Raw genomic sequence first — 72,089 nt, forward strand, 5'->3', positions numbered from 1 at the left:
CCCGTGTGCTGTCTGAAGTCCTCCTGGCTCTGCATCAGCCTGAACGAAGCCTGGCCGCAGCCGCCTCTTCCCTCAGGTACCTGGTGGATGGGCGGGCAGCTGAGCTGCTTCTCAAACAAGAGTAAAATGGCAGCTCTTCTGTAACCCTCCAGGACTTCACCTAACAAAAGAAAAAAAAAAAAGCCGTACGCAAGCCCAGGACTGAAAGAAACCCCAAACAAAACGGCCCCCCAACAGGAATCGGTTTTGTTGTGGACAAAAAATTAAACGGCAGACTCTCTGAGGGGGGTACACACGCCCCCTCCCCCCGCCACCACAGCGGCCCGCCGAGCATCTGCGCTCGCCCCGTACTCCTGCCCCGGGAGGTACCGGCCGGCGGCCCCGAGAAGCGCTCCTCGGTCACAGGAGGGCTCGCCGAGGGGAGCCGCCGTGGGCCCAGCGCTGAGCAGCGGAAGACCCCACTGTTGTCCGGGCTCGGCCGGCGAAGCGGGGCTTTCCCGCTCTCCCCGCCGCGGCCGCCATGCGGGGCCGAGCCCGCACCGCGCAGGGCCGGGGAGACGCCGCCGCGCATGCGCTAAGAAGGCTCCACGGAGGGGCGGGGAGGGAGCCCGACGCCCGCCGGCGGACCGTACCACTGCGCGGCGTGGGGGTGGTCGAGGGAAGGGCTTCCTCCAAGAATTCGCTTACGAGGACTCCCCACCGGCTCCCTCCCTGACTGTGTCCGCGACCTAGCGCCAAGGGCCGGCACGGGCGGGCGAGAGCCGGCGCTCGCTCTCAGGCGCCCTGTCCGCCTCCTTCTCTCCCTCGCCTCCCCCGTCGGCGGCGCATTGGTCGCGCCCTGCTTGCCCCCTCCCTCCCGCTTTGCCGATGGTCGGGGCCCGCTGGTGCTGCCCGCGTCCCGGCGTCGCGAGTTCCCGCTCTCCCGCGTCCGCCTTCTCCCGCCCCCTCCCTCCCTCCTCCCTCCCTCCCTCCCTCCGTGCCGGCTCGGCGCTCGCCTCGGCCTCCCGCTCCCTCCCCTCGGCCCCGGCCCCGGCGCGGCGGCCCCTATGGCGTACAGTCAGGGCGGCGGCAAGAAGAAAGTCTGCTACTACTATGACGGTGAGTGGGGGCCGGCGCGGCGGCGTGAGAGTGGTGGTGGGGGGGTGTGTGTGTGTGGGGAAGCTCCTCGGGGGGCCTGCCCCCGGCCCCCGCCATTATGGGCGCCCCTTCCCCCGGCTCTGTGGCGGCCTCGGCCGGGGGTCCCCGCTCCCGCCATCGGCCCTGTGCGCTCTCGCCCCGCCGCGGGGCTGAGCCCCGGGGGGCCGCCGGGTGAGGGGGGAAGGGGGGGTGCTGTGGTGGTGGGCTCGGAGCCGGGGAGCTGCCTGGCCTGCCGCGGAGCGGCTGCTGGGCCCGGCGGGGAGTGCTGTGTCTATTGTTACCCACCCCCCCAAAAAAAAAAAAAAAATTAAAAAAAAAAAAAAAGAAGAAAAGTTGAGACACTCCCCTTCATCCGCTAAGCACGGAGGCGTTGGAGTCGCTGCCGTGTCTAGCTCCTCCCCTGCAAAAAAAAAAAAAGGAAAAAAGGAAAAAAAAAAGAAAGTCCAGGCCATGTGTAGCTCCGGCACCTGGTGGTTCTTGCGCTGAGGCCTCCCCCTCGCCGGGCTTCCTCGGCGTGGATGTGGAGGGGACACGGGAACACCCCCCCCCAAAAAAACCCCAAACCAACACCACCCCCCCCCCCCCCCCCCCCCCGGGACGTGGATCGGAGTGGGGGCTGGGCTTCCACGAGCCTCTGTCTTCTAGCAAAACACGAAAGCTGCGCGCGTAGGTGTTTAATAATAGTGAAATTCGAGTTGCTTGCAGGCCTTCTGGGGTTTGCACGCTCGCCCGGTGAGGACACGGCGACTTGTGATCTGCGTTGTCGGTCACGTCGAAAAAGCGCACGAAGCTTGTCCTCAGTCGCAGATGTTTCCAGCAACTTGTTTGCGGTTCTGTCTGGCCGCAGCAGCGAGAACTTTTCGTTTTCTTCTTGAGTTTGCACTTGGTTTTCCTTTTTTTGTACTGGGAGGGTAAACTCGTTGGTCAGACGAGTTAAGAGATTTGATTTTTTTTTTTTTTTTTTTTTTAAATTGCCTCCTATTGTAACAATCCTTTAAGTTGGCGTCTGAGACTGGCATTGGTAGTAGCCAGGAAACAGAGGTTGAGGCTGTTTGGCCGTAGCGCTTTGGTGTTTTCACCATTTTGGAAATGAAGATGAATGGCTAAACCCCCTAAGATATCAAAGGTGTCTGTTGCTGTAGCAAATCTGCCATTCTTTAGAAATGGCAGATCTTGTGGGGCCTGTCTTGGTTTTTTTACCACACTAAAGGAGGCAGAGTGGTGGTTGCCGCCCCCTTCTCTTTGTTGCTAGCTCTGGTTCTTTGTTCAGCCTAAAGGGGAAAGGAGGCCCCTGTTAGGGATAATTTTGGTGAGGCTGGGATCTTACTTTTCCTAGGGAAGAGGAATCACTTTTCGCCTTGTTGAAAGGAAGATTGCTGTGAGAGTTTAGTAGCTTTCTCTCTGCAAATGTTTGCATGGTTTTGGTTTCTTTAATCAGTATGCTCCCCCCCCCCCCTTTTTTTTTTTTAATAAAGTCAGGTGGCTATAGTTTACTAGATATTGATACCTTCAGTTTTTCTGTGATCCCTGGATTTTGGTACTTGGTGCTAGTATCAGGCTTCCTTAACAGCCAAAAAGCTATACTAGTGACGAGGGGGGGAGAAACTGGAGAAGCAAGAAGTTTGGAGGTGCCAGGGTAATGGCGACTTAAAAGCAGTTGCAGCTCATATCTTGCTTGAATATGTAGACTAGGATAAATGCAGTTGACAATAATGTAGAGAAAAGAGTATCTGTTGTAAAAGTGATTAAAAAAATGCTTTTTATGTGTCAGAAATTAACAGCTTTGGAATGTTTTTGATGTCCTATTTATTTTTGATTGCCAAGGCCAACAGTTACTTTACACTTTTTTTGGAAACCGAGTTATTAGAAGAAATTTTAGAGTTAATGCCTACAGTAAGTATTTCTAATGCTAATTTGTGGTTCATCTGGCAATTCAGAGTATTTTGTAACTGTGTCATACCAGCAAAGTCTTGAATCAAAGTGAGGGGAGTGTTTGAAGCCTTAAATAACCCAAAACCAAAAAATACAAAGATACTTCAAGTACACAACCGACTATATACCTCCAAGGTATATAGAGGTGCTATACCTCCAAGGATGTCACAACTGAAGTAGATGACCATTTTTTGTCAGAATTGCCCCTCCACACATACTTTCACTCTGTTTCTCTAAAAGTACACACTAAAAAGTGTTCATAAGTACTAGAAGCATGTATGCGTATCTTCTGAGATGCAATACATTCCTACATGCTTTTTGTGAAACTCGGTGTGATTGTCATCTAAAGTTGCTTTTTTAAATTGGCTTGTAGCTTACCAAGTTTTCTCAGAGTGTGTTGCTGTTAATGTTTTCTGATAATTAACTGTTTTAATAGCCTTCACACTGTACCCAGAACCAATAAACTTTGGGTAGACGAAGCTTGATATCATTTTCTGCAGTTAGTTTGTAATAGACTGTCAGCCACATCCAGTTTGCAGAATTTGCATTGCTTGTGATCACACTCAGGTCAGAAATATTGTTTAAGCTTGAGCCAGTATACTATGGGAAGAACTAAAAATGTACAAATTAAAATACTTTAGTTGTCTTGTCTGAAATATTTTTAGTAAATACTTCTAGTCTTAATATATATATGGCTATAGCTTAGCAAAGTCTGCTCCTCACACAGTTTAGAACCATGCTAGATGTGGAAGGATATTGTAGCTTTTATTTTAGCCGCTTACCATGTGTCTTCAGGTCATTGCCACAGTCTTGCAGCATGTGGCTCAGGTAGTTCAGTGGCCTCTTCCAAAATAGGTATGTGTCGTACAGTTGCCCATAGCAGTGAGGATGGGACCCAGATGGTCTTTCCAACTCTGTGCTCCTGTACAGCAAAGCACAGTTCTAGAGAATCACGCAGCAACTAGCATGGTTACAGTTAATAAGTGTATTTATTCCATGCCAATGCACTAGCAGTATTGTTTAGATTGCTTCTTGTGCATAACTTAATGTGGGTGTTCAAAAGGCTCTACCTTCATGAAAAATTTGAGAGATCTGCATCAGAATGTGGTTGGTTCCACCCATAAAGACGAGACCAAACCTGTTTTCAATAGGGCAGTATGCTACTATATTCAGACATTTTTTAAGTACGTTAGGACTTCTAGTTGAAGTTCATTTTATCTGCAGATGTAAACTTTTAACTGAAGTGCTTCAGGGAAATTCATCAATGCTTTGTGCAGTGGCTTCCAAATATGGTGGTGGTGTCAAACCTCTACTCAGGGCTCAAAAGTCAGGACTTTGCTAGTCTCCTGCCGTCTGCTTTATTTTACAAAAGAGAACAAAACCCGCAACCCTTCAGATGCTAGTGCAATAATTTTAGGCCTGTTTGAATAGCTGTTTATTTGATTGATCAGGCATTGATGATCTTTTTTACATTCATCTTTATGTGAGTTCACCTGTTAGTATTGCAGAAGTCAATCCAAATGTAACTACAGCTGTTAAGGTTTTTTTCATGTGGTTTCCATTGTAGCGTTTAGGTTTCTGCAATTAGTGCAGTTCTGAAGTACCTCATGGTTTCATGGTAACTGTACTTAAAATAAGCAGAAATATGGTCAGCATACATAACAATTTATCCATATCAAAGTTACAAAACAATGTAACTTACAAGTTACAAAGTATCAGAAAGATAAGTAAATGTCATATCTTTCCTCTCTGTTCAGGCTGTTAAGACTGTTTTGAAATGGGCTAATTTAAAGTTGTTATTATTCTATATATCTTAGTAGTTAGAGAGACTGACATATTTTTTGGGGGACATAGCAGCTTTTGTTGGTCGGTTGTGTGTTTGTCAGACATAATTGAAGTTCCTTTAGGGCATGTAGCCTCTTGTGGTTTTCTATGTATTAGAATACTTAACATCTGTAGAACTTGCTGAAGTCTCAGATAGAGAAGTAAGCGTCTAAAATTTTTGTTCATCAGAGGAATCATGTGGGTTTATTTTTATTTGATAGCTCTTTTCAGAATTTAGGCAAGTAACTTGTATGAATTGAAATGTAGGGGGTTGTTGTTGTTGTTTGATATATTTGAACCCAGAACATGGCAGTGTATGTAACAACTTAATTTTCTGTACATTTGTTGGTATCACATTTTGCATCATGTGGTGAACAGTGCAGGACAGTAAACTTGTGCTAGCATTAAATGGGCACTTGGTTCGTCTTTTTTTTAGTTAAGGACTCAACTTTTCAGAGATTATGTTCTTAGCGCTCAATGAGAACCATTTAGCTGATATATTTACTGGTATAAAACTGTAAATTTCAGTCTTTGAAGCCTTGCTGTGAAAGATTAATAGTTTTGCCAACTTTCTGCCTATACTACTTTGCATTTTTTTCCCTCCGCTTCCTCTTTCAGTTACGTTCTTTTGCACTTTCCACATGCACCCGCAGTGGTGAGCGATATAAAATACGCTCGTAGCACTTCTTTAGACTTTTATCTTTGTATTGACAAGTTTAGAATCACGTACTAATACTATCTGTAACATTAGTCTTGTGCACTTGGCCTCGCTGTACCCATTTCTCATATATACGCATACTCTAGCCAGAGTTAGTCTGGTGCTATGTGCAGAGCTTTTTAGTTCCATCAGTGAGGGAGGTGTCCCATCCCCACACACACTAGCTCTTGGTACGCCTTACTTTTCTCCCCAAAGTACTCTGGTAAGGCTGTGATATATGAAGAAGAGAGAAATAGGTTTCAGGATCAGTGGATGAAGTGTTTGTACCAGGAAGGGCACCTTCTCCTTCAGTGGGTAAAGGAGGAGGGACTTTTGACGCCTTTGCCTTCACCACGGGATGATGTCTCCAAGATGCGTCCCCTTTGGGTTGTGATGTTGGCTGGAAATCAAGGTGCTAATGAAGAAAGAGGAACCTCTTGCATACCTTTTCATTCCCCGCTCCTGCTAACACACATGTCACAACAGTCCCTTGAAACTTAATGGGCTTTTTGTCTTATGTTTGAGTTTGGGTTTTTTAATGAGTCGAATGCCAAAACCCTTTTTTGTTGGTGATGCTGAGACCTGAAAGATGTAAATATTATTGCCTGTTGCTAAAGTGTATTATATCAATATCTATTGTTAGTCATTACTGCTGACCTCTAATGTGGAAGGATCAATATGCTTCTGCCAGATATTCACCCGCAGATTTTGTATTTGATTAAATAAGCTCCCATTAAATTTACCAACTTGCCAATTCTTTTAAAAGTTCTCCTTTCTGGTAAAAAATAAAGCAAAAGATATTTTTATTAATATATTATTATTATATTAATATTGTTAATTGATTTTTTCTTTAAGTGTACACTGCAGTGTATGGTATGTAGAATATGCTTAACTTTGAATCTGTTTAATTGATCAATTGCAGTATATCGAAGGATATGTTCCAAGTATATTTGGAAAGCTTGTTAATGTGGTGTTTGTTTTTTTTATATAAGGGAAAACAAGCCTTACATTTTATATAAGGTAGAAAAATCATTCTTAATTGTCTGCTTCCTTATCCATCAGCATTCTGAGTAAAATATCAGTGATGACTATACAAGTTGAAGTAGTTAAAACTGAAATGACCTGTTTAAAAAAGAAAAGGTATGAAATACATACACATTCTTTAAGCCACAAATGCATTTGGAATGAAGTTTCCTCAGAAGCATCGAGTTATTGAAAGTCACTATTGTTTTAAAAATTTCAAAATTTTAAGCTCTTACTAGCTTGAAGCTTTGTAAATCTGGGACTTATCAGTAACCACAAAACAAAGTAAGGCTAGTAAATGGTTGGTTTCCATCTTCTAGTCATTAGTTTGAAAGAGCTGTGATAGATCTTTCCTAAACACCAAACTTGGAACATACTGTTTTGTAAAATGTGAGGGAATGTTTTTGCTGGTGGGAAGGAGTGTGGTTATACTCTCTTAATACCTTTTGCTCTTGACCTGCATGTGACCAAAACTGGAGGCTTGCAATAAGTATCTCCAAGACTCTGGGTCTTAGTAACTGACAAGTGCTAATCTTCCACTTAAATACCCAAGTTAGGAGTGGGTCCAAGTTCTTCAGAGTTCTTAATGCTAAAATTTGGTATTTCCATTGTTATGGGATGGCTAAGAGCTAGGTGTTGAGTGATTATTTTTCAAGGTAACTTTATCTTATATTACATTAGGTTATATCTGTTTTCCTAAGTGTCCTTACTCTCCTTGTCACTTTGAAAGCTGGAAGCTGGATTTGAGAATGCTTTGAGACTTAAAATCTTACTGTAATGCTTGCTTTTCTTGGTAGTTGGTGATGCTACTGCAAGCTGACCTTTTCCGTTCCTCCTAAGCTGAGGCTCACGTTGAAGAGGTGAAACTAAAGCTGTTTCGTAGCGGTGGTGCTTCTTACCTCTGACTAACAAAATTTGTAAAATAGTATGACATTGTGAAAACAGTGTTTCTTTCATTCCCGGTGGACAAGGCAGAGCATGTCAGAGGGTGTGAAAGAAAAGCAAAAAATTTCAAGAAGGTAAAGTTCACTAATCTACCAGGAAATTTGGTTGAAAAGAGGCACTATCGCAAAGAGTTGGTATGGAATTCTCCAATTGAAAGCTATTGACAACTGGACATAACCTTTTAGGCCTGTCAACGTTTTCAGAAACACATGGACTGCTAGTTCTGTTTAAAATGATCTGTGTCTTGAGAATGTCAGTGTTCAAAGTGGAGGCGTGTATGTTCTAACCCAAGCTGGGGAGAAAACTTACTAGCCCATGCTAGCAGCCATTCTTTTCTTAGAAATGAGTGTGAAGTTTTGTTATCTTAATCATGTGTCTAGTTGCTCCCCAATTTGACAGAGCCAGGCTAATCTGGAGTATAAGGTTCTGTTAAACTACTGTGGATCTGTAGCAGCAGGTGTCTGGGGGATATTTGTGCATGTGGTTGCAGCAATGGATCTGAAGCTAACTTCTGGAATGTAACTGCTGGAGTTAGTAGTTAAGGGCAGGCTGAGGACAGTATCTTAAAATCAGCTCCTAGAAAATGGCAGGTTTTACTACAGCCTCTGTTGTGGTATAATGTGGCTATGTCATCAGTAATTTTTTACCCCTCTCTTAATTCCAGTTCAGTTTCCCATTACTTTATACTTCTGGCCCAGGAGTTCTGGCCCGCTATTTTCTTCACTCTTGATTTGAAACCATGTCTTGTAGGCATCTTTGCTCCCCCACTACTGTCTGCTTGTAGTAAAAGGTGTTAGATTTGGCTACCTTTTTTGCCCTCTGCTTCTGACATACAACTTTTTATGGGCAGTTTTCCTCATGGCCTTTTTGAAACAGACAGTAGTCCCTTTATCAGGTTTTCTTGTTTGTGTTTTTTTTCTGGAATCATATCTGCTTGCTTATCTTCTAAGAATGACTCTTAAGTAGCAATGAAAAGTTGTTTTGTAATATGAATAGCTATTCATTTGTGTAATATTGACAGGTGATATCGGAAACTATTACTATGGACAAGGGCATCCAATGAAACCTCATAGGATCCGAATGACCCACAACTTGCTGCTAAACTATGGCTTATACAGAAAAATGGAAATTTATGTGAGTATAAGCAATAGAATGTCCACTGAAGCATTTTAAGTTATTTTTAAAGGGCTTCAAGTATTGTCACACAAATAAATGGAGGGAATTGGAAATGGAAATAGAAAATACTTAAATGCTGTATTTGGAACTCTCTTACTTGGAAGTGAAGCAGTATTTTGTGACTGGTGAGGACTGCAGATTGTTGCCCATGTCTGGAAGAAGTGCAGTAGAGCCCCAGTAGAGAATTTTCACCAGTATTTTTATGACTGGGGGGAGTGGGGTGTTGGGCAGACATTGCGGTAACTGCACAAAGAATTAATCAAGTTGTATACTAACAACAGAGTAGCCCTTGCTTTATGTAAAACAGCACTACTGCCAGTTTAACTGTTCTCCCTTCAAAGTAGATTATATTTTTTTGAGTTGTCTGTTTTAGCAAATCATTAGCTGATTTTGCAGAGTGCTCTTGATTATTTCTATAACTTGTTCTTGTTATCAGCGACCCCACAAAGCTACTGCTGAGGAAATGACCAAGTACCATAGTGATGAATACATCAAATTTCTCCGATCAATAAGGCCTGACAATATGTCCGAGTACAGCAAGCAAATGCAGAGATGTAAGTGTCAAAATTAGGCTAAATCTTTGTGTACGTGCTTTGATGGTTAGCATTGTTTAAAGCTGAATATTCACCAATACAGAGGTATGAACGTGTCTTAATGGTGCGGCTGGGTTAGAGAAACACTATAACAAGAGTAAGGCCTGCCTGCCTTTAGCTACACTGATTTGGGGACTTTTCTATTAAAAGCAGCCATCTTGGCAAAAGTGTTCTTTAAGCTTATGGAAGGAGTTTTGCCTCCCCTTTCACAGGGTATATTCAGGATGTGAAATAATACTTTCTGTAGGCTTAATGCACAGATTGAACTTTAGTTGTCAGCTGTTTGCAAGAGTCTTAAAATCTGTTCTAATGCAAAATCTTTCTGAAAAAGAATGGCCTTTAGAAGAGTAGAGAAGTAAAAATCAATGTGTGAAAATGTGTTTAAGTCAGTAAAAGGAGTTATTCCTCTTGGAGGGAGATAGTAAAAATTGTATATTATTCACTGTTCAACCTTTCTGTTAGTTTATTTCTTTAATTATAGGAATAGGTTCAAAGTACTGTTAGGAATGCAGTTTGACAGCTCTTATATCAATTTAAAAGGCAATATTGTAACCTTTTTATGATACCTTATTCTCAGCGAATTATTTTTCCAAGTAATTGTGCATTTCTTAACATGACCTATGTTAATCAGCACTACTTAAAAAATCAAAAAATTCTCTAACTTGTTAACGAGGAGACAAAGCTTCCTGTGGAAACTAAAAAGAAAAGAAAAAGAAAAAAAAGAAGAAAAAAAAAAGGTAGTTTGGAGTCATCTTAGATTATAAAGACTTTACATTGTTTTCAGTGTTTAAAATTTAGCCTGACAAGAATGAGGTGGGACAGGGAGCGGAGTAGTCAAAGTGCTGAATGAGCTATGCATTACATCTGTGTTATCCATGTGTATAGCAATGCTGTTGGAATGGTGTTTTTGACAAGTAATACGTTTCTTACACAGTTAATGTTGGAGAAGATTGTCCTGTATTTGATGGCCTGTTTGAGTTTTGTCAGCTGTCAACTGGAGGCTCTGTTGGTAAGTATAGGTTGTTTGCCAAGTATTTTGTAGCTTTATTACGTTTATGTTAGCAACTTAAAACTTTGCTTCAGTTTTAAATATACTATCAAATATAAGGTGGTGTTTTTTTAATAAATAATCATATAGAAGTTACCGACTGTCAAATATGAGATATATCAAGTATCTCAGTATTGGTAAGAGATCAGATCTAGGACCAACTTATTTAGAAAATAAGATACTATTTCATGTAACAGATTTAAAGACCTTCAGAAGTTTCCGACTGCATTTCCTTTCATTTTTGTGTATGTCTTTTTACAGCTGGGGCAGTAAAATTGAACCGACAACAGACAGACATGGCTGTTAATTGGGCTGGAGGACTTCACCATGCCAAGAAATCGGAAGCATCTGGTTTCTGTTATGTCAACGATATCGTGCTTGCCATCCTTGAGTTGCTGAAGTAAGTTTATGATGGGAACAAGATAAAATATAAAGTGTCAAATTCAAGTATTTAAATCTTTGAAGATATGGATTGTAATTACTATTTCAGTGAGTTTTCATAGCCCATGTTGAACTCGTACAGTTTCAATTAAGAAAACTCCAAGTTCTGCCCAGTTTGGCTTCAGTAAGAAGTTTAAAATACAGGCAAGCTGAAAAGATAACTAATAGGAGATGGATTTAAAACAGATATTTAGAAGTACTTTTCTACACAGAGTATAGTGAACTTCTGGAACTTGCTGCTGCAGGAGGCTGAACGAAGCAGACAGCAACCACAGATTCAAGAAAGAGATTAGACATAATCACGGACAAGAGGTCTGTAAATGGATGTTAAAGATCCAAGCAGTGATGTACCCTGTAAAACGCCATATGCTGTAATTCTAGATGGTGGGGAAGTACTAGGGTAGCAAACTTCAGAAAATGGACAGGCTTATGTGCTTTCTGTAAATGTTAATCTGTTGCTACTCATGGGGACAGAATAGTGTGCTAGATGGATCACTGCCCTGACCCCTTAGGGCAGTCATTATGCTCACAATCATACAGCCATTTGGTTTCTCAATATGCTTGCATGTTTCCTATCATTTGAGTCATTACTAAACCAAACAGGAGTATTCAGGGAAGATCATGCACTGAGCTTCCTTGGATTGTTACATGAATTAATGTGGCTGTTATGAATAAATCATGAAATAACATCTGTGCTGCTGTGACTGCAAAATAAAAAATGAGAGGAGTAATGAAAAAGTGATCATATAATTAACTTCCAGAAGTAATGCTTCACTAAAATTTCAAATCCTGAGTGTTACTTGTACTGCTTCAGGGGACTGTATCCCTTCTAATAACACATAAATTTTATTTTATTTACAAAAAATATTCTAGGTATTTGACTCTTGTGAATGGAGCTGCTGAATCTGCTGGTGAGGGATGGGCAAAGCACTGTAGTCTGGAAGTGTTTTTTAAAGATGGAAAAAGTTTCTAAGGACACTAACAAATAGTTAATATTAACATATTAATTAAAACATTCCTTTTAATGTACAGCATGTATTTAGGATCTGTTTCTGCAGTCGGAGAAAAGTGATAATGATTTTCTGTGGTCCAGTCTTGAATTTTCTAGTTTAATATACATGTGAAGGAAGGAAACTTTCAAATAGTTATGGGTTACGTAACCATAGGAAACAGTCCCATTCAGTGTCTTGTTAGGCGAAAAATCTTAGCCCACCTGAGATTATGGCTGCTCAGACTCACATTCTATAGCACTATGCAAAGCGTGATGAAAATACATCTTCTGATGTTGGTAGACTTTCTTCTTTGCTGAACAACGTAGAATTTAAGGGATACTTAGTGTTGTTGCCAGTGCTCTGAGGCTTCAAACAACTGGTTCCTTTATCCATCTCAAATGAACTGATCTGAAACTTGCAGTATTTAAGGAAATACTAAGCAGCAGTGTAATAATTTCATGCTAACAGTAAGCGCGATACACTTGGAAGTAAGAATGTGCCTGTCTTTACAAGTTGCAGAGATGAAGAAGAAAAGTTGGTAGAAAATAAGTTTTTAAATTTATTTTTTGCGGGCTTATGGAACATGGGTTATTTCTGCTCCTGGCACTATGCTGTTTGAAGCGTGCACTAAGAGATGTTTTAGTGCAGACTGTGTTGGTAATTACTGAGAAGGCAGAAAAATGCCCTGTGAAAGGGGCAAATTCAGCAGATGTGAACAACAGAAAGTGGTGTGAACAGAAACACAAGGTATAGCTTCTATGGAGTGAGACAACTTGGGGTAAACTAAATGTACTACATACTTAAATTACTTATTTTGTTGAAGAAACTTATTTTCATTATTATCCAAACTGTACTGAGAATTCTAAGAGCATATATGATCACTTCAACAAAAATCGTCCAAATGATCATAATGTTAGATTTCAGTGTTTGGTTGGGTTTTTTTCATTAGACTTTTCCTTGTTAGGTATCAGTATGTTATGAATGTAACATCTAATGATGATTTCTCACGTTATTTTCTTTCTAGGTATCACCAAAGAGTGTTGTATATTGATATTGATATCCATCATGGTGATGGTGTTGAAGAAGCATTTTATACCACAGATCGTGTCATGACTGTGTCATTCCATAAGTATGGTGAATATTTTCCGGGCACAGGGGACCTTAGGGTAAGGTTGAACATGAAATTTAATTAGGTGATAAATAACCTCTTATTCTCTTCCCTGTAACCTAGTACTGAAAGAGTAGCTACAATAACTGTGTCCAGTAATAATATACAGCAGTAAGTTTTCAGAAAATACGTTAGTCTAGAGTGATAGATTTGTTGAAGAACCTTAGGGGAAAAAAATACAAGATAGTGGGGAAGTAAATTGTTCACTTCCACATGAAATCAACACCTTAACTTCCAGATAAATTGTCTGAAATTTTAGTTCAAATGTAGAACTAGTTTAGTTCACTCAGATTTTGTCTCTAGGAAGACAGTGTGGTATATTTATAATTATCTGTTGTATTGGTTTTGTGTGGCAAGGTTTTGGTAGCGGGGGGGGGTTACAGGGGTGGCTTCTGTAAGAAGCTGCTGAAAGCTTCCCCTGTGTTCGAGAGAGAGCGAGCCCATACCAGCCGGCTCTAAGACGGACCTGCCGCCGGCCAAGGCCGAGCCCATCAGTGATAGTGGTAACGCCTCTGTGATAACATTTTTAAGAAGGAGAAAAAAAAGTTGGGACAGGGAGAAACAGCGGCCAGAGAGAGGAGTGAGAACATGTAAGAGAAACAAGCCTGCGGACACCAAGGTCAGTGAAGAAGGAGGGGAGGAGATGCTCCAGGCACCGGAGCAACGCTTCCCCTGCAGCCTGTGGTGAAGACCATGGTGAGGCAGGCTGTCCCCCTGCAGCCCAGGGAGGTCCACAGTGGAGCAGATCTCCACCTGCAGCCCGGGGAGGACCCCACACCAGAGCAGGTGGGTGCCCGAAGGAGGCTGTGACCCCGTGGGAACCCTGTGCTGGAGCAGGCTTCTGGCAGGACCTGCGGATCTGTGGAGAGAGGAGCCCACGGACCAGGTTTTCTGGCAGGACTTGTGACCCCATGGGGGACTCACGCTGGAGCAGTGTGCTCCTGAAGGACTGCACACTGTGGAAAGGACCCATGCTGGAGCAGTTCGTGAAGAACTGCAGCCCGTGGGAATGGCCCACGTTGGAGAGGTTCGTGGAGGACTGTCTCCTGTGGGAGGGACCCCCACGCTGGAGCAGGGGAAGAGTGCGATGAGCACTCACCCTGAGGAGGTGAAGCGGCAGAAAGTAACATGTGATGACCATAAACCCCATCCCTGTCCCCCTGTGCCACTGGGGGGGCTTGATGGAGAAATCCGGGAGTGAAGTTGTGCCCGGGAAGAAGGGAGGGATGGAGGGAAGGTGTTCTGAGATTTTGTTTTATTTCTCATTACCTTGCTCTGGTTGATTTGTAATAAGTTGAGTTAATTTTCCCAAATTAAGTCTGTTTTGCCCGTGACGGTAATTAGTGAATGATCTCTCCTGTCCTTATCTTGACCCGCAAGCTTTTTGTTATATTTTCTCTCCCCTGTCCAGCTGAGGATGGGGGAGTGATAGAACAGCTTTGGTGGGCACCTGGCATTCAGCCAGGGTCAACCCATCACATCTGTACATTTCAATTCTGCATGTACAGGGAAAAGTAGCTGTTTAGAGATCATGTGGCTTCAAAACTTATTTCAGATCTTAGAATAACTTCATGCCAGAGCTTTAATAGTTGCAAAGCTTCAGTTGCAGCTTGAATTTACTGTGTTCTGTTTGCCTAGTAATGGAATTGGCTTGTTTTTGGAATATTTATTATGTTATAAAGTGTGTTTTGAGTTCTCATGATGCTCACTGCTGAAGAACTTTAACATGCCCCACAGGCAATTGGGTGCTAAGCCTTATAGCTAGCTTGAGGGAAGGAGCATTGGCCTGTGAAAAGTTATCATTTAAGCTGTAGTAGAATCTCTGGCAAGGCTGAGAATGAAAACCAATTTTCCTGGCCCTTCATATTAATTTGAAGTTAGTCATTCGTCATGTCAGACTCTTGTCCGTTAGAACAGGAAATTGTTCCACTTCACAACCCGAAAGAGTATTTCAAGTATTAGGATTAATATATTCCTAGCTTCAAACTCTTACATTAAACCTCTTTTTATCAGAGGCGCTCCCAGGATAAGTCACTCCTCCAGTATTAGCAACTTTGTGCCTTAAGTTTGTACATACAGTTAGTAATTTTTTAAAAAAATTGTAAGCACTTCTAAAAAGTTGACCTACAAACACTGCATTGGGAAAGAATTCACTGTTTTCTTACTATCTTGAAACTGATTCAAGAGATGCAGCTCTTTGTGTTCCTGCTAATATTCCCGAAATGCATGTTCCACAGTGTGCTGATGATACCCAGAGGACAGAGGAGTAAATGAAAGTTGAGCTTTAAATCAGTGGGGTGCTAAGCATTGATTTCAGCGTGGTTGTTGGAGCTGAATGTTATTACGGTTGTTACATTCTGTTAAACTGTGTTCTAAATTGGTTTAGGTAGAAATCAGATTAGGCATTGTTTTTATCCATGTGGTTTAACTTGACTGGCCACAAGGTGGTAGTGGTGCTTCAAACAAAAAGCAGCTCAGACGAGGATGTTTATCATGACAAGCTGTTGTTGCTGAATTTGGCTAGAATTTTTTTTTAAGGGTTAGATATCTTGGCTTTTTAGAAACAGTGCTTCCCGTTGACAGAGAAGTTTGTGGACTCTTCACCTTAACACACCCAGGACAAAGAATTTAAAGATGATGCAGTTGAAATAAATAGAATAATATTGTATGTTATTGGCTTTTTTTTTAGCACAGTGTCAATGAAAAACTACCTCAGGCATGGTAACTTTTATTCTGTGCTGCTAGCTAGTATTTTGAAATGAGCATTGTCTGCATACAGACTTCAGCAGGCTTTGTTGGAATTATTACATCCCCATAGGAAAAAAAACATTAGCTTTTTCCTATCTCCAGAGCTTGCAAAGCTAATTGAACTAAAGGGAGAACTAATTTTCTGAAAAGTCAGTGTTTCTTCTGGAGGCCAGTATTGTACTGCTTGCTTCTGCTCAACTTGATCTGCTGTTGTTGGTTATTTACATCAACTTTAACAGCCAGATCTTATCTTTGTTTCTGTCCGTGGGCTCCATTCAAGCTTGTTTCTGTAATTCTTTAGTTATTTGGTCTGGTCTGCTGATCAGGTTACGCTTCTTTGATGCAGGAACAAATCATGAATCAGCTGATGATTTTGTGACTGCAGCTCAATCAGTGGAGCTGAATCTTGACAGAGGTTGTCTAGCTTAGCTACATTTATCCACTTTCTACTGAAAGTATTGTGCAGTCTGAATTCCAGTGTTCTAAGTGAGTTATTTGACTTTCTATACATCTTGGATGATAGCATTAATCTTGTCTTAAATCATAGAATCATAGAACGGTTTAGGTTGGAAAGGACCTTAGTTCTAACCCCTCTGCCATGGGCAGGGACACCTTCCACAAGAACAGATTGCTCAAAGCCCTGTCCAACCTGGCTGTGTATATATATATACATAGATGGGTCAGTTGAGACTGTAGTGCTATGTACAGGCCTAGGTTCTGTGAGGAAATTTGATGTATTGATGAATGGGCAGCTACCAGAATGCTATATTGTTTCTTTAGTGTTTATAACCAGTGTAAGTATCAGTTACAAAGTATGTCTGTTGAATAGCTCAGGCTGGAAAGCAATTACCCTGTTTAGTGAACATTTGGCTTTGGTATGTTTTAGAATGAGATTGATTTAACGATTTTATTTATTTATTTAAATCTGGAAAACAAGGCGCTGTCACCTCACAAAAACCAGCATCTGTAAGCCCAGGTGATTCACTTTGGGAGATTTTGGGTAACTGTAATGCTCCAAATCAGAGTTGAGTTCAGCAGGGTTCTTCAGTGTTGCTAATCTTACAATACTGAAATGTTAATAATGTGCTGGAAGAAAAAATGTCAGCTGTTAACATTGTGTCTATGCTGCATTGGGCCATTCATCCTTGCCCCCATGTCCCTCCATCCCCCCCTCCCCCAATAAAAGGTAGTTACTGGAAGCGACACATTAGTGTTGCATTCAGTGCTGAGGAGGCTTTGTTCAGGAAGAGGAAAAAAGGTCTGTGACTCTTTCAATAACTAGTGTTGAGAAATTTAGTATTTATATTGCTGGGTTATCTGACTGGTAACTTGTAGGTTTTTAAGGATGTTGGACCTGAAGTGTGCTGTTTCGGCCGAGCTGCTGTTTGGTAATAGCTTACAGCCAGACTGAACAGGTTAAATCTTACTGTCTTCCCCACTGCACCTTTATTAATGGCAGAGAACTGCCCTGTAAACTGGATCAGTTTCTGATTGTCTTGGTGATGAGCTACAGGGAAGAAATGGAAATGTGTGGGAAGCAGGGATCTTTAGGTTTTAAGCTGATCATCAAAACAGAAGTGGTTTCAGGGTTTACTCACTCAGTTTTTTTGCAAAGAGTTTTTTTCTTTTAATACATATGTTGCCTAGGAAAGCTGGTAAGATAGATTACTACAGTTCCTACCTTGTCACCTGATGGAACTGACAATCTGCAAGTTCTTTTGTTTGTTTGTTTGTTTAAAAAGTCTCAATTTCTTCAAGGGCACCTGTAAGTGGCCTCTGTTTGATTTTCTTCTCTCCCTTTTGCTGCAGCTAGTTCTTCATCCTATGTTTGGAGCAAAGAATATTTTTTTAAAAACCTTCTTAAGTCCAAATCTTCTATACAGCACTGAAAACATGCATATAACCTTGCACTTCTTGGTTTTCTTGCTTGTTTTTGCTTAACTATTTTTACTGGGCTAAACTGATCAGTTATATTTTGTCTTTTGGTCCTCATTCTTTGAATTAAAAAATCAAGTGTACTTACTGCAAATTTAGTCTTGGTGTACAACTCCTACACTCCAAAATGATTTTATGGGAGAATGGGAATCCAGTAAGATACTTTGCTGCTTTTCCTCTTGCAGATGTGAATAATGGTACAAAATAGCTCAGCAGACTTGTGTAGACTTTTTTCTATGATACCATCATATGCTTCTGTGTTTGTAATAAAGCATTTGTCATCTTGTAGGACATTGGTGCTGGAAAAGGCAAATACTATGCTGTCAACTTTCCAATGAGGGATGGTATAGATGATGAATCGTATGGACAGATATTTAAACCAGTGAGTACTTTTTTTTCTTTTTATGCTCTCTGGAAAGATACTAGTTTTATTATGTGGATTTATTTTCATAATGTGAACTAATGACTTGCTGTTTTATATTGATTATAGATTATATCCAAAGTAATGGAGATGTACCAGCCCAGTGCTGTGGTATTACAGTGTGGAGCAGATTCACTATCTGGTGACAGGCTGGGGTGCTTTAATCTTACTGTTAAAGGTAAGCAGGAAAGTGTTTGTTGTCTGTAACTTTTTATTTAATAGAAACCTCTACCCTTCATACTATTTTTCAAGACACTTGCATGATGAGGACTGGAGTCACAAAGATTTTTTTCGTTACTATGATTAATCACCTCTTTCTTTGCTATACAGGAATGGCCAAAAGAAACCCAGAAGTTGCCTCTTTCTTTCTGTCCATCTAAAAAAAGTTAAGAAGCTTGGTTTTCCATGTTCTTCCTAGCCACTCAAGCGATCCCCTTTCTTCTCTGCACAGGCTTTCTGTAGTTTTAAAGCAACATGCTGGAATTACAGGATGACGACAGTCATCCTGCTGCAGCTTACTGTGATGGGCAAATAACAAAACTAGTGGTTCACTTAGTAGGATTACAGATACTAAAGGCCAAACACCTTGTTGGGTGTAAAATAGGTATTACTGAAATGGGAATGCTTACTGCATTGTTAAATTTATAGTGATGTTTGTTGTGCTGAGGTTTATGTTAACATTCATTTTTCTTAACTTTCATAGAACTAGTTTATTTTAGTATTACTTACATTTCTACCCTTTTGGGTGATTCTCAAAATTGGGGTGAGATGTTAATTTAGCAAACATTATTATTATTATTATTATTATTATTATTATTATTAATGTGATAAACTGAATGTATGTTGAACTTTTGCTAAGCCTTGAATACAGCTTGTTTGAATCTTCATTTTCTGGGTTTTCTTGGTTTTGTGTTAATGAGGCAATTAGAGTCTTGTAGGCAACGAAATGCAGTATAGTATCTGTTGGGTCTGCAGTGTTTCAGGGTTCTTTTCTTGATTTGCACCAGGTGGCAAAGCTACTTCAGTTGCCCATACACCTCAGATTTTTTTCCATCTTACATATCTTGGAAACCAAGAGAGCTGCTGCTTCCTACAGATGCCTTTCAGTATGCTGTATCTCCCTGGAGTGTGTACTGTCTTGGCACCAGTTCACTCTGTAAGCAAGACTTAGCAACCTCTAATACAGGTTCAAATTTAGAAGTAGAAAGGACCAAGTACTGATTTACTGTTTTCCCTTCTTCCCCCATTGCATTTGACTGAGAAATTGTCACTAGATCTGTCACTGTGTGCTGACATCAGTTATGAAAAGACAAAACACTAAAACATTCTAAGAGCATTTCAGAGCAGCAGCAATAGACCATCATGCAAAGTCTCTGAAGACTGGGGTGGATAATGTTTGATGTGTTTTGTACATTTCTTATCTGTAGGTCTTGACTTCTTGTGAGGTTGTACTTAGCTCTAGGGGGAGACAGTTCTGTTTTAGTTGAATCAATTCAGTTCTTACTTGATAAGTGCGACTGCAAATGTCTGATTAAATAGTTCACTATATATTTTTCTGTTTAATAGATATTTTGCATATATTGTCAACTCTTTTTGTGTTTGACAGGTCATGCTAAATGTGTGGAAGTTGTAAAGACTTTTAACTTGCCATTGCTGATGTTAGGAGGAGGAGGATATACGATTCGTAATGTTGCTCGATGCTGGACGTATGAAACTGCTGTTGCCTTAGATTGTGAAATTCCTAATGGTAAATATTAATACCCAAATTAGTATTTTATTAAGGAAATAATCATGGGAGCGTTTAAGTGAACAAATAGCAAATATTTCTATGGCTAACTAATGCATCAGTTTAGAATAAACTATGTGGAAAGTTATTGTTAGGTTTTAGCCAATAAATTTTCAGTAGCTTATGCACTAAAATGTAAGCATTTGGGGCTTTTTTTATGGCTTAGCAAAAGCTTTAAATGATTGAATTGTTTTTAGAAAATTCAAAACATGTAAAACTTGGGTAATCTTACTTGTCGCTATTTTTAATATGAATGTTATCAGTATGATAGAATATATACTGCATTTTGATCATAACAGTGCACACCTGTGTAAGTTGGGCACCACGGACATGCTATTCATAAGAAATTAACGAGTATGCAAGTGTCCATTTTACATAGTAAAACATTACTGTTTCTTCACTGTATCTATGACTTAAAAGTAGCTGTGAAAGTATATTGACTTCTACTCTTCCATTTGACTCAATTTTGGCTATACGAGCTATCTTAAAAAAATTTAAATTCAAAAAAGCAATAGTAGACTTCCTTCAAATAGTTGAATAACGAAGTAATTTCTCTGAGGAAGGTCCCCAAAGATCCTGCACTCCCTTTACTTTTGGCCAAATACGCTTCTGGACATGTTTTTGGAAATATTTTTTTATAAAATTGGTATTTGGACTGCTTTGTTGCATATTAATCACTGGCAGTTTTCATGTTGGACTGCAACTTTTGCTGATAACCTTTTGCTATTCATGTATCTCTTGCTGGATTCGTGGTGTTTCCATCTGACTTCAGTGGAATGCTGCTGTCAGTGAGGAAAGAATATTTGGACAGTACCTTTCAAGATGTGTATTCTCCATCTTGCACATCAGTATATATTCTTTGTCAGTCAAAGCTTTTGAAAAGACAGTAGTATTTCCTTACCTTGAAACTTTTTTTTCCATTAGCATGGCCTATGTGATGGATATATATTAAGGGGGTTTAATTTTTTTTTTAACATTCCTCTCAACTTTGTGGGTCTCTGTCATCTTTAATCTGTCCTGAGAAATAACAGTGCATTTCTAAATGTTGCAATAGCAACTTGATCTTCCTGTCTCCTTTCTATCCACCTAACAAGATCACTTATCCCATAATAATCATAAATGAAGAAACCAGACAAAGGGTTCAGTCAGAAGTGGATTTTTGAGTTGTATTTTGTAAGGGTTCTACATTTTTTAGATTTCTGTTACTTCATCTGGGAAGATACAGTTATATTCAATATAAAATATTACTGTTTTCTGTGATATTATGTGTTCATTGACTTCATTTTGATAATTAGGTGTTCCAGTCAGGGGACCATTATCTGTGAAAAATACAGAAGCAGGGAAGGGGGGAACAGACAGATGTGGGCAGCACTGAACCACTGTACAGTGCTTACTATGGATATTGAACTAGCTGTGATCTTCAGCCTAGTAGTACATATTGTATGTTTTACTGAAGGAATATTTTGAATGGCTCACTTAAACCTTTCAAACTGGACTAACTTTGGAAAGAGCTATAAGAAATCATCAGTTGATCTTCTATTTTCTGCATAAATAGCATTTTTAATTATTTTATCAAATTTGTTACTTATGTTGTTCCAGTATATGTTCTAACATGATTACAGTAGAACTTCCTCTTGCTTTTCGTTATATTTGTTGTATTTTAATAACGAATTAAGTTCTTCTATTGAATAATTTAGAAGAAAAACACTGAACGGTTCAAGCAGTACTTAAGTATTGCTTACCTGAATGCTTCAGGTTCGATAGTTTTCTAAGTAAAATCCTGTCAAAACTACTGTTGTATATAAAATGTTTTAAATCTTTTTCGGTTCACAAAGTTGTCTTTTGTGTTTTGGTTTATAGAGTTGCCATACAATGACTACTTTGAGTATTTCGGACCAGACTTCAAGCTTCATATTAGTCCTTCAAATATGACTAATCAGAATACACCAGAATATATGGAGAAGATCAAGTAAGTAGTGATTACCTTGTATATCAAGTAGGTCATGTGGATCACATTTCTCCAGAGGTTGTTAGGCAGTTTTAAAAACTGTATGCCTTTCTCTGTTACACGCTAAAAATGAGTACTGAATAGATTGGACATATTTTTCATTTCTGTCAGAAGGACTTTTTTAGAAGCCTGTTCCTACAACAGTATGTGTGCTTATGAAGTCCTATGACTAAAGATATGAAAATTTTAAGACCCAGCTTGGATTTTTACTTTTTCCCGCAACTAAAGAGATGACAGTTGTACTTGGATTCCCATTCTAATTTTGTAGAAAGTTTATCGTGCCAGGAAAGAAGCTGGTATGCTGTGATGATTAGGATTTCTAATTCTCAGCTTCATGTCTAAACATGAACTGAGATTGTCATTCTTTGTAGCTATTGGCTGTAAAAATGAAAACTCACATGAGCTTGGACTTACAAAACCGTGCAAAGATAGTGATATGTGTGCAGGTAATTGAGTGACTGTGGTTTGAGAATTCGACAAGTTTTGAGAAGTACTCATTGCCAAGCTATAGCAGGTACATGTTTTTAGCCTGTGCCACTTTTGGTACTTGGTTTATTCCTCCTCACATCCTGAAGTTTTGATTGTAAACAAATATTTTACTTCAGGGATGGAGTAATGCATACATACAATCAATTCTGTACTCATATGGTAAGAGATAATTGGTTAGCCTAAAGTACTCTTTGCTTACTGTGGCTTGTCCCTGCTCTAGGTTGGCTATTAATGGTGCACACAGGAATTCTTTTGGTTACCAGGTGTGGGGGGTTGATGCTGGCTGGATGTCAGGTGCCCACCAAAGCCATTTTATCACTTCCTTCCCCAGCTGGACAGGGGAGAGAAAATATAACAAAGGGCTCATGGGTTGAGATAAGGATGGGGAGAGATCACTTGCCAATTACCGTCACGGGCAAAACAGACTTGACTTAAGGAAAATTAACTTAATTTATTGCCAATCAACCAGAGTAGGGTAATGAGAAGTAAACCCAAATCTTAAACCACCTTCCCCCCACCCCTCCCTTCTTCCCAGGCACAACTCCCCTCCCAGATTCTCCACCTCCTCCCCTCCAGCGGTGCAGTGGGACGGGGAATGGAGGTTGGGGTCAGTTCATCACATGTTGTCTCTGCCACTTCATCCTCCTCACTCTTCCCCTGCCCCATCATGGGGTCCCTTCCACGGGCTGCAGTTCTTCACAAACTGCTCCAGCGTGGGTCCCCCACGGGGCCACAGGTCCTGCCAGGAGCCTGCTTCCCATGGGGTCACAGCCTCATTTGGGCACCCACCTGCTCCGGCATGGAGTTCTCCCCGGGCTGCAGGTGGAGATCTGCTCCCCCAGGGACCTCCCTGGGCTGCAGGGGGACAGCCTGCCTCACCATGGTCTTCATCACCATGGGCTGCAGGGGAATCTCTGCTCTGGCACCTGGAGCATCTCCTGCCCTCCTTCTGCACTGACCTGGGGGTCTGCAGGGCTGGTGCTCTGACATGTTCTCACTCCTCTCTCCGGCTGCAATTCTGCAGTTTTTTCCCCCCTTTTTAAATCTGTTATCCCTGAGGCACTACCACCATCACTGTTGGGCTTGGCCTTGGCCATCAGCAGGTCCATCTTGGAGCTGGCTGGCACTGGCTCTGTCGGACATGGGGGAAGCTTCCAGCAGCTTCTCACAGAAGAAACTCCTGCAGCCCCCCCCCACTATCAAAACCTTGCCACACAAACCCAATACACTAGGAACAGCTGAATAAAGATATGAAACTATCTATGTAAGTTTGCCAGTACTGCTATAACCTGCAAAGCTGTCAAATTGCAAAATTCACCAAAGCAGTTAAAATACTAATTTTTTAAGTGGTTGGTATATAGACTGTGATTGGTGTTCATAACAGAAACACATAAATCACAATCAAATGAAAAGGTTTAAATTTTTAATAATGTGCAAGGGGGAAAGAAAACCCTGTTTTTCATTGATGTAACTCTACAAAATTTCTCTGTAGTAATATAGTGCTCCAGCTGGTGATCTGCCAGGCCGCTTGCTCTGCTTGCTGTATATTGTGTATTGTTGAGGCTTCGTGATGCAAGTAGGCTGCAAAACTTGCTTGCTTTTTAACACATCCCTGGGCACAGATTGTGTGTTTTCTGTTGACAGAGATACAATCTCACATCCCCATATTAGCACCCACAAGAAGAGCAATGACCCATCATTTCAGAGAATCTTCCTTCAGTTAGTTCTATGCTTTCCCAGAGACCTAACTTTAGGGGACTCCCTGGACTGGCAAAACTGCTTTGCCAGGTCATGTGATTTGAACAGAGGCAAAGACTGTAAGGATTCCAAAAAAATACCAATTGCCCTTAAGCTCTTCAAATTGTGCAGAAGTATACTAAAATAGTTGTTACAAATGCTGATATTTGACACTTGCCAAACTGTTCTCTCTACTTGGACTTCTTTGGAATGATAGTTTTGAGTGTCTTTCCTGTTCCTGCACGTGGTGCTTTGGAGTTTGAGGTCCATTGCATCCGGTTGCTTAGACAGGAGAGAAATTCTCTCTGTTCTCCCTGAAACAGCCAATTAGGAATCTTATCCAGATGGATTGCTTTTGACCCTGACATTGTTGCTGCATGCAGTTGGGAAGTCTTCATGCTTTAAGTGTCTGACTTTCTAAGATACTAGAGGACAGTTTATTATCCAACTTGATACTGTAGCTTGTTATAAACAGACTAATGCTGCCACTCGCTTCAGCCCAGGTGGGCAGTACTTGTGCTGATCCTGTGGGGAACTGATGATTGAAATTGATTGAAATAAGTGTTTAAAAAGTTCAAAGAAAATGATGTTCACGTACACTGTGGATACTAGCGATCTGTTAGAGATAGAAAACTTTCTGAACATGGCATGCCTTTTTTTTTTTTAAAGAAACAATGATTTTAAAGCAAAGCAGGTTAATTTTGAATGCAGAGTTTTCAGAATTTAATACAAAATTCAAGGAAATTCCACTTCCGTGTAGTAATAACTTTCCTTGTTTGTTACTTGCAGGCAACGCTTATTTGAAAACTTGCGCATGTTACCTCATGCACCTGGTGTACAGATGCAGGCCATTCCTGAAGATGCTGTTCATGAAGACAGTGGAGATGAGGATGGAGAAGATCCAGACAAACGCATTTCTAGTAAGAAATAACCTTTTCATGATAGAGCATGTCCAGGTAGAGTCATTTTAGATTTAATTGTTCAGAACTTTAGTCCTAGTAGTGCAGTATTGGAAGACTGGCAGTTCTGTTTCCTGAGGAAAAATTGTGCTACTCATCTGCCAGTTTGGTCATCTTAAGGTGGCATCTGTGCACAAATCTGAACCTGTTAAAGGGATCCAAAGAAGTGCTGAAAGAACGTGGGGTTTTTGCATCTTATGAAACAGTCTGGCTATTTCAAATCTAAAATAGATACTCCAGAAGTCTCAGATGAATTTCTACTAAAGGAATACGGGACTTGGCTTCTGTCTTTTGCTAGTCACAAAAAAGTAACGTTCTCCCTTGATGTAAAGTGAGATACTGTCTTTTCAAAAAAATTCTTTTATTTCCTTTTTTATTGAGAGAGGGAGGTTTTCCATACTTGCAACACTACCCGTTACTTCACTTTAGTACCGTTAGCCTTTGTATGGACAATGAGTTGTTCTTCAGCTATAGCTATGAGTTTCCTGCTACGTTTAACCTTTTTTGATATGATTGGAATAATTCTGTAAGCTCTTACTGGTGCACTGTCCATTTTCTGAACTGTTGAAACCATAATGTTTTCTCCTGTGATTTAGTTTTCAGTATTTGAAATTCATCTGACACATGTTAAAATACTCCCACCCTCCCCTGCGTTTCTGTAAGGCTATTTTTGGAAGTCATTGTGAGAGTCCCAGAGTATCTTGAAAGATAGTATTTTTATCCATAATTTAGTTCTTCAGCATTAAATGATTATAGTATGTTATTACTCATTCTTAACTCGATAGTTCTTCTTTATTAGGCTTATTGTAGTTGGACTTTATGCTCAAATAATTTCATAACTCTGAATCCTAGTTCGAGCATCTGATAAGCGCATAGCCTGTGATGAAGAATTTTCTGATTCTGAAGATGAGGGGGAAGGTGGACGACGAAATGTTGCAGATCATAAGAAAGGAGCAAAGAAAGCCAGGATAGAGGAAGACAAAAAAGAGACAGAGGACAAAAAAGCAGGTAGGACTCTGGTGTGATTTCATCCTATATTTTAGAACTGCAAATGTCAGTTCTCCCAGGAGAAAGATGCATTTTCTGTTAACAGTTAATTAGCTGTTGAGATTATGATTTATTTTTTCCATCATATTTAAAGCATATATTTTAAATTAATCAGTTTCAAGATACAGCTGTTCACACTAGAATAGTATTTTCAGCCTAGGGTTATTGTTGCTTCTCCACAAGCTTGAAGTCTTAGAGCCAGGGATTTGTATAGCTTAATGAAAATAGGGATAAAAAAGGTTCTTGCTTTAAATATGTTAGACGAAGAGTTTGTTCTCTGAAACAGAAGCTGGAGAGAGTTCTGGGCATAGTGTAATTCCAAGGACTCTTGACTTTTCCAAGAACAGGCTACATCTTAGGGCTACAAAGACTACGGCAAGCAGCTCAGGGGAAATCCAGGTCTCATTACTGCATACCATCATTATGGCCAGTGAAGAGAGACTTGCCTTGAGGTATTTTGAATCACTTGGCATTGTGCCCGGATCACTCCCTTGGATGGATGCATTTAACACTGTATGTTAATATGTAACCAGTGAGGATTTCTGTTAAAAGCTAGTTCCCTCTGGCTCGGAGTGTATACAAAAAAAATATACCTAGGTCATGCTTTTTTCCTTCTGAAGTATTTTAAGGTTTTCTTGCATCTTTTGGTATATTTAAGATCTTGGGTTTTTTCAGATGTTAAGGAGGAGGACAAATCCAAGGACAGCAGTGGTGAAAAGACAGACGCCAAAGGGTAAACACTAATAAATAATGAATGTCACCTTTTTGAAGTGTGTATTAAATCAATACTTTATAATATTTTAAATTCTGTAGAAATCACCTTCAATTCCTCATAATACTAAATATTTTAAACTCATAACAGTAGTAATTCAAAATTGCATTTCTAAAACAGTTAATACAAAAAAATGAAACAACTTAACAGTTTATTTTTGCCTTTGTACAGAGCAAAATCAGAACAGCTCAGCAATCCTTGAACAAAAGATAGCCTCTCATCAGTTGCAGAACATAATACTAGAGTTGGAGAATACCTAAAAGAAGAAAAGTTTTCGTATTCAGAGAGACTGCTGATTTCATTTTGTACTATTTGGCATGGACCGTATTTATTTTCAAACGGCTTTGTTCTGGTTTTTGGCAAGTTGTATTGTGAGTTTTCTAATTATGAGGCAGAAATTCCTTTCTTCACCATGCTTTATGTAATAGTATTTAAAAATGGATGTGAGTTATTATGTTAAATGTCTAAACTGATCTATTAAAGTAATTTGCCTTTCCTGAGCTGATTTTACCTTTTTTGTAATTTTATCTTTATTAAAAAAAAAAAAAAAAATTGTACTTGGTTGTCTTTTTGTCCATCATTGAACTACAAAGAGGAAAAACTCCATATAAATTCAGCATACTTATCTGTGCATAACTAGTGGATTTAAACAGACAGCTGGTGAACACACAAGTCAAACTGTATTGCTTTCATTGGCTCCACAGGTTTCAGTGGCTTCTGCATGGGGTGCAAACAAATGTACAGGCATATGAGTACGTGCGATTAGAACAGGCTGAATAAATGGGTGAAGAGATGTTGGAATAAAATGGTTGTATGAACTCGCGTTTTAATGTAAAGGTTTAAAACTCTGCAGTCACATGCCTTGTACTGTCCAAGAACCTTTCCCACCATCAGAATCTACCCAAAAGACTTGATTCATTTGCTGTTCATGGAATTTCTACATGGTTGTCTTTCAAAGCTTGCAAGATAAGGAGTGAGATTTTGGATTTAACTTGTACCCCATTCTGATTTTTTACAACTATGAGCAAAGTAAAACTTTGTCACCCTTAAAAAAGAAGTTAGTTCTGGTGCCTGAATTGAAACAGAGACCTGAGTGCACACATTCCTTTTTTTCCTTTCTCAATCTACAACAATTGTCTTATATGTTGAAGTTTAATGAAATGCACAAGCTTTCATATCAAGATTTCAGGGCAGTGAGCACAGAAGTTTGCAGAACTGCATTGCTACCTAATCTTTTTGGGGGTTTCTGGAGGGTTGGTTTGTTTGTTTTAATAAAAATTAATCTTACTACTTTTTTTAAAAACCTATTTTCTATCCGTCCCATAAAATTCTGGGATTGTGGTCTGTGGCCTAATTGATTCATTCATGTTAAAATTCCAATGCACTACTTTGAATTGTTTGTGCATTTGTTCTGTCCAAATGATGTATTCATCGAAAGCTCTTCTGAAGGCATGCCCTGTGTTGACTAATTTGACTTTATCCAATGAGAATAACTTTCACTAGAACTAGGACTACTTGAATATGTAGGAGGGGAAAAGTTTTGTTTTCTTAATGCCTTTTTAGTATTGGGTGGGGGGGGGAGTTAGATCCTAATTTAATCTTCCTGAACATTTCATCTTGGGTTCTTCTCTTCCATTTAGACTCTTAAGTAAAGGTTAAGTTCTTAAATGTGCAGGTAGAGATGTGGCATTTTTCAACACCCATGTAGTAATGCTGTGTTCCTTCTAGGAAAGTACCTGTAAAACTCCCATTAGGGTTTGACTATTGAAAAATCAGATTTAATTTTTTTTTTTTTGCTGCAGTTCAGTCAAGCTGACCAATGCATCCCTGATATTGGCATAATAAACGTTTTTAATAGTAAATTTGCCCAGTGATTTAAATACTATGCTAACTTGTTCCTATATATGACTACAAAAAAGCTTTACAATTCAGTTTTACAAAGAATAGTATGAAGTCTTAATTGCCTGCTTCAAGTTTTTGTTATCTTTTAGACTCTGCAGTTTAGCAAGAAGATGGTCATTCTGTGTAGTTTAAGATGCTATTAATTTTAAATAGTTTGTGGATGAATTGCTGGTTCTGTTGGGAATGAAGGCCAAGTATGTGAGTAGGATTAGTGGACTGAAATACAGTATTGAAGGGGATAAAACTGGGGGCAGAGGGAGTGCTGGTGGTATAAGAATTAAGACTTGCCATCAGTAGGCTCTGACATGGTGTGTTTTTGCTAGACAGAACCTCTTCACTCCAGTAGGTACCCATGTGGTGAAGTGGTGGTTTTTTGTTTTATTTGAGCTGAGATAGTTAAAAAGTACAAATGCTCTAGAACCATGCTCTGGCCAAATGGTCTGTTGGTCTGTTTGCCTTTAGTCTCAGGTTGCCTCTCTCTGAAGTAGATCAGCTCACTTTTTTCTAATAAAAAAAAAAAAAAAATCAACACAAAAAAACCCAACCAAATAAAACCCCAAACAAACCAAGAAGGAAGCTGTTTCACTTAATATTTCTACAGCAGGCAGCCCCTCTGCATCTGTCATGTGCTGTAGAAGGGTCTTGGTCTGCAGCTGATTTCTGTGAGGATAGGGGAAGACTGTTTGAGCAGTGGAGGTGGGTGGTTGCTGTGAAAATTAACTTATTTAATCTTTCAGCGGATCATACATGCTCTCTGGACACCTCTTAGAACTTCAGAGATGCTTTTTATGACCTGAACAGGCTTGGGGAGCGCTTGCTGCATTTTCCTGTTCTTGACTGAACCACAGATTTGGAGACAACATCTGGGAGCAGGTGTGTCTTCTCCCATGTGAGCTCCCTGGCAGCTCTCTAGGGCAAAGGGATAAAAGTTGGATTTTGGGAAGTGGTAGAAAAGCTGTAGGATTGTACCAAGAGGGTGGGGAGAGGTCAGTGACACCATAAGTGCACTGGTATTTGTAAAGAGTTTGGCACTAAATTTTGTTACTGATGTTTTCGCTTTATAGAACTGAAGGTAATGTGTACGTCTATATTTGTAATGTGTATACAACTTAGTATTTTTTTAAAGTTGTTATACACCTTGTTCTTGTGTGTTACAAGGTTCTTGTTCAAGTAACCTGTAATCTCTGCCACCATTACAAGCAGATCAAGGTCTATTCTTCATTAGCTGGATTTCCCAGATAAAGGTGTTGAAAAGATCCAAGCTTGTGACTTTGGCTCACTTCAACACAAAGCAGCAGAATGTAGAGACCTTAATGTATGAATGAAATCCAGGAATATGCATAAGTGATACTAACCCTCCGCTCACTCAAGATAAGCAAAAAGGTTAAGCTTTTTGCCTCATCCTCAATCATTTCTTGAAAATGATGATGCAACTCATATCCTGCTGAGGATTGATGATTATCTCTTCCATTATTAAAGGGAGGTGTAATATTAAAATACACGACTTCGTGTCTGTATGTAGCCTAACTACTCGGGCAACTCTCCTTGAATTAACTATGCAAGTTCTCTGGACACAAGCATTTGATTCCCCCAGCCCCCCACCCCCAAAAAGCTGTTGCTCACACTTGTACAGCTTGTGCAGACTTATGCCTCGAGATCTGAGGATCTCTAGTGCCCTGGGTAAAGTTACTTTATGCTTAGTGTTCATGCCTGGAGGAGGGAAGTTTCTTTCCCTTGCCCTTAAAGAACTGATCCATATTTAAAGCATAATTTCCTTTTAGCTTTACCTATCCAAGAAAAGATTTTTGCTTATTCCAAACATTTGACAGTCACCGTCCAATTTTTAAAAGCCTGAAGTCTAAGAATAACAACAGATTATTTTTTTAAAATGTTTGTGCTGGCTATCAATGCTGAAGGGTTTTTTATTTTTATTTTTCTCATATTTCATTTATTACTACCATCTCCAGTCTTTAATGAAGGATCTTGTAAAACATTTGATATTGTCACTTCATAGGAGTTTGTGAATGATTTGTCTCAGGAAGAGCTCAGGATACTGGAGTATTTCTGAAATGCAGTGTTCAGATATTTTGCAGGCTGGTTTTTGGTGTAAACAACTACTTTCTGCTCAGGTAGAAATGTGAGATGCTCCTATTTCATGACGTTGTCTGAAATACTTGCTGTAGGTCTGTGTACAGATGGAAACGGATTTTTTTATTATTAATTTTTCTTTGTTCAACAGGAATATAAATATGGATGAATATTAACAGCTGTTTCTTGGGGAGGGGAAAGAGAAGGGTCAGGATTTTTTTCTTTTAATTTGGGTTCCTCCTTCATTTCTGTTCCCCAAGTGACTGTGCAGTGTGTGGCTGGTCTTTCAGGGAGGCCAGAAGTGACCAGAGGAGTAGCCCTTTGCTTTTAGCGGAAAAGCTACTTCAAAATGGACTTGAAATTGGGGCTGTATGTATTTGCAACCCCCACTGAAAATACATTTCATGTACCCGCAGCTTCCCATTCTTTCAGTAAGTAGCATTTTGGGAACATGAATTTGGAGGGGGGGGGGGGGGGGGGAGGGATGAAAAAAAAATCAGAAAGGGAATTCAGAGTCCAGAATTTCTCTTTCCCAGAGCCTAGAATTGACTACTTCTGTTCACATACATGCTAGTGGTTTGAGATGGATGATGTGGCGCTTTTGAGCCAAATTTTCAGTGCGATTTAGAAATCTGTAAAATGAACCATATTAGAAAGGTTTATATATGGTTATGTATTATGTGCGGTTAATAGATGTTGCAAGCATACAGTCTGTAAGATACTATTCAGAACATGGCGGCAGAAATAGTACATATTATCAATACAGTTACTAACCATGGGGTGGTTTTTTTTTTTTAAAAAAAAAGTAATAGTTTGTAATAATTACCTATTTGTGAGATGAAGATGTCAAAAATGGAGACTAACGTGTGACCATATTTGGTCATATTACAATTCACTCCAAATGATTGAAAATTGACTTCAATAAATATAACTGTAAATGCAAATGTAAACATCTGGGTTTGGGCAGGGTTGAAGCACAGGCCAGAATGATGGATTTGCAGAGGGAGGGGATTAGGTAAACTACAGCCATCACCCTTGTTCCCTCTGCTGCTTTTCCTCAGCACCACCAAATACGTTATTTGTTCCCCATCCCCCAATAAGAGAGTAGCTGCAATCTCTTGCCCCTCTATGGCTATATCTTGATTTAACTACCTCTCTTTTAGTTGTGGTTTTTTTTGTTTTTTGGTTTTTTTAAGTGAGATAGTTTTGCACCTGAAAATGGTTCTTTAGCTTGCTAAAACTATGAATGGATGCAGCCATTTAAAAACGTTGCCTTCTAAGTGACAGTTTTGGTACTTTTTTTGCTAGTAAAAGAATCCTTCAAAATCTTTACCCTTTTTTTTTCTGGCTCACTTGTGTCATTCTGTTTAGTCATATCACCTCTAAGAGTACATGCAAATAGAACAGGGAATTATATGAGCTTATTTAAAAAGAGGTTATATACCACAGCCAGCAGTAAATTTAGTGAAGTGTTTAGTGCTTTTCAGTTTACCTTGGAGAATACCGTATCTTTTTTGAAATGGCATTTGCTGTAAACAGATGACCTGGCAAAACTAGCTATTGAAGAAGGGATAGCATCAGGCAGAAATAAAGAATAACTTCCTAGGTCAGAAACTTGTATACTTGTATTAATAATAGTCTAGGCCTAATGTTTTCCATGATCATGCTGCCAGAAGTAGAAGGGGGGGGGGGGGGGAAGCAAGCTGTGGGCAAGCTTTAAGTAATTCCATGTTGCAGTTGCCAAACCAGCTCCGCATGGATAATGCATATGCTGAATTGCTCTTTGTTTTTTAAATCTATTTTAAAAACTTTCTTTATGTGATGCTGCTTTTAACAATATTTGATTCCATAAAATGCCCTAGAGGCTTAGCTGGCGGAGGAAAAAAATCTGTATCATTGCAGATTGTATCGTGCTGCTGTATTAAGCCTAGAACAAAATTGACTCAATATTTTAAAAGCACTTATTCTTCTCTTTTCTTTTTCAGGCTAGTGACCAATTGTAGATAGATAAATCGGCATTCCGGCTTGAAGCGAAGGGAAGATCAGAGTGAGCGAGAAGGGTTATGAGGCAGAAAACCATGCTGTTGTGTGGCTGACTGAGACCTCATTTGGTCAGGAAGGTTTTTAAACACAATAGCAACATTCTTTTAAAGTTTCTACTTAGTACCTTTCTGTGGAGACCGAAATTACGAGGGAGATTTCTGACAGCTCAGATTGGAAGAAGACAACTCAAACACCACAGATTTTTATATGGAATCTTCTTCTGTGCTACTAGTCTTCACGTTACCCTTTTCATTACGCAAGCGAAAGGGGCATGCTTCCCTGCTTGCATCACTGTGCAGGGTTTCTTGGTTGTTTCCCTTCCGCCCCTTTTTTTTCTCCTATATTTTGGCAGCGTTTTTTCATTCCATGGTCAGTGAGTGGTAACACGCTAAAGGCATCTGTGAATAGACAGTGCTGCTGTAACTGCAGATACATGTTACCGGTCTAAAAAATTGTGCTATGCACCTCAACATCAAAACCCTAGATGCTCCCTCTCTTTTTTAAGGAAAAAAAAAAAGCTGGATATTGCTAGAATTGCCCTGCAGAATCGTACATGCTTCTTCCATCTAAAGGAAAACATTAAAACCAGTAAAGGTGGCACATTCTCATCGGGCCAGGTGTTGGTCTAAGCCATTGGCCCCAGAGGACTGGTACGTAAAGGCCTGGCCCCTCTGCCCACAACGGGCAGGAGCCTGTGCCTCCATGTGCGCGCAGAGCAGGAGAACCCCAGCGCCTTGGTCGCTGGTGCTGAGATCACAGCTTGGTGTTTTGCAGAATTAAGGACTTGTGCTGTGCGCGTTCGACTTGGGGGATGAGGAAGAAGCGTCGCTACCGGGCTGTGCTGCTCTGCAAACCCTAGTGAAGGTCTCCTGCGTGCGGTACCTTCAAAAGAGGTTGTTCAGGTTTCGGCTGAACTGTTCAGCAGTCCAAGGGGGCCAAGGTGGGTCTGTGTTTAGCCTAATTTAAACTTCCTCTTGTTTATCCCTCACAGGCTGGTGATTCTTAGCCTGCACTGTCTGCAGGGGACAGATCTAAGAATCCCATAAGCTCCTAAACTGATTTTGTTTGGAAACCTACTTTATTCTTCATGCCTCTGCCTAAAGCTCTGTTTGCTGTATCGGAGGCAAGCAGGCTTAGAGGAAGAAAAAAAATCTGTAAAGTTTGACAAAAGCTTTTTCTGTTCTGTTCACCTTACTAGATGTTTCCTACTCCCAGATGGATGGTGCTTTAAGTCTTAAAACGACGGGTGAAATTTAAGATATGAGCTATTTTGGGTGCCCAATCTGAAAGAGCCATTTGGGATTTGATGTTGAGAGGCAGATAAACAGCAGTTCTGCAAATCAGCACCTCCAAACAGAAGTTGCTATGGAGAACCTGAACATCTCGTCCTTTCAAAAACGTTGAACTGAAATTTTGGAACATGAGTTAAGCCTTTATGTGACAGCAACAATGATTACTTACTGCATACACGCCTCTTCTGGTTTCTCTCTCACGATGACGTGAAAAGTTTCTTTACAAATTTCTATTTTTAATATTAAAAATATTTCCAGTACTGTTACAAATCCACTTTGCTACGGGTTCATTGTTTGTTTTCTTTTCTCAGATTGCTAAGATGTCTTCTGAAAGCAGGCTAGGAGAATTGTAACACAGGTCTCGGCACGTCCCTACCGCGTTGGCTGTTAGAGTTTGGTAAGCGTGTCTAGGCACGCCACAAATGAGCAACGGTGCACGATACCGTGACTGGTTTGGCTCTTTGAAGCCCAGAGTGATACCAACCTCGACAAACAGTTGGGATAGCTCCTGCAGGGCCAAGAGTTGAGACAGACCGCAACTGAAGGTGCATCTCTTCTAACAGGCTGCCTTGGAACGGCCTGGCTCAGCTTCCAGTAGCAGACTTGCCAGGACAGAGTTCAGCTCAGGTTGATTTAAAATTAGGTCTCGGATAGGCTGAGCTTGTGTATAAATGAAACAATGCTTTTGAGGTGCTGGCTAAATGCATCCCAGCAGCGGGGATTTTAATGCTAGGACTGAAACTAAGATATGTGGTAGAAAGGGAATAGAGGGAAGGGAAATTTGATGTAGTGGCTGGTCACATCAGAGGGCGCAACGATAGGACTCGCACTGTTAGTCCTGCAGAGATTGCTTCAGCAGAGCCTCCTTCTCCCCCTCGGCAGTCTCATCTGCGCTTGTTTAAAAACGAGCAGGTCCTGCCTGTGCAGCCCCAACCACGGCGTTTCCTACTTGAGCTCTCCAACAAGAGGGTATGGGAGTTACCAGGAGTACCGAACCCTGCGAGAAGGGCCTTTGGGTAAGGTGTTTAGGGAGTTTCAGATGTTGCAACGTTAGCCTGGGTGCACTCCTCTGTGCCCTTTCTTTTGGGGGATCGCTTCTCCTTCTGCCTGCGCTCCGTGTGCTGTACGAGCGGGTGGGCATCACCGGTTTTCTGTGCCCGACCAGAACCTGGAGTCACCTCTGGTAGGCACGAAGCTGTGGCTCTGGGCGGGTGGGAGCCAGCAGAAGAGGAATCAAGGGCTCCACCTCTTCCCTCCTCCCCACGCAGGAAGTTCTGTGGGAGTTTGTTGGGCTGTCATCCTCGCCGGGACACTGTCTCCAGGACAAACAGAGGAGGTATGACCTCACTCAGCTCTGCTCCTTCCCAACAAAATGCCATAAACAAGGGTCGCCCGCACGTGATGGTTCTCGTTAATCTAAACACAGTTAATACAAAAGACGTGCCGAAACCGTGCGGCAAAACATCAGAGCCGCGAGCCTCATTAGCAAGCACTTAACTAGCGTGCTTCTGCTTTCTTTGAAAAGAAGCTCAGAAAATACGCGGTGAACTCCTGCTGCCTTTTTCCTGAACTCCTGAATGGTCATTAAAACCACTGTTGCCCTGTTGAAGGAATCTGAAGTGTGTCTCTTAAGGCTCAAACATGTTCGGAGCATCCCCATCTCACCCCGGTGGAGTACGACCGGTCCCAGAGACTGAGAGCAGCGGCTGAGATTTGCTCTCCGCAGTGCCAGCTCAAGCATTGCTTCCTTTACTTCCCCTTTTTCTCTTGCCCTCAGACCTCCTCAGCCTGTGCCAGTGACCCAGTCAGCGGTGGCATGACAGGCTGGGTTGGGGAATTGAGCCGGGACTTGGAATCACCCAGCAAAAAGGGGCCACGCTCTCGTTCTCTCACGGGCCGGCACTGCTGCGGCGCTCGCGCTGTGGTGACGGGAGGTGGGAAGGGGCGGAGGTCACTAGTGTGGTACCCGTGCTGAGAGAAAGGCTTATCAAACAGTTGTTCTTTGGTGTTCTTTCTCCTTGTTACTCACGGGGCTCATTTTTCAGGGGGCAAGTTCCATCGGTTTAAAAGCAGTGTTATTGAAGTATTGCACGCTGAAGGTGCCCTGTCTTTTCAGTATTAATGTTCAAGTAGTGAGCAAATGAGTCATCGCTTAATAAGGCAACTGGAAATTATTATCCGATTTTTAAAAGGAGAACAGTTCCCAATTTAAAGCAGCCTTGAGCATCTGATGCTTAACTCCTGTTGAGTTCCTAGGCTGCTGGTCTAGCAAGGACATCCTGGGAAGTCAGTGATAAAAACTTGACTACTTTTTCAGGGTAAAACCTTACATGCTCTGTTACAAAAAAAACCAAACAAACAAAAACCAAAACAAACCACCAAAGTGAAGTATCTGCGGAATACTTTGTCCTGTTTGATCTTTTCACTGTTTCAGCTCTTTCTCTTTCTGTCCACGTTCTCCAGCCCCAGGTGGAGGCCAGTGAAACGGTGGTGCGTGTTACCTGTGAAGCACTGAAGAGCTGCTGGAAACCGCTGTTGTGGTCCTGCTACTATGCGTAATCCTATTTATTGTTCGCTTCTGCCTGAAGTTTTGTTATGGACGGAGGGTTTGTTTGTAAATTCCTTTGGAGTTTCTCAGCTTGGTGAGGTCTGTAGGGGGTGGGGGTTCAGTGTGTTATTTCTCTGCCAAATATACTTGGATGCGTCCTTCAAATGTTCTATAGTCTTGGGCTTCTTGCAGCTGCTTTATGATTTTTTAATTATTTTTTTTTAACTATCCCTACTTTCACTGCTAAGGTTTTTTTTCTGATTCATCATGAAATCCAAATTTAACGGTCATGGAGACTGTGCAGAATTATTTACTTACCAATGTAAAGTCCCTTCTTAAGTAAGTTGTTGCTTTATAAAACTTGACGGGATGACCTGGCGCTTCGTGTACTTCTGATAGAGCCCTTGTGAGTTAGGTGAGTTCTATTGCTTCCTTCTGTTGATAGGAACAGGGATGTAACAATTAGCAAGTCCTAACCCAGTGCAAATTAAACACAGTCTTTTATTGATTTTTTTTTCTTTTTTTTCTTTTCCCCTCCCCTCCCATCTCTTTAAGTTTTCATACCACCGCCGAGTCTCCTTTTTATGGTCTGATGCAGACAATAGATAAAGATCTTAGTGAAAATAGCTGTGGACATGATAAATGCCAGATATTGAAAGAGCATGTGTAACAAGGGGTAAAATATTAGCGACTCATACATTCATATTGACCTTTGTCCTTTAATGCCAGAATGCTTGTGCTACTTGAAAGCAGCATATTGAGAAATAAATCACTTCTTATTAACCCCACCCTCGCAAAACAAGCAAGGCAGTCGGAGCACATTGTCACTGTCCTGAAATGGAAGAAAAAGCCTTTGTTTTGCGTATGGGTAGGAACGCATTTCTGAGATTTTAAAAGGCCTGGTTTAGGCAATCTGTAGCCCTCTCCCCAAGCCCCTAAGATCACTAGTCTTCTGGAAAAGTCGTCTTGAAATAGCAGGCCGAATAACTTCAAGTGGAATGGCAATCTATTTGTGTGGTTTGGATCCATCTTTTGAAATGCTCTAGTGAAGAAGTAATTCCCTTAAAATCGTATGGATGCTATAAAACAGCATTAGAAAGATTTTGCTCTTTTAACTATGTAGACTTTTATCAGGTAAACTTTTCCTTTCTGCTCAGCAGCCAAGAAACTGCTCTGCGTAGGGTAGCTGAGGGTTACAGGGGTAAATTGGATTTAAGTATTGTGAATTTTAGCATCACTGGACCTAAATTTTGTTTGCTTGGAAGAATGCAGATTCTTTAGTGTTCTTCCTAAATTTTCTATGACATAAGTGAGGCAAATACACCGGAAGCCTACTGAACAGACAGCTTCTTAAAGTACGCCTCAAAATAAGTTGATGTGTGTTTTTAAACTACCTCTTAAGCACCCCTTGGCAGACACACACTGAGAGGTCCATTTCCCTCCAATTTCTTTACTGTGGACCTCCTGAAAGCAGGTACCTGAGTGTTAAATTTAAAAAAAAAAAAAAAAAAAGTAAAAAACTTACTTTTCTTCCTTTTCTGCAAATCACAGTTGGTCAAAGGCTAATGCTGCTTCTTGCACAAGTCATTTTGGCTTTGGAGTCGTGATTAAATCATGCTTTCTTTGGGGCTAGCTCTTCTACGAGTCAGAAACTGTGTGGGGTTGAATTCTCTCAGGAAGGAAGATAAAGCGCTAAAGTTTCTTGCATCTTGGGTGAGTTTCCTAACAGCCGATCTGTAAAAGAAATACCCTGTAGGTGTCCTCATGGGATGCAGAAGGCTCAAGGCTCTGGTATAAGAGAAGCAGAGGAACACCAGGCAGGCTCCCAGGTGTTCACCTTCCCTGAACGTGCTCCACAGATCCAAATTCTGAAACCCAGCGTGCTTCTGAACTGCAGTGTTTTTTCAAGACTAGATAGTACTTTAGCATCAACTTGGATGATCAGGGGATGCTTAAATCCCTACATTGATATGGTTTTCATTCTCCAGTGTATAGGATAGCAAGAGAGTATATGACAAAACACTTTATTCCGTCTGTATTATTGCCTCTACCTCCCTCCTTAGCGCACTACATGCTACCTCATCGCAGGGCTTCCTAGATGAAGCTCCTATCGTAGTGGTGTATTGGCACCGCGGAGAATACATAGGTGCTCGTGGTGTTCTCCAGCATCTTCAGGTGCTGCATATAAAACAAATATGCTGGTTGTGCTGTTTTTCAGAAAATAAATCTGTCTAGAAGTTGAGAAGGGATAGGACTGGAAACATGGAAATTCTTGAAGGGTCTGTAGTTCAAGAAAAAAGTTCAGGGTATGTCAGCATTTCATCCTAGAGAGAAGATGAGGACGCTCCTGAGCTGTCATTAGAACTAGATGCAGCATAATCACATCAGATGGTGGCCCCCTGAATTAAGTTCTGCTGAAGGACAGGATTTGTTCGGTGCGGAACCATATGGACGTGGCTGACCTGTATTTAGCTGAAAAAACACTGTCTCCATGCAGTGCTGTAGCTGCGCATCTCTGTTGGCACTCCATTGCACAGCTGATATGATCTTTCAGTTCATGGTTTAGACCACAAAGATAGGTCTTAACAGCTTAACATGCTTAAACAGAGTTTTTAAAATCAGTTTCTGAAAATCATTGTAGTAGTTCTGTTGATAAAGTCCATAATCCCCTTTTCTCATCCCAGGAACGGCCATGCTGAAGAAAACACTTTTTTTTTTTTTTTAAGATTCTAACCCTCATGTAGGAGCAAGTCAGAGCAACCGGTTAATTAAGTTATCTGCGCCAATCTGACGCTCCGGTTAATTCCACCCGAAGGGCATGTGTATTATTTTAGCATACAGGATGTTCTGCACTAACCGGTCACACTGTTTCCAGGTAACTATCCATAAAAAAGGGACAAATCTTTCAAAATTACGTAGCTGGGTAATACAGAAACTACAGCAAAACATCTTTTAAAAGGTCAACCACAGACGATGAGGAAGCACCTCGTTCAGGAAGTGGTGGTAAAAGCACACTGAAAAAAGACATCGGGGAAAATTTCAGCTGATGTGTATAAACCCAGCTATACTGACATCAGGCCTGTTGAATCCTTGCTCTTACTAGACAGTGTTCACAAAACAAGAAAACGTATTGACGCATTTGCTCCCTAAGTAGTTATTTACCACCTTCAGATATACAGGCCTTTGCCACTTTGATAGCAGAGTTCGGATGCGTTGTTTTCTGTAGAAGACAGCAAAGCTGCATTGTTCAAGATTGTAAATAGGCGGAGAACAGTCTGCCATGTGTGTGTTTCAAAGTTGGGTTGAATGTCTGTTTTGGGGGTTTTTCCCCCCTGATGCATTATGCACTAATTCTGCTCCACTGGTCAGCAGATGCATTTGATTCTAGGTATCAGTTCTGGTCTTTACGTATTAGCTCAGGATTATTTTGTTAAGACTTTTTCTTCCATGTGAAAAGTGTGTGGGTGTCTGAGCCCGCTTGATCGTGAATTCTGTGTGAATGTTTGTGCTCACTGTTTCTTTGAAAGACTACTGTAGGTCAGGGTTTTCAAGGCCTAGATAAAAGCTATAATTATCTTATCAATCCATCCACCAATGGTCTGGTTTAGCAGAATGTACAATAAGCTGCAGTTTTTCTGGAGTGATTGAGACATCTCTCTTTTTTTTTTTTTTTTTTTTTTTTTTTTTTTTCCTTCCTTTGTAAGGCCATAGCAGGCCATTAATTTTGGGAGGAAAAAAAAATTGCTTTTTCTTAACACAAGACTGCATTTGGATGCAAATATCTTTTGAAATGCTCTCATGGGACTGACGTTATTCCAAGAAACACTCGGTAGCTGGAACAGCTTGTATGTACAGATAACATTTTCCTGTTGTACCAAAATAAGGCCATGAGGGCGCATACATGTGTGTTGGTCACAAAGAGTACCTCGCAATTATCTTCAGTCTGTTTTACACACAAGGTTGATCTAGGGAGGTCCTGAAGAAATACTCATCGGTCTAGAGAACAAGCATACTCTCTGTTTTAAGGAAGAATGATTCATATGTAATTTTAGGCTAATGGTTAATACGGAAATCACCATATCTGCGAACAGCATCATTCTTTCCGTCACTGGTGCTGCTGGTGGGTTCCCTTCTCACTCTGGGAGTCTTTGCAAATAACTCAAGGCTTTGAAAATGCCGAAGTCCTACTTCTAGCCTTCCCCTCTGTTTGCAAAATATGTTCCTCCCTCTTCAAAACCAATTTACATTAGTAAGTCTTAAGGTCCTGGCACAATCCTGAAAAACATCACTTTCCTTCTTCATTTCTTTTTTTCTCCTTTGGCTGGAGGTTGTGATTCTTTAAACCTTTGGCATTCAGTCCTCTGCCAATTTATCTGTGGCTCGCTGTTGTTCTCTGCCAAACAAAACACAATATTCTTCTTTATAGCCTGGCAACTTAACACTTGCTGTATATTACCTTCTGCAGCCTTGCATGGAAATTGTACGTTTTTGGAAGACCCAAAGTTTTCTGTAACTTCATCTCTCTCTCTCTCTCTCTCTGTACAGATAATCAAGTTGTGGCACTACTGAAACAGCACATCCTCAATCAAGTTCATTCATTGGGCTTGAAGTTGAAGAGTTAGGGGAGAAGTTACACAGTTCTTTATCAATTAATCTGTATTAGCAGGAGGAAGTATGTTTCTATGAAATTTTCAGGTAGGGGCCTTAAAATGATAGCTTTGCTTCCTGGGGCCAACCGAACATCTTCACAATTTTGTTTGTTTCTCTTGTTATAGTGTTTGTTCTTGAAAGGAAAAGCATTAGTGCCGTGAAACTGTTTGACGTATTGGAACATGTGACTTGTGTATGTTCATTATGTGATGCTTTCTGCTTGATACTTATTTGCAGAGCACGTCACATGCTGCAATTGCAGCTTTCCAATATGTGTTTATAATTTTCACTTCAGCAGCAAAGCCCAGAATTCCGTGTTATGAAAAGTTTTCTGTTCTCTTTCATTTTTCTTTGTAAAATCAAAACTGTTTTGCAGTCCCTCCTGCTTTGGAGCCAATTCTTTACAGGCTTTCTGCAATCTCAGCAAACCTTCTGCTTGCTGTTTCAAGTGAACCACTTAGACATGCAACAGGTTACAGATTTCAGACCTCTGTAGACAGCAAAGCTGTTCTCTTTTTCTCATTGCAGATACCATGACCTGCTAGACTTAACCAGTCTCCCAGTCCTCACTTAAGCTCTTAGACTTGTCAACTGTTTCCAGACTTTTTCAAATCCTCGTTCTAGGTGTAAAGTAGGTCATTCAGAGTTAGAATAGGATTAAGTTTTTCAGATCTTATTCCCAAAATATGTCACTTAGAATCGACTGAAGCCATTTTGAGCACTTCCAAAAGCTACAACTATGTGGAATAGTCAAATATTTCGTTTAAAAATATCTCCTTTTATTTTTTTTAAATCTTCTTCCTAGCAAGCTAACTACCTTTAAGTAAATTTTGAATCTAGAAGTAAACCTGAATTAGTGGTGTGTATTGATTTTATAATTTGCTATTGTCATGAAAAAGCAGTTTTCTTTGGATGTTTTTTAAGGTTGGACAAAAAAAGCCCCCCAAACAAAACCCAGAGGAAACCCACACCAGCAAATACTCACTTTGATTAGCAAATGAAAAAGCAAACCCAGCAACCTTCCGCACAGCTCTGCTGCTGCAGGCTGTAGACTTGTCTGCCCTTTCCCTGCAGCGCTCGGATCACTCCTGATTCTGTTCTCTTTGTCAAGATTTGAACACGTTTGGCATATGGGGATCTATACAGGGGCAAATATAATGCAATATTATATTCAAGGTGTGAGTATATGGATAGTGAGTATATGGGAATATCTATGCAGCTGCACGTGGGTTCCAGGTTGCTCTCTTTATTAACCGTGTACAAATATACTAGCCCTCCAGATGTTGTTGAGCTGGCCTGCCTCTCGTGTGGAAGGCAGAGACATGAATAAACATTACATGGTTTCTATATACTATGTAATCTGTTCATTTGACAGCTGAAAATCTGTGCCAGTATCTGTAATAGGATCTTTTCCTTGAAGATGGAAAGGAATGTTTTTATGCATAGGTACATACTTCTACAGCTACATTTGTAATTAGCCACCTTGAAGAAAAAGATACGAATCTCAGGGGAAGGGCAAAATTCATTTAAAATGAGCTCCGTGGGAGAATCCTGAATAGTCTTCTGAGATCTGCTTAAAGTGCGTTCATCTATCCTAATGATAATTTATTGGATGGATTTAATATTTTTAAGTGTAATGGGACTTTGGGCTTTATAATGCTGAAATAGATCATATTGCTTTTCTAGCAAAAGAAAGGGGAAGAGGCTGAATGTAAATCTCATCCTCCCCTTGAATATTAAAAAGCATCTCTGGAAAACAGTGAATACAGAAAAAAATATTTTGTTCATTATTATTCCTTTCTAAGGAGTGTTATGGTAGAGTTGTACTTCTGGAAGTATGCTAACTTTTGGGGATGGGAGGGTAAATGATACTTAGAATACGGAATGCTTCAGTAATACAAGTATCCGAAATAGTACAGGCAGCAATCTGAACACCCATTGTTATGGAAAATACCAACAGAGCACCACTCTACCAAGAAATGAAACTATTTTAACTGCTTCTAAGAAATAGTCAGAAAAAATGGATTTGGGTAGATGCCAGGAGAAGTGTAAAAAATGACTACAATTGCAGTGACCTTCCTGCGTAATTAAGGCCAAATGAAAAACATGCTCTAGCAATCTGTTCTGAGGATTTAACCCCTGAATGTGTAACGGTGCAGCCTTGTCAATCAGGCATCCACGATGGCCACAATCTTCTTCACGGCTTGTGCTGTGAAGGTCAGGATACCGGAGACGACCTTCACCAGCAAATCACACGTCTATTCACCAAGTCCCAAAATGTTTCACGCTGCTGCAGCAGGTCCAGAGGCAGATGTGAGGCTTGACTTTGTTGCAGCACGGTCCAACCCAGCACTGTGGTGCTGGCTGGCACCTGGTTTTTTGAGCTCAGATGTGATGAACGTAGTTCTGGATCTTTCAGTTTCAAGTTGGTTCCTGCGGATGCCATTAAGTGCAGTGGCTGGGTCTGTGATTCCCTACCTGATCGGAGGTTTGTTCTCTCCTTCCTAGTGTAAAGCCATCCCAAGTATACTAGTTATATCACTGTCTTCCCTTGGACATGCAGATAGATCAGTAACATTATTCTTGGAAAAGCCGTACATGTGTTACGTCCCAGTTGCTGGCATACTGTTATTTGGAAAAGCAGTAACTTTCTGAATTTGATCTGTTTCTGTCACTTGAAATAATAACAAAGTTGTACATAAGTTCTCTCTCACACACTGATGTGAGAGAACACATGGGAAAATCACAGGGACATGCTTCTCATTAATTAAAAAATGCCACAAACCCCAGAAAACAATAAACTAATAAAAATCAAATAACAGTGTGACAGTCCTTCACAAACAAATCATGTGGGTAAAGTCTGAAGAGTAAAAATTGAATTTCTTACAAAACATCATTCTTTTCAACCTGACCTATCCCTGTGAAAGGAGACTTATACTAACCACGTGCAGAATTTTGGTAAAATGCTGAATGCATTTATTTACCCTGCTTCTTTCTTGGATCAAACCTACTGCAGATACCTTTGCCTACCTGGTCATCACTTGGCTTAGGACTTGTGAGACAAGCACTACTTAGCTCAAGTATGAATCTGTGCCATAATGTCAGAGTCTGAAAGGAGTAACTTAATCAGGACTTTACTGATTATTAAGTTTCTAACTTATTTCTGATCCTTTACATCAGGTTGTCATTCCACACTACTGTTTCTCAATTAACAAAAGTGTTTCCCGCTGTCCTTCAGTTCTTTCTTTCCTCCAGAACTCACTTGTAGCCCCAAACAACATTTTACTGTCCCTCCATCTGTGGCATGTTCCAGGGCCACGCTGACAGAATCTCTTATGAAATAATCGGAGTTATTTGTTTTAAGCATCCACAGAGGTTAGATTTTTTGCTGTGGTGGTTCTGTTCCTTTGTAAATCAAATTGTTTCATTAAGAGATTCCCACTTGCCCCTGTCCTTCAACAAAGCAGTTGCTTGTTTGCTTCTGTATAAGTGGGATCATTTCACTAATGTGGTTTATTGCACAGCCCTATAAACAGAACAGTAACAGCAACAAAGTGCAAGTTGAGAATAGAAATAAGCAGTTAGGGCTGAGGAGTTCTTATAGCTGGGAATTTCTCGTGTTTGCCCTATTTCCTGAGAACGTTGTACAGAACAACCTCCTTGCTGGTTTGTTGGGGTTTTTTTTGTGTGTTTGGGTTTGGGTTTTTTTTTATGTTCTTTGCAGCTGAGACAATCATGAAGGTAAACTTCAGCTCTGGCTGTGTCTGAACTTTGCGAAAAGTTGCCCTCAAATCAGAATTTCCAGCAAATTTAACCAGAATGGTGCTTCAGGTGCTAGGAGTCTTGCTCCGTTACAAATTTCAAGATATTCCCTTGGCATATGTTCCGTTTAGATCACTGGAGGTTGAAATTTCAAAAACTAATTGCAAATATTACTTACTTACAATTTGGACTAAAATTCCATAAACACTCTGAAGTTGGAATAAGTGGTCACGGTCACCAAAACTAGATTTTCACAGCCTAGTTGAGGTGATCCAATTGCTGCGGTTGAGCAATAATCATGCACCTATCGCTCCTCTGCTGCCCTGTTTGGAGACATAGTCCTGCTCCTTCACGTGCGCCAGCTCTGGCTTACATCTGACCCTACAGCAAGCCCACACCTTAGGGACTGAAGCAGAGAGTAACCTGTTTGCTCTCCCACATAGTTCAGCTTTCTGTAAATTTAAGATTCTAAACCGACTCACTGTCAGGTCACATGAGTGATGCCAAAGGCAATGCAAGTCTTCCAGAAAGACTCCAGGCTTGACTGGGAGACATCACAAAGCAGAAAGCCATCTTCGCTTCCACTTTCTCTTCTGGTGGCCAATGGCCCCACCTGAAGAAGAATCGTGCCATATTTCCAGTTTCCCCTATCCAATCTACCTCAGGGCCACTGATTTGCACTGTGATGTGGATTAGGGGGGATGTGAGAGAAGCAAGGTTTTGTGTGTAAAGGTCCCCAAAAGAGATGTATTAAAAAAAAAAAAAAAAAGATTAAAAGCATGGCAGCACAGCCCTTTCTAGCTCCTTCCCGTTACGTTTTGTCTCCTTCCCCCAGGACAGAGTCTGGCACAGTGACTGAATGCCTGGCTGTATGTTCTGCAGGAATACAGCTAATTACTTAGACGTGAGTAGCCTCATTTTTGAGGCTGAGCAGGGAACACTTCTGGGTCCATGTGCATTAATACTGCTGCACGTATTTCTGCAAGACAGGAAGCTGAGGTGAGCATTTGCAAAAACGACCATTCTGCTGCTTTGTATATAAACAGTGGGTTTAAGTCTCTTAATTCCTAAATTCCTTCCAGAAAAAATCCTAGCCGCCCCATTTCTGCTGGAGGCAAAATTGCCCAGCATTCAGCAGTGCTGAGTAGCTTAACGAGAACCGTAAACCTATACCTTAGGTAAGGCATTACCCTATCTGGCTTCCAGTTTCTCGGGGTGTCAGAGTAGAGCTATTCCCACACGAAGGAGTGAGAAATGAGGGGCACCTTGCATTCATCCTGCCAATATTAAGATGTTTGAAACCTTTATACTGCGCCGAGTGGAGAATGAGGGCAGCTCTCCTATTAGAACTGGAGTACATTTATTCTCTCCTTTTGACACTAGTCTGCTAAACACAGAGTACTAAGTAGATTTCAGCCTTATTCCAAAAACTAAGTTGCCCTGGTGAGTTCAGTAACCACCAGGCTCTCTCTGAGCTACCGAAGTTCATCTGTGCATCTGGCCACATGGATTGCGACTGTCTCATCGGCTAAACAGGGACTGTTATGGTTACACCTATGCAATGAGAAGGCTGGTCATTTAATGCCTACATGCGTTGAATTTAAAAGAAGGCTTTCACACCTCATAATTGCTAAAGCAATGATCAAATTATAGAGCATGAAACAAGAGTATACATATGACACTGCACGGGCAGTTAGAGATAAATCAGTATCAAAATTAATAAGCCCGATTCGTTTCTTATACTGATTAAAATCTAGAAAAGCAACTTCAAAATCCAATTACCATTGTTTGACATTATAATGTGCCAGGGCACATAAGTGCAAGGAAACTGAACCGTTACCATCGGCTGGCTGTCAATCTGACCTAAAGACGTGATGGAATTGATTCATTATTTTGTTTTCAAAAGCATAAAATATAATAGATTATCACATTTCCCCCCCTCGGGGACCCAAATCCCATCCTCAGTCTTTACAGAATAACACTGAGCTTGGAGAAAAGCTTACAGCTTCAATAGATCTTTACAACATCCCAGGAGTGTACAATATTCACACTTTAAAGAGCTTGTCACAGTTCTCCTTTTACTTATGTAAACAGAAACAAACATTAAAACTGTAGGCACAAACTCTTTTGTAGGCAGATCCCAACAGAGGATTTATTTTTATTGCTGCTTTCATTTTTTTTCCCCACATAAAGGCTGGCTACATGTAGGTGACAGGAAATGTTCCCTACCTCTACAGAAACATGAGAGGAGGATTTCAAAGATTTCAGTAACTATGAAGTTTTACTTAGTTTGGCCTTTCAAACTGTGTATGCCCCTGATTTAGCTGAAAATGAAGAAGTCTGAGGCAGGCTACAGTTTCCTCCATTAAAGAATCCTCATTCTGTGTTTCATGTGGAAATAGAGGAAGGTCATGTTACCCTAAAACGTGCCCTTCTGGATCAAAGCCCTGTTGCTTTTGAGCCCCAGAAACTACATCCTGCAGCTGACCAGCCTCCAAAGTGCCAAGGCTTTTCCCTTTCATCCCAGCCATACCCACACCGCAGCCAAAGCCTGCCCTATGAATTGAAGATACGCTCTTGCTCAAGAATCACCATTAGCACAAGAGGCTTGGCAAACGCCCGTTTGCTATGAAAAACTGCAGTTCTGTACGTTGCGGCCCATTTTTACATCTTCCTGCTTCTAATTTCAGAAGGGGGTGGATATTGCCCGCAGAAGGTCCCGGTGCCAGCCTTGTGCCCCCGGTGTCCCCCAGCCTGCCCGTGCTGGGCAGCAACCCCTTCTGCAAAGCACCATGCGTTTGCCGAGCCGGATTTCTCCCCAACGGAGTGCCAGGAGCTCAAAGGGACAACTCAAGGCACCTAAATCAGGGTCAGCTTTCTAAAGTGCTCTCCTTACCGAAACAGAAAACCTGAGCGAGCACGTTTTCATTTCACCCCAAGAGCTCTGCCGTGGGTGAGCCTGGCCCGCGCCCAGCCGAAGCCATCCCCTGGGCCAGGCGGGACCCCACGTGCCAGGTAGCTTCTGGTTCAGTTTAGCAGAGCAGAACAGAGAAGCTAACCATAAACGGGTTAAAAGCAAACAACCTGCCCCTTTATAACTCTTGTGTTCTCCCAGTTTCCTCTAGTGCTGTTTCTACAGGAAAAAACCCACCAAACATTGCAACCAGCCTTGCAAGCTTGCGGCATTCTCGTGATGGGACCCAAGTGTCCCCACGGCCGTCACGGGAGCCTTTCTCAGAGGAGGGTGCGCTGTCACCGCGTCCCACATCACAGCGCTCTGGGCGGTTGCCCAAAGCTGGGGCTTGTGCATCGCCACAGGTATGCCAAGAGGCTCCTGGAACCGCTCTGTGCCGTTTGCAACTTCAGGCTAGTTTTGCTTTGAGATAATTGACTTCACCAGATGGGCAGCACCAGTGCACGGATACTCCAGTGAAGAAAATCTTCTACGGAAACACGGTCACTGTGGTGCACCCTGTGGATGTATCGTTTTCCAAAGTGGCTCAGTTAATGAAACTCTCTCATGTACCCACAGCTATTAGAATAAATGACAGTTCCTATACTCAAGGCCTTGAGCTAACAAATATTAAGCCTTTGAAATTCAATTTTGCTCCTCTCAGTTTTGCTATGGGAGCATTTAGTGACCTGGTGGACTTGCAAACCCTAGAAACGTTCTTTTAGTCTGAGGTAATACAGTTTATTTGCAATGCATAAGTTGAAAGCCCCATAGTGACAGAGACCTAAATTATGAGCATCAGGATATGCTCAAGGGAATCACAAGTTAACGTACATACAAACATAAAAGTAAAAGTAATGACCATTCAATCACAAGAGCTTGGGTTTCAGGGTAAAAATGTCCACATCAGTGCTGGACAAGGCATGGAAACCCAAGCAGCTGAGGTGGACAGAGGTAGAAGAAATTAATTTAGGCAAACCTAGAGCTTTACATTCCTTCCACCCTGAGAGAAAGTGGTAGGTGTTTCACTTCTGAGGACAAACCACATTTGCAGACAAGAGTGGAGAGACTGAAGGAAAACCCCACATTGCTGTATTTACCCTATTTAATGATCTAGAGAGAAGTTGAAGGTTTTTACTATTACCATCACAGTAACAGAAAAAACACAGTATTGTGGATGAGATTTTAGTCACCCATATGTGTGCGTGGGTGCATATGTGTGCGCACACATGCTGCTCTCGCAACAATTTCAGCCAGGACTAACAGCATTGTTATAAGAAAGCCTTTTAGGTGGACAAGTTTACAGTTTAATTTCCTATAAGTCCAGTAAAAGAACTGAGAAAGGAAGTACAAAACCGAGAAAAGAAAGCTGAAATGGAATGAGCCTGTCGATCTGGCTCTTTTCAGCAGCACCCAGATTGACAAGAAAATCACTTACTGATTGACAGTTTAACAAGTATGAACCTTCCCAACATTGTCAGCACTGGCATTTTATCCAGGTATGTAACAGTAGTCATAATAGCGAATCTGGAACTCAGGGAATACAATATTCCTCGCAAACGGCGTGCAACTGCAATTGTATATGGTGTGAGGCTAGTAAGTCTGTGCTACTAGGATTGATATTTGTGCCTGCATTTACCTATTTAAATGAACCATGTGGTTTTAATGTTTATGAAATGACAGTTTCTGTTCTCTACCTAGGACGTATTTGAAAGAAAACAATAGATATAAATCCATATTGTGCCATCAGTATACCCACGTTCTGCTTTGAACAGGCTGTGCTCAACACCAGCTATTTTGAGGTGCTTCAGCTAACTTCACGAAGCTACTACTCCCTTCCACGGGTTTGCATGTGAGCAACCAGCCCCTAGGCAGCCCGAGAAGAGGATCACCCACCCGTCAAATCCCCGTACAGAGATCACAGCTGGAAGGAAAACCTTACAGCCCCCTGTCCCAGCGAGCTGCCCGCCTGTGTTGAGGGAGCGAAAAGGAGCATGTGCTTTTCAGAGGTGCATTTCCCCTGGGAGTTAGGCTGAGCACATCCCACATATTTCACACAAGCTACTGAAGAGCCCTCGGTTAAGAGCTCTAGGTGGTTTGCTGGAGGGGTAGGATCTGGCTAGTCAAAGTGTAGGAAGGCATCCTACCCCATTCCCACCTCCCTGATCTTCCCCAGTCATCCAGACATTCACTTTTTAATGTGTGTAAAGCAGTATGCTAAACTGGATTCAGGGGGTGTATCTCCAGAGGGTAACACGTAAAGACGAAAGGCCAAAAGAAGAGAACAGGGAATCTCCTAAACCTTCCACCCAACCCAAAAAGCCTCCTCCAGGCCCACCAACAGCAGGCTTCACAAAAACACAAACCCAGAACTAAACAATAGTCACAATTATGGTTTGTGCTTGACAAAACAATTAGGTAAGTGGTATTTCTACGAAAGTAAACTTCTGTAAATGCTTGCTACAGACCTAAACACTTTCTGAAATACAGCAGCTTGCAGCTGGAGAAAGAGAATGCCACAACATTTATGTGTAATCATTAAGAATTATGTTAAACACTTTGATGGGGAGAAAGTGCAGTTTTCCTGAAGAAAGATTTCTAAAGAAAGAACTTGCAACTTTTGGAAGCAAGACCCAATGTACCAGATGTCTCTGGTAAGATTAAGTAATGTCAAATATTTCTTAATATTGCTACAACTTGTTCAGCTTCATGGGGTTCAGCAAGAGCCAGCGTTTTTGCATGGACAGACATCCACAAAGCCGTTAGTATCTCCATTACAAGCTTGATCACAAATGCACTGAAATCAAGAAAACCTCTCCTCATTTTCCAGTGGGACTGGGTTGGATGGAACATTTTATGCAACTGGAAACAATGGCCAAGAATGAAGCAAAGGATCACTGAGGATTTCTTAGGAACAAACTGCAAGATACCATACAGGACTGACTCTTGATCATTAAGAAGAGTCAGCGTGTTTTAGAAATCCAGGATGCATTTTTTTTAACCTGCTGTAACATTAGCTACTCTAAGTTCTATCCCTCTGATGTTATTACCCAGCCCAGTCCTTGGAGTGATGCTATCATGTTCCCTTTTAGCTTCATTTCCTTTGCCAGGGACAGAGGAAAGAGGACAGAGATAGCAACAGAGAGTAAATAACATAAAAGGATGACATTAGTAAATATATTTGTTTCCTGTCAATCCCAATACAAACTGGAGAGAGGCGATAAGAACCACTGCTCCTGTCCCCAGGCAGGACCCTTGCTTCCAGCTGAGGCAGACAGAGGGGAAGAGCAGATCCCTCCATGGGTACAGCAGAGGCAGGACAACTGACAGTTCCTTCTTCTTATGATGCACTTCATTTAAAGAGAAGTTATTTTCTTTTACAAAGCACATTACCTTAACATTTCCTTTCTGACATAGAAGCTTCCTGCTCAGCCATGAGGTTGGTCATACTTCACTCTTCCCAGCTTGGTAGCTACAGCCAAAAACCCCAGCCAACAGAGGTTTAAGGCAGACTGATTTCAGATCCTGCAGATCCTGTTAGTGAATCTTATAAGGACTCGGAGAAAACTTCCTTTCACTGAGCCCCTGTTTGCTGACCGAGCGCAGCGTGTTCATTCCCTCTCTGTATGAACGGACACACTGCTCTCTGGGGAAAAAACACGGGATGGACAGACATTTGGACAGATGTATCTGTTCCCGTCCCTTTAAGATGATTAAGTTTAGTCCTTGGATTGCTCAGCCACAACTGTCCTTTGGAAAAAAAGAAAAAAAGTAAAAAGAAAAAAAAACCAAACAAAAAAAACACCACCTTGGGGAAAAAAGTTCCCTGAAAAAGAAGTTATTCAAGAAAGGATTTTTTTTTCTGTGTTTAGTACAGAGCAGACTCTGACATGCAGAACATCAGTTATTAGAACAGTCAAAGTGTAGTCTGGTCAAGGCAAAATATGTACATATTTCAAACACACAGTCACATTACGTGGCATATCCTTTCAAAGGAAAAGACTGTCAGGCTGTGATGGATAGATTGGCTGCATCAGATTTTCTGTTACCAAAATGTAGCAGTGAAATAGTTAACAACTCTGGCTTTTACATTGTCATAAGCAGACTTCATTGCTAGCATCCCACTGAGATGAATGAAGGCAGCTTATGTCTAGTGTTATTGTTTCCATGTGTTTGGCTCCAGACTCAAGCCAGCATTCCCCTCAGTTTATACTTGAAAGGTTATCTTCACAACCAGAAGAGACAGAAACTTTCTGTAAATATATGTATGTGTAAAGAGAAGGGCAAATACAGGTTAACTCCACTTATTCAGTTCCAGCTTTCCTGAATTAATGTTTTGATAGTTATAGCAAAAAAGAATTTTGTTTACAGAAGCTTCTGATTATCTGAGTGACTGAGATGTCCCTTACAGCACATTTGCTCTGTTTTAAATATACAGGGCAATCTGATCAATACTAACATAATTTTATCTCATGCTTGGTAATTTTTAGTCTTTTAGGCTAGGCAATGAAGTACCAACTAACAAAGAACACAGCAAATTATGCAACAAGGAATTGCAAATGGGAGAGACAAAGTCTGGGTGTAATTTTGAAAGGGTAAAGGCAAACAAGCTTCACTTAGGTAAGTGAAAATATACTGCTTGTAACAATAGTGCTCCAGAAGGAAAACGTTTGTAAAGAGTGGAAGTAGTTCAGTTGGCTTGAGTTTTGCCATGCGATTCTCTCTGCAGCCTGGATTTGTTTCCCTTTCTCCATCAGCAATCTACCACTCAAGTTTCTGCAGGGAAGAGCACACATAATTGTGCGTTACCTGTGCTTCCCTGGAGACAAGAAGGATTCAGAAACAGCTTATGCAGATCATTATTTTTACCCTACCTTGAAAATCATCCTTCCTCTCTGAATAACAGGACTCAAAAAAGGATAATTATTGAAGTATTTCTCTTAGGGAACAATAAAAGTGCTAAATACAGTGTCTCCGGCAATATCTATTTTTGGTTTTTTTTTGCTGAACCCAGAATTTTTCTGATACAGAGTCTCATACATACTCCCTAGCTATAACACTGTGTGGCTCTTATTTTCTGTAATACTAGCTAACGGCTCGGGACTTTTCCTCTTTAGAACATGAGATTTTTATTTTATTTTAAAACTGATCTACGAGGATATCATTCCAGAGACTGTTTTATTAGACATCTAGCAAGAAAGGAGGTAAGACATTGACAAAGGTGATGTAAGAATGGCATTGCAGTGCCTAACTCCTCAGCATCCTCCCCTTCTCTGAAGGTAGCAAGAGCCTCATACAGAGAGCCATCACATTCAGGTGGCCTCAGGTCCAGCCTGGTCCTGAGCCCCCAGTTTCTCATCAGCAAAAGGCCTCCAGGAGTTCAGTACTACCATGAGGAAACACGGACTTAGGTGGAATTTAGGATGTCTGAATACGGTCCCTGGGAGCTCAGAGAATCAAACCCACAAAAGCCAGTCTGCAGACTGGGATGCAGACCTCTAAGCTGATTGGAAATGGGAAAGAGGTGGTTATGCCTTAAGTTCGATTCTTTTCAGGAACAGCTCCAGAACAGGACTTTGTTCTGTGGGACGTCCTTCTTTAGGCATCTTAGTCCAAAACTGACGTCAAGATATCATTATTCATGCGCCCAACAGCAAAAGCACAGGCTCCCTGGGGGGCTCTATTGCCCAAAAAATTTAGTTACTTGGATAAGTTCCAGCTAGGTAGGTAATTCGAGAATTGCAGCTCTTGCTGTAGGCACCAAATGTTCACAGAGGAAGGACTAAATCTATTAAATATATAAAAACCCATTAAAATATAAAGGCCATACTATTAATTATGGGGGTTTTTTTCACCTGTAAAATTCTCTCTCACAGATTTCTAGTTTCCACAACCAAATTTGCTAAACAGCCAGAGACAAGGTAAATTTTTACATGTACAAACGTTCTAATAAGCTTTTGCTAAAGGAAGCCTTTGGCCACCTCGGAATCAAAAGCAGCAGGCCCATTTCTCATCCAGTCTAAAGTGACATGAGCGTTACACTGATCTACACCAGAATGCAAGAACCTGTCACACAAAGAACTGTTCCTCTCTTCAGCGTAATCTCATGGAATTTTACTAGCACTAACCAACGCAGCTACTCGGGTCCATTAGCAATGTCAGGCCTCTGGTGCTAGGATGACAGGCTTTAGCCATAGCTGTTCAGTGAAACTCGAAGCGGTGCACAACTCATATTCAAAACTTCTCCAGCTCGTCATTACAGCCAGTTCAAAAATGACATTTTCTGAGAGTCGTTATGCAAAGTTTGAAAGGTCTTGCAGAAAGCCTGCGAGGTCTGAGCAGTGGGTGCAGATGAGGTCTTCCAGAGAAGACAAGCAAAGCCACTGGGGACAGGGTGACCTGGAAAAGTCCTCCTTTCAATTGCTGTTATGGTGGCATATTGCTTGAGCAACCATAATTGCCTCTCGATGACCTTTTATTTTGATGGGGGAAGCAGGAGTGAACATGATTGTTGATTTTTTTAAGAGATACTGAAAGAACAGGCTACAATCAAATTCCTGTCATTAGTTGATGACAACAGAACAGAAATAATGAAGTTAAAGCAGCAGCAGCGAGAAATTAGCCTAAATGGAGAACTCTTCATCTGTAGAGTTACACAGAGATGGCTTTTGTCATAGCAAGCTGCGTAAACCTTTTCATCAAAAATAGAGAGGCTTAGATTAGATACCTTTCCAATGAAGATGGTTCCCAGGATAATGGGTTCGAGATGTGGGATGGACTAAATGTCCTCCTTCTTTCAGCTAGGTCTCAATCCATTCTTCTTTATGTACATCATCCTCCTGTCCTTGAATGACTCAAGAAAACCTACAAAAATTCTTTGAGCTATTTTATGACCCAGCTTTTACTCTTTTGTTTCCATGACCACTCCTTCTCAATCCTCTGGGACCACAAACTCCGTCTCCCTTGGCTGCAGAAATTTAATAAGAACCAAATTTTTATCTTGGTTGCATCTATTCAGCCCCAGTCTAATAAATGGCATTATGTGAGTGAAATGGTAATTAGAAAACACGGCTAAGGTTAAGTATGAGGGGAATCTTTCAGTCTCTCTCACGCTCTTAGGGCTCAGGTTGTCCTTTACAGCTACATACCAAACAATATTATGTTCCCAACGAGAAGGCAGTGATCTTCTCTGGGACGCAGGCTTGGAGCTCTTTTGGCTGCTGGGCGGGGAATGCAGTGGCTTGGCAGCACGGAGCCAGCACAGCAACAGTTTCAGCCTGGATCATCCTCATGAGTTCTGCAAATATCAGCAAGTTTAGCCCTTCAGCTCCCAAATTTGAAAAGATCTATTTCAGCAGAAACAAACTCGCAACAGAATTGCATGCAGGAATGAAAATAATATCTGGAGGGAAGAGAAGGGATTATGGGCAGGTAACATTGCCTGAATATGCGCGAGTCTCTATCACGCTTTTGCTTGTATTTGCATCTCATATTGGCATCGAGTACCATAATTATTTTGACCCTGCAGAGGGCTCACCTGAGAGGTGAGGCACAGTCACTGAAATCAAGTGAATTAAGGTGCTCCTCAGCACTACCTCCTGAGGGACATCCACATCTATTAAGTAAACCCTAACAAAAGGCAGAAAGTTTGGTCGCCCAGCCTCAGCGGGGCGAGGAAAGGCAGACTGCCCACAGGGGCTTACACAGATGCTGGCTTTTTGTGCGCACAGAACAACTGCAAAGGCAGGACCTGTTCTGTCTTGAGGTGTGGGTTAGGCAGCGGAAACCAACGAGAACGTAATTTCCACTGTGCTAGCATTGCACAGCAAACGCTGCGGAGGGCTCTCCTCTCCTTCCTTCAGCGTTGTGTTAAAGCCATCAGAGTAACAGCTGCAGGGGACACACACGAAGGAGAACCTCAAACCACCGCTGCAAACGCTCACCCCAGCCAACGTGCTGCACTCACAAAGCTACCAGCTGGAAACCAGCGCAGCAAACACTCCACCACGGGGAAAAGAGACCAGGGAGGTCCCCTCCAGGGAGGGACAAGGCAAAGGAGGTCATGTCGCACCCCTGTGTGATAGTAGGCTCTCCAGAAATGACCCCAGACCAGGTCCCCCTGAGCCTGGAAAACTGCTATAAGAAAGTTACATCTGTGTTTTTTTCTTTAGCCATACAAATTTTAGGGTCTTACGCCTGGTCTTTAAAATCTCTCTCAGATACACCTCCACATGAGAAGGCTTGCCCAGGGACCGCAGGCACTTCATACCAATTGTACTACAGACCTACTAGTTCTTACATTACAGATGAACACCCATACAGCACCTTATTTTTTAGGTCTTCTTATCTCTTATGAAGACTTTGAGCAGTTGTCGTAAAAGACCAGCCATCTTCCTCCTAGAAAAGCAGATCTAATCTGTGGCTGTTTCCCTTCAGTGTGCAGCACAGAGATAGGATACTGTCAACAGCTGGGAAGAAATACTTAAAGATTTAATTACCTTCCTTGCCTCTGACTAAATGGCTACTTGAAAACAGCTGCAATGGAGGCAGTGCGGTGATAGCATGCTGCTTTGAGGAGTCTTCAGGTCAAGCTACATTGTGTAAACTAATGAGGAGAAAACCACTAACAAGCTGGGAAATCAGAAAATAGGAATATATGGTCTTTACCCTGCTTTTCACTGAGGTCCTGGTTTGGAATCTGTAGTGGCATGACAGTTATTTCCAGAAAAAAAAGGAAAGTTTGTTTAGGCAGAATTTAAGATGTCTAGTTTACTGTTTGGGATTTATGAATATCTGTGTCCAGTTTTCCTGGACAAATCACAGCTATGAAGAGCAGTCTTCCTGACACACAGGGTTCAGGCAGGCAACATGTGGTGTGCCTCTGTGGACTGAAGTCCCCGTGTTTGTGCTAGGCAGAGAAAGTATGTGTGGTTTTGTATGCAAAATTCTGGCTAAAAATACAGGGCTGCCTACCTGACAGGGAGTATGTGCCTGGGTCACTCTCATTCTCCTTTCTGGCTGCTGGCAGTCAGGGTAGATGGCGATGCTATCGGCATCTTCTATTATTTTATATGCTTTGATGAAGGAACAGGAGGGAGCCAAGTGATTGGGAGCACCGGTCCCTTCTGTCTGTGCCTCCTCCCCATGCAAGTCCTTGATAGGTCTGGGGAGAAGGGCAGGTAGGGAAGATAAATCTTCAGGGATTTATCCAAAAGGATCTTGATCCCATAGGACTTTGGAGGAGGGCAAAGAGCAGGTGGGACTTGGTATGTGATGCATATGGTGAGGCAGGCAGAACTTCCCTACAGGCATGTTTTTTCATCAGGAAAATAGAGATTATAGAGCTCTTGCATGGCCATTAAGAAAAGGTCAAGCTTAAAGCCTGTCATGTCTTTAATGTAATAGGTAGGCTAAACATTAAAAGGAGAGAGCTTTGGGAGGGAGGAAAGGACTCTGTGTCCCCCTCAAGTTGCACGTGTACACTACTACTAAGATACTAGTTCGAACCAAAACGTTTCCAGTTGTTACACTTCAGCCCCCATTTTTAAAAGCCATTTGCCCTTACAAGGAAAACAGCCTGCGAGAGGATTTTGTGACTGCCTGATGAATTTTCTACGCTGTTTTGGAAAAAAAATAAATAAATCTGCAGTTCCATTATTTGTATGGAGAAAGAACTTTGAGAGTTGACAACTGTCAGAGTTCTCTTCTGTTGAAAATCTGGAGATTTGTTTTTCCTGCAGGCTGAACTGGAAGAGACCCACTAACGTGACTTGTACAAAATGGAGCAGTTAAGGAAGAAAGGTAAAAGGGATGGTAAAACGGATGTCTTTGGGCTCTCCCTTGTTTTGGGCCACCAAAGACAAGTTCTGAGCGATGCTGGCCGCTTTGATGTGGCTGGCTGCAGCTCCCGCCCGCCTTCGCCACGCTGCCTGCGTGAGGGTGTGGAAGGAGCCGGAGGAATCCTCCCTGACCCGAGGATGGGTCTGCTGATGGCCAAGACAGCTTGACGCTGGGCAGTGACAGAAATATTCTATAATGCACCCTAACATCTAGCCCCTGTCATCTTTTTCTGGTTCAGCCGATGCCTTTTATCATGTGAAAATACTAAAAGCAGATCCAAAGCCTCCATGTATAATTGAGGCTCTAGCTGTTGTTTCTTTTTTTTTATTATTTGAGAAGACCTTTATAGCTCCCTTTAGATTTTCCTGCTCATGAATTATAAGTCTGCTCTTCAAAGTAGAGGAATGCAGCTTTCTGGTGCTGGGAGCTGTCACATCTCCTGTAGGAAGGTAGACAATTTGACTGCTCCAAGCTGTATAATTGCAACAGCCAAAAAAAGGGTTCACTTCTTTTTCCTTTCTAGGGCACACGATATGAAGAGACGGACAAGCTGTCTTTACACTGCCCCTCAAAAACAAATTTCCATGCTGTCCTTTCTAGCTAATCCCAATTCTGTTGAACCAACAGAGCAAGGGTAGGAGCAGCACAGACCTTGTCTTGTTCACTTGTTCACTTTCTTTCCCACAGAGCACTTCACATGTTGCCTCCAGAAAGTCCAAGCTCTTGTAGATGTTACGTGAGTCTACAACCACTTTCTCCAGGCCACTTGGAAGGACAGGCTAAGTGGGAAGAGTGCGACCTTGGTCTCTAGCGATCACAGGGAGCAAGGAGCGGGGTTGGTAACAGAGGTATTTTGAGGGTAGAGCTTCCTAGCTCTGCTACGAGGAGGGATCGTCCCAGCATGTCCATGTCCCAGTGGGACTGCCCGTAGGTCTGCAGGCACCGGTGGGAGAGGCTGCAGCTTCCCCAACACTGGCAGTGTGTGTCCCTACACAGGGGCAGATGAACCAGTGGCTGTAGGGAGCAAAGGAGCTCATGGGTTTGGAGGTCAGAAGAAGGGTGTTGTAGGACCGCTGCGGGATGTAGAGTTCTCTTCCTGGGCTTCTTGGTTTTGGCTGCTTTCATCTCTAGGGGCAGAGTGCCCTGTCTATGTTTTCATAGCCTGTAATAACAGATGCTTTTTAATGAGTGCACAGACAGACAGCCTATTGTCTGGGTTTGTGCCTCAGAACTGCACGGTGGGAAGGGCTATTGGCACTTGCTTTTGTTTACTCTGTTTCTAAGGATGTGTGGTCCTTAGAAGGATGGGGGCCTTTCTGTCTTTCAGGTGTTTTTATGGGCCAGGCTGGAACATAGCCTGTTTGTGTTACGTTTGTTTATTCTTGGAGTAACCCAACTCATGCCACCTCCTGAGAAGGACCTCTACGTACATTTAATCCGAACTAACTCTGAGGGTATCCAAATGGCCCCGATAAACAAGGGTGGCCTATCTGAAAATATTTTCTGGTTGTGAACATTGCAATGTAGGCTGAGCCTAGTTAGAAAGCCTGGCTTGTGTGTACATATTTTCTCTTCTTTTAGTGTCCCAGCGGGGCAGAGAGTCCCTGGAAGGCTATCAAGCATGGACTGGCTTTCAGAGCTTACTCCTTGCCAGCAGGATCTCTGTGTGAGGCCAATAAAATTTGTTTGCACTCGACAACAATAGAGTATTTTTGCGCTTCACAGTGTGTCTCCTCGGGACTAACTGTTGTTTGGGAAGGCCCTTAGGTCTATCCCTCCCCTTTATCCCATGCAGGATGAAGACACCACCCTTTCGTGCCCTGTCTCTAGAAGATGGTGACTGCTGTAAACTCTGGGGTGGGCTTGCAGAGTGGCTGGAGACGACTTGCTTCCAAGCACAGACCTAGGAGAGGTCAAAGGAAGGATAAAAGCTGGGGAAGTGGAACTTGGCTCTGAACACAAATAACTCATGGGTGAAGAGTGTTCTTTGAAGAGGCATTGAGATGTGGTAGGAGTGTGGGGCAGCTAGCTGTTCTTCCCATGGGGCTAGGGGCAGATCATCTGAAGTAATCCCCTCTTGTTCATCTCTTTTTCCCACCCAGCTTCTGCCGCCCATGCCGAGGGGCCAAAGGAAGAAGGCTGATCCATTATGGAGGAGGAAGGGCATAGGGCAACTTCCAAGGGGATTGAAGTCCAACTCAGAGTACAGCTACGTGTTCCACCTCATCTGCTAAATGATGCTTGGGAACCTGTTTTTTTGAGTGGTGGGATGGGAAGATGACATGTCCCTCTGCAGCATGAGTCTTTCTCTTCTACTCTACTGCTCGAGATTTTAAATAAAAAGGCAAGGAGAGGGCCGGTGGGTTTAGTTTAGCCAGCGTCTCTCTCTGAAACGCACTGGTGTGGGACATAGGCATACGACCATGTGCATGGCAGCGTGGCGATGGCCCGTGGTGATGGGGCAGGCGGCATTTGACCACGCCATGCAGCCTTGCTGGGTCAGAAAGGAGCGATCTCTGCCGCAGGGCTGGAGCTCACTTTGGCACCGGGCCATGCCGAGGCCTTTTACTTTCTGAAATCGTCGGCCCCGGGTCGATCACCTCACGTCTGGAGGGCGGAGAGGACCCAGGAGCAGCGCTAACCCCAAGCGCGGAGGAGGGTGGGCGGCAGCGTGCTGCGGGAGCTCTGCCCTGTTCGTAGCACAGCAAAGGGAATTTGGCCAGTCTAGGGCGACACTGAGAGGGGTCAGGCACTAAGCATTGCAAAGGATTTTCCTCTCCCTCTCTGCGGCCATCAGGGAAGCTTTTGGATCCTTCTTTCTTTCTAGTCTTATAACTGTGGATGCTAAAAAAGATCAGGATAGGCTGGAAAGTAGGTCGTGGGGTTGCGCATACAGAAAACACAAAAGGGGCAAAGGCTTCCTAAAGGGTGCCGCAAGGAGCTGTGAGACAGATGTTTTGCCCGGGACGACCCAAAATCTGTGCGGCAGGATTTTGCTTGTGGCAGTCTCCGAATTTGTGAGAAAAGCTCCTTCACCGAGACGTGACGCCCCTGCTGGCCCAGCAATCCAGGGAGCAGCTGGGCAGACCCCACCGTAAGGGGGAGACTAGCGTTACGCTCGTGGGGTTGCTAACCTGATAGTTTGCCGTCCCTAGCTCTTGTCTTGCTCGCAGTGTCTTCAAAACCTCACACAAGACGCCTTTTGTTGTGCTGCACACATCAGTCCTAAAACCCTGATAAAATAAAATATTGTTCCTGAGAAGGATAATTTTTACAGGTCTTAGGATCCACAAAAGTTTTCTAATAACTCAGATCTACATTGCCTAGATTATTTTGTGATGCTAAGAAAATGACAGCGTCTCCATTTCAAAAATGGGCAGAGAGGGTTATATTTAATGCAGTTGTCTAAAATACTACACAGTATATTTTACTACTGTGCAATTGAAAAAAATAAATAATGTGCATAGTTATATCTTCCTCCAGCTTAGCAGCTGGATCTTTCTTTTAAAATCTTAAGAAAGAGCTTGATTTGCCCAGTTCCTGTAAGGCAGCATTAAACTTAATGGTCTACACTTCAAAAAATGACTTGTGATTTTGAGAATTTTAATTTAATGGTTTCCCTACTTGAAATACATCAGAAGTGCTTTATTGTTCAAACTGACAGTGTTTGGTGGTTCTTGAAAGGCAAAATGGAAACATCTCAAGGAGACAGAGCCAGCTTTTCCCATACAAAGGGCTGACGTACCATACTAGGGTAAAGCTGTTCTTACAGATCCATTTGTCTTTTGGTTTGAATACATATAACTAATTGCAAAAGGTGCTTCTGTGAGTTTTTAAACAGGAGAACATGAATTCTGGAGAAGAAAGGAGTATTTTAGTTAAAAGGGAACTAAAATCATCTTCTGATGATGCTTCCTAATTCGTGCAATAGCATGACATGACATTTCCACCGTAGCTGTTTCACTTCCATACTAGATAATTTGTATGGTCAGTTTGGTAAAAATTAGAAGCTGAAATGAAGTTTTCTGGATCATTTATAGTCTGATGGGTTTTTAAGAGTTAAAATTGCTGACAGCATAGAAAACCTGAAGGGGTAAGGGAGAAAAAGCAGTAGAAACCATCTTGCGACTTGTGTCTTTCATTGCACAGACACATTTCTTTCAGGAAGTAGTTCATATACTTATTCAGTTTTGGAGAGGATTATTTGTTTGAAAGGGATACAGAACAGCTTTGGCTGCCTGTTACTGGTAAATCAACTTTTCTGGACGTTGACTGACTCCTTTGGAGCTTTGAAATGTGTTTGCTTAGCTGAACAAGATAATGAAAAGCAATCCGTCTGGCCATTAATTATATCATTAGTTGTATTTAAGTCAGCATTTACCACACCACAGTGCTGTACATGAGAATTAACTCTTGCTCCTGTTGCATGCAGGGGCTCCATATACTGGCACCAAAGATGGTTCCCGTGAAGCAAGCATGCAGAATTCAGTTTTCGACAGGGAACGAAACTGAAGTCTTGCTATTTATTTCAAGCTGTCACGGCAAAAGCAGAATAAAGCACAGCAAGATAAAACCAATTAGCAGTTGAGGCCTGCACACAAAATATTTTTATGCTAGGGATTTAGTGCAATGCTCTCTGTATAAATATCATGATTCGTTCCATTCTTTAATGCAGTTAAACAATGGGTGTTCCTTAACAAGGGACGTCCTTATACGCGCTATTTTATGCATCTTGGTAAGTACAGGCAGCATTCACTCATGACAGCTATAGATCAAATTACAAGCAAGCCACAGAGAATTATGTTTCTGCGGAGGGAGCCCTTAGTCCCCAGCTGGGCTCCTGTGAAAGAGGTGGCCAAAAGCCAGCTAACTTTGCTCCCCAACTGCAAGGAGCCAGGCTGCATTACACTGCTGGCAGCACTCAGCATCCCCGAGGAGGTTTTTTTTCTGAGCAGAGTCCAGGCGCAGCCACCACCCAGGGCTGCAGGGTCTGCTCTGCAGCTGGGGGAAGCTGGAGCTGCAACTCGTGGCCGGGGAGGTGGCCAGGAGAAGACCCGGCCGGGGCAGCCGGAGCTTCGCCCCTTCCAGCCACCAACGCTGCTCCTGCGGGATGTGTCCGTGTGGCTGTGGGGGCCACCGCGTCCATGCCCGTCTGCTTGCGATCGTCCCCACAGCAGGCGCTGCCTACAGCATTCCGCGACGTGAGCGGCACAGCACCGGTCTGCTTAGGGTGCAAGACCCCAGGCGCTTGCTTCCCTGTTCGCCCCCGCCTGAAAGCATTTGGGCTGGCGAAAGAGCGCATCCCCATCGCCGTCTTCCATAGAGAGGAGAGTTACTTACGCCGCAAAAATGTGCTTCGCACAGGTGTAGCTGTGCTCTCGCTGTGGATGGTGTAACTCATTCGGAAAGCCAGCCATAGAGTATACCGAGCAAATTTACAAATCCAACCTTTATTGTCTACAAATGACGGAGAGATTGTAGTATTATATAAGGCCATGACTTAAATGGGCGTGGGGGTGGACATGCCTTTACCGATTTCTATTCTGACGGTTACCATTTACAATTACCATTTCCATTGTTCACCAAAACATTTGCAGCCTTACTTAATACTGGTTTTCAAAGCTGCAGCTGATGTTCATTTGCGCTCTATGCCAATACTCATCTCCTGCAAGACATATGGGAGGGTTATATATTTTTATATATATATATATCTACTGTAAAAGTGGTATTTCTTTAAAGGCCTGGTAGAGCATCTCAAATTCTAGTAACAAGCTTGGCAAGGCTGTCCTTTAAAAGATTCATGAGTGACCAGGGAGGATTTTTGTGGCTCTTTTTTTTTTTTTTTTTTTTTTTTTCCCTTTGTTAACAAAGTACCCAAGATGGCTGCAGCTCTATTAAAAATCCATCCTAATGACTGCTTAGGTAGAGTTCAGTGCCAACTTTCATTTTAGCGTCAACTTAGCACCTCTCATTAATTTCTTACATTCTTCTGGGACTGAGGATTTCCATATTTGGTTTTACTCTTGGATTATGTCAGAAAAGTTTGAACAAAATTGTTTCAGCTAAATGAATGTGAAAAAAAAATATCTTCCATATGTTGTTATCGAAATCTTCTGCATCTGCTTAAGTCAAAAATGGCAAGCCAGAAATCTTTATGTTGGCTTACAATATAGCCTCTTCAGGAAAACATTCTTGGGCTGAAGAAAATTGGTTAAGTAGTTTTAAATCAACTTGTCATTTTTCTGCATACTATGTAGACCTCTTTCATTTTCCCCCTCTCCCTTTTTCTTAACTTAGTTTTAAACCCTTGTTTAAAGTGAGTCTGCCAGGGATTCATTTACTAAGAATATCTTTAATGACATCTCAGTTATGGATACATTTGTCAAGAACCCCAGCTGTTAAGGCCAATTGACTTGAAAAAGCCAGAGCGGATGCCATTGCTTCAGTATATGAGGGAGGAAAAGGTTTAGAGTGTACTGTCAGCTCTTTTTCCCTGTTCATACCAGTTTAAGCCTCAGACCTGATGACCTTACTTATAGCAGTACAATGACATAATCTTGCATATGTTCGGTCAGATTGTTTCTTGTCCTTTTTATCTAAAACAGAGAAATAACTTTAAAAAACTAGGCTAAATAGAAAAGTTGACAAATAGCCACTTAAAAGTCAGAAAATCACAAAGGCTGGGGTTGCTACAACAGTGCTAAGACTTCCCACCCTCTTTATATTCTTATAAAGCTTACAACTTGCTTTGACAAAAGCCCCTGTTTAGAAAAAGAATAAGCCTTTAAACTCTAGTACTTAAACCCAGGAAAAAGTAAGACTTAAGGTAGCTCATTCTCTGGTCCGCTAAGTATCTAATGATTTGGAGCCCAATGGGATGGCCTCAAGGAGAGAGATATTAAACCCTCCCGTTCCTACTCCTCCTCTCCTGCAAGAGTGAATACTTTGGGGGCGGGGGAGGACTTTTCTGTGAGATGGGTATTCAGATCTCTTCAGCCAGGCATGTAAGCTTGCCAGCAGTTCCCAAGAGCACACTAACTCTCAGCTATTGTAAAAATAAGTACATAAAAACATATGTAGAACGTCCCCCACATCCTTCCTTTCCTCTCTTTGCAGTGTTTCCCACTGGCTAAACAGGGCAGCTGGGAGCAGGGCATTGGAAATGTCTTTCCCAGATAGCTAACTTTCTCCAGACATTATAAAGGGAGCCTAGACATCAAATCCATGTGTGAAGTCAAGGAGTTATGTTATTCCTCCTTATACAGGGGGGACTACAGTGCAGAGCGATTAAACCCAAAATTTCTAAATGGTCCACTACTGAAATTCCTCGTTCTCATGTAGAAAACTTTAAATACCAAAGGACGGACTGTTCCCATTTTGTTCGGCTAGACTGGTAAATATTCAGACAATCCGGAAAAAAACCCACCGCAAAACACTTCTAAAACACTGGACAAATCATTTGCCCAAGGTTGTATGGCAAAGCAGCGGCAGGGACAGCGGCAGAGCACATTTCCCTGGGCCTCCAGTTTGGTGCTTTGAGCACACAACAGTCCTTTCTCTTCTTCATTCCTATTTTGCTACCTGAATTATAAGGGTGTAAGATGTAAGAGACGTCAACCTCATTCTGTTCTGTTTTGAGGAACACTACTGTTTTATTTGCTGATCTACTGCATAAATAACCACGTCTCAGATGGTTACAGGCATAGGAGGGGTAGGTAGGTACTACTGAAATCCATGTGCTGGTTTAGGCAGGCACATTACAAACAATCCTTCTTGTTTAGGATGACATTGTTAAAGTTTCCATGAAAACTGCATTAAAAGAAGCCAAGTTAGTTCTCATGTGTAACTTTATTTTTGACAGTTTCTCAACCTTGGCTTTGCACTTTGTTTGCATTTCCTTGTTTTAAGAGGAAACTGGGCTCATAACAGATATCTGAAAGTCACATTCCTGCATGTTGTTTTAGTGGATAAATGAGAAACTTTGATACGTGAAAAACAAAGGGGGAAAAAAATATTTGTTCTGAAGTGCTGAGACTGACAGCAGTCTGAGACCAGGGAAACTCAGTCCCCGCCTTGATCAGACCGTGGCGATTACTGCTCACGGAGTGACGGAAATCCACCACACTCCCTGTTGGCACTGGAGTGATTAATGAAATGCCATGCACAGGAGCAGGTGGCTGCATTTCCCTTGAAATAAGACCAGTTACACTTATAGCAGAGTGTTAAAATGTGTACACTAGGAGAAAACATCAAATGGAGTAGGTAGACGTAACATGTAATAAATGAAACGGTGATGGAGCACCTAACACAACGTTCCCTGAAACCCACAACCGGTTCAAATGTGGTTAGTACAGTGAGGTAAGCAAGGTCATCACTGCTGTTGTTTGTCGACTCTCTATGTATGTATGTATGTATATGTGGCTATATATATATACACACACACTATATTATATACTGTGTGTATATAAAAGAGCTTATAGACTAGGAAAAGGTGGATCTGTTTTTAACAGCTGGAGATCAGTCCAAAATGGAGAACTCAGTAAAGAATGACAAGCATCTCTCTTTCTTTTTGCTTAAAAATGTTATTTTCTGATTAATCTCTGCTATTGGTCAGCACCTTATGGACATGCTTACCACTGCATAGTTGCACTCAGTAACACTATTTAGGTATATAGCACATTTGCTGCAGGTCTATCATAGATTGTAATATATAGCTATACTTGTAGGTAAGGAAATTGCTACATTTAGCAGATGGTCCTTGTACCTTTGGTCACCAAAGACACTTAATTCAAATAGTTTAATGCCAGACGCTAAAGGACTGGGACACTCCTGCTGGAAAACCAGTTCCTTCTCATGAAACCAGAATGGCAATACTTCAGTGCTGTTTTGCTTGCAACTCTTTTTCTATACAGGCTATAGATTTAATGGGGATCTAATTTTGCTGTGAATGTATAATACCTAACTCAATAGAGTCCACCTCTCAGACTGAATAGTTAACATGCAATGGAATATTATATTATTATTTTATAAAATAAATGTTAAAACCAATTGATTTATTTCTAAGATCTGTTTCTGCTTAGAGACCTTCCTGATAACTGCATTAAGAATAATATGTGGCTCTGTTAGTGCATGTGTATTTTTATTTAGTTGGATGTTTATACATATGTATCTCATGAGGTAAATTCTGGACAACTGTTATTGTACCCTCCCTTTCCTGTACACCAGCTTAACTTTTACTGAAACACAAGACAAAGCTTTCCCTGGTCTCTGAAGACCTTTCGGAAATCACTACATCGAATTAAAATTCTAAAGCACAGACAGATAGGTAGGGAAGGGATCTTGAGCTATACTTTTGACCACCACTGGCATTAAGGTAGGATAAAGACAGACCGTCCCTTTCAGATTATCTGTTCTAACCTCAAACCTCCATAGGAAAGAAGGTTTTCCGCAACTTTCCTGTTGTGTAATCTGTTAGACCATTGAATTATGCTTGTAGTTAGAAACCCTTTCCTAAAACTTAAGCAATATCCTCTTTCTTACAAAGTATACTAATTATTTTTGGTCCTGCCTCCAGCTGACACAGAGAACAACTGATTTCTCTTTACTATAACCTTTAATGTGTTGAAAACCCAAAGTAAGCTCCTAGCCTTCCAAACTTCTACTTACCTGGAGTACACAAAACCAACTATTTTCTTTGCAAAGCCCGTGTGTTGCCTTCCTGTGCAATTTCCATATCGCCTAAGATTGTTCTTAAAGAGCATCTTTCCTAAAAGATGTCCAAAATGACCCCGTTAAGCCCTTGCCACTGCACTCAGAAGAGGACGAATGCTTGACTGATGCTGCCTGTGAGCCACCTCGACCCCAGGCTCCGTTCCTGTTGCCTGGGTAGTCCCCATTTTCTGTTTCGGAATTGGATTTCTTCTCTTTCCTGAAGCATAGCCCTTTGCTGAACTTCTGCTTGATTTTTGGATCATGTCTCGAGTTTATTACCATGTGAAGTCCAATAGTATTCTGAGTTCCCTTTTATGTGCACTTTCAGTCCTCCCAGTATGGCAGCAAACCATTGACTGTTATAACTTGAGGTTATCTTTTTCAGCTGACTTTGCTCAGCATGTTTTCCTAGTTCTTATTTCTCTGCCCATGCTTATGAGAATATTGCATAGGACAGTATCGAAAATATTAGCAAAGTCAAGATCCATCACAGCTCCTGATTCCTGCTGAACTACTAGGCCAGATATACTGTCAGAAGAGAAAATCACATTGACTTGACGTGTTTTATTCTTGTGAAGCTGATCTTGACTATTTCTTCCTATTTTATTCCCCTATAAATGCATTTACTCTAGTGTATTTTCAGAGATCTTAGTTGGCTGCTTTGTCTGCAATTTCCCTAGTCCTTGCTTCATAGTGTTGTGGTTCCACATAACACCCATGTCTCTTTGTCCTTCTGCCAGTCCCTCTCTTTTCTTTATTTTTTTATTCCCCAACCACTTCTCACTTCTCTATCTTTTTTTTCCCAGTTCTTTTGTGAAACCATATCCAAAATAGGTATTGTATTTGTCTTTCTCCAGTTCTCCAGACTACCCCGTTTCTTTTTGTTGTCAAAAGCTCTCACTAACAGCTCAGAAATTGTTCGGCTTATTTCCTAATGCTGTGTGAAATTCTTTGACTACTACTTTTTTTAATTATTCTTTTAACTTATTCTTTCCCCCTCTTGGCATGTTGTAGATAGAGTTTTCCAAGTTTAACACTCTTGGTAGCAACAAGTGCTAGATGTCTCAGTGGTTACATTGGCTATAACGATTTTAGGGAATTTCCCTCCCATAGCTCTCCCATGCTGCTAGCAATACAGACACTATAAATATAGCCAAACCACAAGCATTTTTACCACTTTAGCTGATTTATGCAACATGATGGTGAAAATGTCATCAGGCAATCCCTGCACTACCATTCCTGTCTACGTTAGAGGAAAGTTGGAGGAGTTTTTAAGTTTGTGATTTGTGGGTAAGAGTGCCTCTGATAAATTTGGCACAGTGTGCTGGAAATGATAGTGAATACAATCAATTTTACAAACCAGTAAGGCCACTTTCTTTCAATGCCACGTGAAAAGAAATACAAAAAATCTCTAATCTCTAATGTGCTTTTTCTCCTATTTAATGCACAATATACACATGCATTTCAGCTCATCAGGCTGCTGGTTCATGAGGACTCATGGCATTTCAGATGATGGGTCTGAACCAATTTCCCAGTAGTTCCATTCTTTTGTTTTTCTACAGTAAGTCAGCTGGAATACATACATTTGCCTCTGATATCTGTAGTTTTAAAATACAATTTGGACTGAGCAAACTTCTTATTAATACTCAATCATAAATAATTGGAAAATTCAGGGTGTTAAGCCACTTTCTTACCAGAAAAGAAAATCCACAAAGAATCTTCATTGCTGTACTTTGATATGCCAATATTTAATAAAGGGGAGGATATATTTTGATGAAGAATGAACAGCCCCAAAGAAAAATCATATACCTACATGCACATATTCTCCCTAGACTAGGCACCTTCCCTCCCTCCTTTCCCAAAACGACACTACTCCCAGGGTGGGACTTGCTGCCAGCGTACAGAACAGTGAAACGTATTTTAGTTTCAGTACACGAAAATGGCCTCAAAGTGTCACTAGAGAGCTATAGATAATCTGTTTCTAGCTACATTTTAAGATTTTGGGACTTTGTGATCTTTTCACTCAAGAGCCACTTCTAACTTAATCCTTCTTATTGCTTAAAATGCCCATCACTATGTATGGCGATGAAAATGCCCTGGCCACTTGTACACAGATGGCAAATCTCTCAGTATGACAGTTTGACTTTTGTGAAGGCAAAGAGCATAAAGTGAGAAAAGAAACTTGCAAATAACATAGATTTTTTTTTTAAAAAAAAAAAAAAAAAAAAGGAAGTTGGTAATTAATTCCCTCCCCCTTCATAATCTCGACCAAGACAAATAGAAATGTGATTTTAACAATGGTAGGAAGTGAAACAGTCTAACCTTTCTGCATTTAGCCTGGAAGCTTTTTAAGAGGAGAGACTCTCTCGTGTATGTTTACTCAGTGCCCTGCACAAGCAAGGCTCATATTTACTCTGGGCCTTTTGAGCCCATATCACAATATAAATATTTCCTAATAGTAGTTCTTATGGGAACGAACCTTTGTTTGTGCTGCTGTTCAGAAGCGGTCCCCGGCCACGCTCCTCCTTCGGGATTCCTTCCCAGCTGGCCACGTCACTGTCATCTAGTATTCGACTGCCTTTAATGCAGCAGATTCATGTGAAAGGAAGCCTGCAGTAAGATCATGGAAAATTTTAAAATGTCCAGTTTCACTTGCAAATGGTGCATTTCTTACAGGTATGTCACTTCACTCAATTGCTGCTGGGAACATCTTGTGTTCAGCTCCCTTTTCCAGTGTCATTTGAACTTGCGTGACTTTCCTGAAGAGTTATGCTATATGTGTTCCTCATTTTATCTTTGTCTCAAAAGATAAAAAGCGTATTATTTCTCCTAACATCCTCAGGAACAACTTAGCATTTCCCTCTTCTGCATCTCCACATGACAGAGCCGCACAGAATGTTTCCAGTAATTGCTTCTTGCAGTTACACCTGGTATGTCTGCCATGAAGCATTTAGGAGGAGAGGAACTTCAGAAGTACTATTTTGTTTCTACTTCTATATATCCACAGATTATTAAACTAATGACTATCATAACATGTATGCAATAACAACAACAAGATGCAAGTCAAAGCCCTAAAGCCTCTTTAGATTAGATTAGATTAGATTTGTACTGGGATTTAACCAGAGAACAGTTGGCTTTGAATCTCTCTTCTCCGTTTATTAAAGTTGATGGTCCTATTCTAACATCACTGGAAAGATATTTTCCCCTTCTTTCTCCCCTTTGGCCCAATTTCTGATAATATCAGAAGCTTCATGATCTTGAAATGACAACATCCATGTAGGCAACACAGAGGCAAAAAATTCACCAGATAGCACAGCATTCAGTGGATATCAATGATCACCAAAAATTATTGGGTTTACATTGAAAATAGCAAACTTTTCTGATGATTTATCCACAGGAGCTTTTAAATACATTTCTGCATCATCACTTCAATGCATAGGCTTGTCAAGTATTAGACAGACCCCATGCGGTGGCGGCAGGGGAAACACTAGTCCTGATGACCCTCCAGGGTGGAAACTCTCGCATATATAATAACGAGGATAAGTTTCCAGCGGCGTTTCATTTTTGCCATTTGTGACAGCAACACGTGAAAGTGCTCCCGTCCGCTTTGCCAGTGGGGCCCTGTGTGTCTTCAGTCTCTTAATTCAAGCAAACACGGTCACTTTCTTGTCCTTTTATTGCACACACTCCATTTGGGGTGGATTGCAGGTGGATGCTGCGTGGAAGAACCAGCTATATTTCTCTTATTGTTAGCAACATATATGGGGAAATTTTAGAAGCGCTTTGTATTGCTTAACTTCCTTCTCATGGATCTCAGTGACAGAAGAATGAGGCCAAAATGCGTCTTTCACAAAATTTGTTATCTAATTTGGTATACACGTGACATTGTTTCTCCATGTCAGCGCTAACTTGTAAAGTTAGGTGTTAAACAGCAGAATTAAATATTAAACCAAAATTCAAATATACCTGTACAAGAACATCCAGGAAAATGGATTCAGAGAAATTTTGGTATTATTCTCTCTCCACTGCTTTAACTTTACTTCCTGGATATTTATAAGAAACCAAATAGAGATGTAGGATATGCAAAAATAGAACCAGGGGAAAGAGATCTTGTTCTTTCATGTATTCTGAGTATCAGTCCATGATTTCGGCTATTTTGTTCAGTTACCGAGATGGAAAACATTTGCTGCCGTCTCCTCAGGGGTGCCGTGTCTGGTAAGCTTGCTTTAACAGGCTCCTGAACTGCAACGTAGGGCTTGTGACTGGCCTAATGATTCATTCCTGAAAAACGTTAGCTTCATCAATTTTGGACTCCTTTTCCTCTGTGGTTTTCGAAAGGGGTGTGCCTTTGCACTCTGGTGGAAACAGTGTCTCTAGTAATTAAATTATTTGTTTTAAAGACAGAAGGGGGTACTTTACACC

General features: G+C 41.5%; 1 protein-coding gene across 1 annotated transcript; it reads left to right on the forward strand.

Moving 5' to 3' along the window:
• Positions 1-873: 873 nt before the first annotated feature.
• Positions 874-27,416, forward strand: HDAC2 (histone deacetylase 2). Its single transcript, XM_049817744.1, has 14 exons — positions 874-1,098; positions 8,580-8,692; positions 9,171-9,288; positions 10,262-10,336; positions 10,637-10,775; positions 12,833-12,974; positions 17,949-18,041; positions 18,150-18,258; positions 19,687-19,827; positions 21,727-21,835; positions 24,890-25,020; positions 25,912-26,067; positions 26,782-26,839; positions 27,050-27,416. Exons 1-14 carry the CDS (start codon positions 1,047-1,049, stop codon positions 27,078-27,080), a joined length of 1,467 nt encoding a protein of 488 aa, XP_049673701.1. The 5' UTR covers positions 874-1,046; the 3' UTR covers positions 27,081-27,416.
• Positions 27,417-72,089: the final 44,673 nt, after the last annotated feature.

This window comes from Accipiter gentilis, chromosome 15 (assembly GCF_929443795.1).
Source record: "Accipiter gentilis chromosome 15, bAccGen1.1, whole genome shotgun sequence".
NCBI lineage: Eukaryota > Metazoa > Chordata > Aves > Accipitriformes > Accipitridae > Astur > Astur gentilis.

Bases quoted from the DNA above. Each gene is read 5' to 3' on its own strand.
- HDAC2 (XM_049817744.1), top strand. From the start codon at position 1,047: ATGGCGTACAGTCAGGGCGGCGGCAAGAAGAAAGTCTGCTACTACTAT. The intron at 10,776-12,832 runs GTAAGTTTATGA...TTTTCTTTCTAG, and splicing joins GCCATCCTTGAGTTGCTGAA to GTATCACCAAAGAGTGTTGT. The intron at 19,828-21,726 runs GTAAATATTAAT...TTTGGTTTATAG, and splicing joins AGATTGTGAAATTCCTAATG to AGTTGCCATACAATGACTAC.